Below are 70,523 nucleotides of genomic sequence, written 5' to 3' on the forward strand. Positions count from 1 at the left end.
TAAAACATATAAAAAACAAAAACAAACCAAACCCCAATATTTTCTCAATTTCTTACTGACTCTCATAAGAAAAATGTTGGGTTTTTTTCTTATCTGAAGTATAACAGGCATTAGCAGTCAAACAGATTCTTTGAATTTAATTAATGGAAAGCCCTACAGTAAAGGAGAATAACTTCCAGTTGACCCAACATAAGAACAGCCTTCTTCATGAGCATTTGAGATAAAGCCTTGGTGTTATGCAAATTACTATCTGAATAACAAAAATGTTTTATGCATATGGATGATGTTAATAGCCAACTTCAAAACAAAAGCTCAGAACAACTTTACTGTGAAGCTGTTACAGCTTGTTTTGAATACACAGAGTTGAAGATTTCCATTAAAAGGCAAGATGCTTAATTTCCTTCTAGCTATTCTGTACACACTGGCTGAGTTTGTTTTCTTTTCATTTGCTTTTCTTCTTCTGTTAGACCCAAAATCATAACATTTTAATCTCAAAATAAATCTTCAGAAAATGTGTGGGTTTGTTAAAAGTCATGTCAGCATGCCCATGTGACAAAGGATAACCTGTCTCTGCATAAATATTTGGCAAAATACTCCTACTTGGTGAAGGCTAGTGCAACTGGGCAAAGGGGGCTGGAGAGGAGGATATAACTGAGAATTTTACTCAGAATCTTCCTTTTTTCCCTGTCAAACTGAATGGGAACCAAAGCATTCTGAATACATTGAGATATGTAGATATTGTCAGGTTTCTGAAAGAGCAGAATCAGCAGTGTCAGATCATGAGGGGCAGCCCTTAAATGCTTTTCCAGCCATCTCAAGTGAAAACATTGGAAGTGTGTGCTTTGGAGCAACCTGAGATCATGTTTCAACACCATTAAGTGTCTGAAGTTACTCGAGTTACATATTTTTAATCTTGCTCAAAACTTTTTTCCCTTGCATTGATGAATGTACCCTGTGACAGTGAATCTTTCCTCAATAACTTCAGCTTCTGCAGAGTTACATCTCAGTCTCCTGAACCATTCTCTACAAGAATAAATGCAGATGGACACCTGGGTTCCACTGAAGAATCTGCCACTGGTTTTGGCCCAAAGCAAAATTAATTGGTGTTCTTTCTTGACTCTGTGCTGTGATAATAGAGCATCTGGATTATTTTTTCTGCCAAATAGATAAGTGAATGCAACAAAATCAAATATCAGAAAACCAAACATCATGATGAAAATACCTTTATCAACTTCTTGGACTGTTTCAAGAATTCATTTCTGAAAGCAATTTGCCACTATCTGCATATTGAGAAACATCAAAGACTCTGCATAATAATTTCAACTATTTTGGATGCATAAGACAGTTTCAGTAGGAGCAAATGAAAAATACTTCTCACTACTATTTCCAATTCCTCTTCATGGGTGAGGAACTCAGGCTGTCTGGTTTCATGAGAAGAAGCAAAGGTCTGCTGCAATATATTGATAATAAATCTTCCTGGAAAGAAGTACTTGAAACAAACAAACAAACAAACAAACAAACACCCCTTCCTCCCCAAATCAAAACCCCAAACAAAGAAACAAAAACCAAGCCAAATAAAATATTCAGTGATTTCCACTGAATGTTTTGAAGGGCTTGTGACAAGAACTCCATGTATTATGCTCTTAATTGTTTTTTTTGTCCATCAAATAGAATGTCAGACCTGAAATACGTGGCTGATTTCAAGACTAACTAAAAAAAAAGAAAAGGAAATATCGCCTGCACCTCAAAATGCAATATAAAAAATATTTGCCTCTGCAGAAACATACTTAAAGACTACTTTTCAAATTAGTTTCTATGACTACCAACAACGTGCTTCAGGATATTTACTTCAAAATGTCATCATCCTGCCATCGTGTGCCAGTTTGAGGTACTGCTCACAAAGTGTTTATTTAATTTTGAAATCATGACTCAGTTTTACAACTTGGACATTCTACCACTAGAAAAAAGCATGCTGCAATACAAACAACATGTAATTATAAAGTTGCTGTTATGCTGAATGAGAATGATTAATGCATACATTAAAAGTGATACAAGGACTGGTTTTACTTCTTTTACTTTTGAGCCAATGCTTTATAATATAAAACAGCTGGGAAACCAACAGTTAAACTAAGGACATTGGTAACATTAACACTTTATGTGAAGAAAAAAGAACAATTTCAGTGTTGGACTTTTCCTCCTTTGTCCTAGTCTCATTCAATTCCAAACTGTGCAGAAAGTGGCCCACCTTGCCCCCCTCCCCTTTTGTATCACTGAACAACCATACAGCTTCATCTGTTTAAGGTAACAACTCCTCAGCTTCTATTCCAGCCTTGAAGTTGAAACCTTTTGTGCCACATAAATAAAGAGGTAGGAACCTCTTTTTTCGTCTACTTCTTTTGTGCTAGACTATGTTGAGTTTGCAGGATCCTCCTAATCCTCCTACTGACAGATGCCAATTTGCTGTATAAATGCATTGCCAACATGAAAGTGAATTCACATAGCACTGATCTGTACTCCTGTGGGTGCTGGTTTTGGCTAAGATAGAGTTAATTTTATTCACAGTAATGATTACATGGCTGTGTTTTTGATTTGTGGTGAAAATAGAGTTGACAATGCAAAGATGTTTTTGTTATTTCTGAGAAGTGCTTACACAGCAACAGGGAATTTTCTGCTTCTCACACTTCCTGGTGAGTGAGGAGGCTGGGGGTGCACAAAGAGTTGGAAGGGGACACAGCTGGGACAGCTGACACAACTGACCAAAGCCATTTGTCTTCTCAATTCACTGTCATGTGCAATGGAGCCCTGCTCTACTGGAGATGGCTGAGAGCACCTGCCTGCCCATGCAAAGTGGTGAATGAATTCCCTGTTTTGCTTTGCTTCCATATGTGGCTTTCACTTTATCTTTTAGACTGCCTTTATCTCAGCCCAGTTTTCTGACTTTTTACTCTTGGGATTCTCTTCCCCATCCCACCAGTGGAAAGGGGGTGATCTTAGTTGCCAGCTGGGGTTAAACCACTACACCCAGCCACTAAGTATATCACTTCAATGAACAATGTAGATTTAAAAACCAAAACCAACAAGTCCAACAACAACAACAAAAAAAAATCTCCACAAGGAATCTGGACTGTCCCTGCTCCAGCTAAAGCAGGTTATAACTGCTTTGTATCCATGTATAATCTTGTCCTATAAAATAACTCAGAAATGGGAAGCTCTGCAGCCTCCAGAGCAGACCAACTCAATAGTACTTGGCCTGTAAAATGTTTCACATCTGCTGCCATCCTACCATTGTTCATACTTGGCACCTTTCAATGGCAGCTAGCCACTGGCAAGGTCAGTACAAAGTTTTCTCACCAAAAGCAGTTGTTTCTTCATTCAGCCTTCTACCCTTATTCCCCTTATGATCAGAAATGAGTTGCCACTAAGGATACAGCTGCCAGAAGCAACAAGCACATCTAGCCCTCCCCTTCTCTTTGACAAACTGATGGATTTTGGTGTCACTGTTCTCTTACCAAAGATCAATTACTGCAGAGAGTTACTCACATAAAGAGTCCTATAGATTGCAGTGGAAGTAATTTGCCCACTTCCACACCTTCCTTCTGCTATGCACATGTTGCAGATTTTACTCAGCTTCTCAAACAGCTGATGAGAAATTAATACAATTAGACTTCCAGGGAAATAGTTCAATGGGTACACAAGGGTACTAGATGTACATCTCCACTGTAAGGACTAACAGCTCACTCCTTAAAACTATTTCATCTTAGCCATTTTATCTGCTTATATTTTTCTTCAAGCAAATCTAAATTTATGAACTGATCAAAACCGAAGTCTGTACTAAGGACTGTTCTTTGGGGCCAAGGTTAAAAGGAGCTGGCAGTGCAGTTTAACCCTCTTGTTTAATTTGTAGCAGCTGAGATACCTAAATCATCTAAACTTGGAGCACACACATGTAATTATCTCAGCATTGCTTCCTGCCACAGGTTTTTGTATTTGGATGCTGCAAATTTTCCTTCACATTCTGACATGCATTTTACACAGGAGTTGTTTGTCTGTGATGTGCATTTCCTCTGCCTTCTGGCACAGGAGGGCTCCCTTCTACCTTGGGCCACTGGATTCAAACAACACAAAAAATAATGATAAGGTTTCCTGCATTCATACTGTGTCACAGCATAGAATAATTTGAGACAATGGCAATGGCATAATAGGATTTCTACGGGACAGAGGAATAAAGCCAACCTGACCCTCATATCTATTTGATCCATTCCATAGATCTGTGCTGTTCACACAGCAAGCCCAAACCAAGGTTGGTGACCACCTCCTCTCTACAGCAATATGCTTGGTTCCATTTAAGTAAAAAATCTGTGCTGAACAAAACAATTCAAAGTGCTGTTATGCAGCCACCCAGCTTTGTTCACATGTTAGTTATTCCAGTAAATCTGAGTCGTGACTTGATTGTAGTGCTGACAGTGTGGGTGGTGAAAAAAGCACTGTTATAGGCTTGAAAAATAGGGCTGGTAGAACTCTCACAGGTCATCTCCTCCTCTGCCCCGAGCAGGAACAGTTTCATAAATACAGTTTTCAGATATAATCCACTCTACCAGCTGTTTGTTAAGCTTGTTTTCAAACACTTACTAGTGATGAGGAATATGCATTTTCACAGAGAAATCTATTTAGTGCTTCCCAGCTCTTACTTTCTTACTTTCATGATTATTTTTTGTTTTGTCTGAAGAATATTTGCAACCTTTCATTGTTTATCTCTTCCCCATGTTCTGCTTTGGTATATTACCCTTTAATTCATAAAATGTACAGTTTTGCTCTTTTTCTGAAAGCATTTCGTGGGTACATTTGTATTCTCAGCAATTCAAATGCATTTCATGTGCCAGAATGGCTGTGCTATTGGAACACTTATCATATGTTGTTTCCTTTGTAGATCTTTAAAACTAGTACTGCCCAAAAGCCTACCTTAAGCACTCATGAGTGCATTTTCTGATGTGTAACTGTGTTGAAAAAGTCATGATACTGAAGATCACACATCTGCAAATATTTGTCTGCTAATGCAAATTGGGAGGTATGGAATTTCCTCTATAGGTCTGCAAATAAGCTTTGCAAGCTGCAGACTGAGTGGGCCTTTACACTTTTTAGCATGTGCTACATCATTCATGCCTTGATGTGAAATGCTTTTATGAGGGAAAGAACAGCTTGCTTTAGCAGTCCTGTGTGTGTGGCACTTAGATGATGTGCCTGTGCAGAAGATCCCTAGATCCAAGCTGAAGCATCAAATCACAGTTTATCTGTTAGCCCAGTCCCTGGCTCTGTATTAGGATGATTTAACAAACTTCCTTGAAGATACCAGCAGGTCTTGGTCTAATGATCCTATCTTGTTCAGCAGAATTCCCACATCCTGTCTGAAACTTCCAATCAAACAACTAAAGAGAAAATGCTACTTATCTGGACTTATAGAGCTAACCCTCAAACAGATCCCAAACAGATCCAGCCAGCACAAGCCACTCACACTCTGAACTAGAGCCGGAGTTCTGGACTGCACATAGCCTGGCTTTGGACCAAAGTATGACAGAATATCCATCCTCAACCCTGGCCCTCTCTGAGAGCACTTGGTACAGCTGACTGTAGGCATTATTGACCAAGAGTGGGGGCAGGAGACTCAGGAAATTCTTTAAAATGTGCTGGGAAGTCACAGCTTCACCAGCTGACCCAGGGCATTTTCATGCAGCATCTAAAGGAAGGTATCAGAAGGAATCAGGGATACAAACAGCAACATTTCCAAACTCCTCCTTGTCCTCCACCAGATAAAATGCCTTTTATTGAGTTGATTGGATCAATTACTAGATGATTAACAGCTACCTAAACCTGAGGAAGAGTATTATCTGAGCCAGTAGAGGCAAGCAAGCATAGTGGAAAAATTGTAGTTACTGAGTTAAAAAAAAAAAAAGTTTTACTGAAGGTGGAAGCTGACTTTGAGTCAGGTCTTTTCCTGACCTACAGGTCTTTTCCAAGAAAATACACATCTGAAAAGACAATGTAAAGTTTCCAACACAGCACCCAAGAGCAACGTTTTTGGTCAAATCTCCAAAGCAAGGACACCTAATCCTCTGCATCAGTAGGTGCTGACCCAGCCTCAAGGCCTGCCTTCAACACTGCCCAAATTGCCCTGGGACAGTAAAATACCCTGAACAATTCCCAGGATGCTAACATGCTGCACAATCACAGTGTAACTGGGTGTGAATAATAGGGAGAATTATATTCAGGAAATGCATTCTTACAACTAACATAACCCCACACACACACACACTCCCACCCCCCAGAAAAAAAATCCCACATTAGTCTGGAATCGTTGGAGAGCAATAAAAATGTCTACAGCTTTGACATAGCTCTTAAATTCTTCTAAATAACTGGAAAAGAATTTTCTGTCGGCATGATCCATGACTGAGAAAATAGTTTGAAGGTATTTATTTTTTTGTTTCCATTTTACTGGAAATTTTCAAATATCTGTCAGGAAACCAGCCTCAGCTCAGTGGCATCAGTGAGCTGCTTCAACCCCCTACAGTCCAAGCCCTCCTGGTGAGCCTAGCAAGCAACACGAGCTTCTTTTATCTACACCAACACTGCTGGAACTAAGAAATACTACCAACCTTCAGCCAAATTAAAAACACCCCGATATTTTGATTTTTATCTTGGAAGATAACACAGACAAAAAGTCACCTGAATATTAGGAATTCAAGCTGAAATGTGAAGCTCCTATTTCACATGCAATTAGGGATGTCTGAAATCCTTTTTTTTTTTTTGCATTTGGAGGTCACAGATTATCTTTGTTGCCATTTATCTTTTACTCCAGAGATATGCTGTTCTGTGAGATAATACACATAAACTTTATTTAATCAGCTGCACAACTCCAGCTGTAGCTAAAATTCCAGTGAGAAAAACAAAACAAAACCAAACTAAAACAAAAACCCAAAACAAAACTGCCTTAGTCCTACAGCAAATCATCAACGTTTCCCAGTAAAGTGATCAAGGAATTAAAACTATTTGACCTTTGTGGGCAAAAGCACCAGATTTTTTGATATTGGCATTACTCTCTGTTTCTCTGCAACTGCTTGAACAGTGTTATCCCTACTCTCTGACCTGCTGTCTAATTTTATTTTCTGCTGGCTCTGTGTTATTCTTCTATGTTAATAGGAAGTTTAAGGTGTTTATTTCTGGAATCATATTTAAATGTGATTTTGTTGGCACTCCTGCTTGGGGCTGATGCATGCTGACTGCTACTATTTGTTGTTTCAATCCTCACAGTAGTTCATATTGCTTTAGTTGGTGGGGTGGTTTGACTCTTGCTGGATTGGGTGCCCACCAAGCTATTCTATCACTCCCCTCCTCAGATGGACAGGGAAGAGAATACATAACTGAAGGTTTGTGAGTTGAGAAAAGGGCAGGGAGAGATCACTCACCGGTTACTATCATGAGCAGAGCACACTGGCCTTGGGGAAATTGGTATTAGTTATCATTAATCAAAATCAGAGTAGGATAATTGGAAGTAAAACAGATGTTAAAAGCACCTTCCCCACATCCATCCCTCTTTCCAGGGCTAAATTTTATTCCCGATTCTCTACTTGCTCCTTGCCAACAGCGCAGGGAGAGAAGGAATGGGTGTTACAGTCAGTTCACATTTTAGTTTTGCCACTGCATCCTCAGGGAGAGGAATCCTTCCCCTGCTCCAGTATGAGATCTCTCCAATGGGAAACAGTCCTCCACAAACTTCTCCACTGAGAGTCATTCCTGCAGGCTGCAGTTCTTCACAAACTGCGCCCATGTGGGTCCCTTTCCAAGGGCTGCAGTCCTTCAAGGACAGCCTGCTCCAAGCACGGGTCCTGCCTTGTGGGGTCACAAGTCCTGCCAGCAAACCTGCTCCACATGGGCTCCTCTCTCAAGGGGTCCACAGATCCTGCCAGAAGCCTGTTCCAGCACAGGCTTCCCACAGGGTCACAGCCACCTTCAGGAATCCCTCTGCTGTGGCATGGGCTCCTCCACAGTCTGCAGGTGCCTCTTTGCTCCACTGTGGACCTCCTTGTTTTGAGTACAATCCACATTTGAGACTTGGCTCACTGGGAGGCAGAGAGGGAGGGCAGTACTTGCACAGTCTGAAATCTGGAGAACCATAGAGAGTTGTACCAGATGCCCACAAGCTGTAAAGCCAGAAGACTTCTTGGCAACAAAGTGGTTAGTTACTCCCTGCAGCTATGGACTGTGTTCACTTGAAGCTCAAAAAGATGTACATTTGAAGGAATACTCTGATATATGATTTTTTATTCATATTCACTGAGAAAAGATGAATTTAAAGGGAACTCAGAACTCTCTTGGGAGGCCACAAAATATGGGCAAACATTAAAAACTGCTGAAGTCCTAGGCTTATGTAGGTCAGGTAAAACTAAATGGTAAAACTGGTCTATCATTGTGTGTGTATGTATCTGCAAGAAATTAGAGAAACCAACTCTTCTGATTTAATTAGATGATTTTTTTTTTGCATGATAGACTGAATAATGTACCTATATACAAATAATTCAAAATCAAACCCAGCTAACGAGCCCACCACATTGCACACTTGAATACACTGTGTAAGACATGCACAGCAGTACAGAGGAACACAGCCTGGGGTACCATCGGTGTCCTACTAACTTTTACTACCATAGCATCTCTGATACTTGCAGTATAGCACAGATAAAGTGCAAAAACTCTCATGTAGATTAAGGAAATAAAGATGGAAATTATTGATTTTGGGAAAATTCCATTTCCCAGACACTCTATAAGAATTACTGCAAGTGTAGCTTTTCTCGTTGCTGGGATAATTTCTGTTACAGTATTTGACATAAAGAATAATTTATGAGCGTTGTAATATGCACACATGAGTGCAGTTGTATAACAGCGTTTGCTGAGCATTCTCCTTTGTTGTGCTAATGGAGTTTTTGGCTTTCTTCTATTTTCATTGTCAAGTCACTCAGCTAAGACAGTCACAGCAGTCATTTGCAGGGACTGACTAAGTTTACACAGCAGTATGTGTCATGATGGAAAGGATCCCATCCAGTGACAGCTGCAAGGGGAATTTCTGTAAGCAGAATGCAATCAGTGAATAGAAACACACTCAGAAATTCGAGCAATAATGGTTGCAGTTTCTCTGTGATTTACGGTGACCTATTTTATTTCTGATTATAGTTGCTTAGAGCAGCAGTTTCAATGATACAACAGCACTGATGCTATCACCTGGTGCTTCCCAGCCTCAGGGTGTTCCTCGAGCACTCCTCGCACCAGTGCAGAACAGGTCTGAAGATCTCTGCGTGGGTTTGGGGCACATCTCTTGCTTTGTCCTTTGTGGAAAAAAAGCCAGTTCAGCACTAATGCTTCCAGGATAAGCTATGCAAAGATTTGGTGACCATCATAACAGCAGTCTATCTGTGTCTGTCTGAGAGGTGATGACCAGGACATGTTGTCCTAGATGACTGGTGATGCTCAGCGTCTCCTGGCTTCTTTCTCCTAAGTTATTTTGTGCTAGACCTTCAAACTCTGCTGTCAGTGGTTGAGTTTCATTCTGCCAGCAGGATAATTACTGCGCAGTACTTACACTACTGCACAGTCCCAGTGGTGCCAAGGGCCCTGCAGTCTTTTGCCAGGTTGATGGATAATGACAATGCAAGTGAGAGGGAGCCTTGCCACTACTCAGCTTTAGGTAGCTCAGGACCTACTACCTGCTCTAGGAGGCTGGTCTTCTTCTAATGTTAGTAGAGAGAGGGGCAAATCTTTCACAAATGCAATCCAGAAGAGGACCCAAAATTAAACACATAGAAGTTCTTATGTCCCTGCCACCTGTTCACTTTGTAGAGAAGTCTACAGTAATTTACCTTCACCAGCACCTTTGTGTCTGAGGTAACACTGAGTCATTCTGAGGGAATGCTGGCCTTTTTTGGGAATGAAATGAGGCTCTTGTTCTAGAAAGTCTTGCTATAATAGCAGCATGCGCTTGCATATTCCCTCCAAAATGAGCCTAATCTGCCTTGCATCCAAATATCCAAGTCTCCAGATGTAATGCTTCCAGTCATATTCTCCAGTACTCATAACTATATATATATATGTGGGATGAATATTCACTGTAATCTTGGCATTCCCCAGACTAGTTTAGGGATGACAAATATAACTTTTGATCACACTCTGTTCATGTGGAAAAGTTAAAACAGCTGCTGCTATTTCAGTTTTCACAGGCCTGGAATTAAATTACCTACAAATAGACACAGCAAGCAGAACCCAGAAGACAGAGAGTCCTGGGAGGTGTGCTGTGCCACCTGCCTCCCCATAGACACAAGGGCTTGCAAGGGGGTACCTGGAAGACAAGCTACAAAGCTGTCCTCTGTAGTGCTACATTAGGGGAAAGACCTCCCTCTCATCCCTTTAGAGTTGGAATAAAGGCTTCTGGAGCATCTTCATGCTTTTTGTTTGTTGTTTTGTTTTATGCATGTTTAAGGACTGAAGAAGTAGAGATGAAAATTGTGTCCAAGAAGATTATTTGATCACATAAAGAACTCAGGGTCAAAATGGGGTGAAATAGATAAGCCTTGCTGTAATTTTGAAATATGATTCATAGGGGTTAAAGAATGGGAAAGCAAAACACATTCATCTTGGCATTTAGAGTTTTATTCTGTTCCCCCAATTTCCTTGACAAATCTCCTGGTCCTACCTCATAAACTGTAAGTACGCATCTGCATAACAATAGTAGCTAAACTCCAGCAGCTGGGCAAAGAAGTAAATATTCTTCCACAGAGTCAGTGAGCTCATTTTTAATGGTATGTGGGATGTTTTATTTCTGAACAAGTAATTAATTTTGTTAGCAAAAATATGAAGATAAGGTCTTAAAATACCTGCACAAACCTACCTTCTCACTTCTGCCCTTTTCCATTTTCCTCTCCTGGCAGTCAGCAAAAACATCACAGTACTTATACAGCCAGCAGCATTATAGGCAATGCAAAATGAATTTCAATAGAGGAAAAGAGAAAAACCTGACAGAGGAAGTATATAGGACCCTTGGGAAAAAACTAAAGCAGACAACAATTTTAGAAAAGAGCACATTATCAACAAAATAATACTATCCTGTAAGACAAAAAAAAAAAAAAAAGGAAAATTTTTTTGAGAACTAAAAGAAAAATTATTTTGTCTTGAATATATTTCTTGAATAATTTTTAAATCATTAATAGAGAGTTGCCAAGTAAGGATGGAAGAAACTTAGGAGGTTTTCTACCATATTTCCTTGATTCCCTGGCATTTTGAACTGTCTGAGCTCTTTCAGCACAAAACCTGCCTTTGAGATGTACTTCTCAGATTTTTTCTGCTAGAGATGCTCACGCAACACATCTGAACAGAATTAAAGAAATGTCAGAAACTAAACTGAAGATTTTATCCCAAGTGAGATTTAATTTAGAGTTGCATATGTTCTATCAGTCAGGTCAGAATAAATATCACAATTAAGCAAAACAATTTTTAATCCAGTTTTACACTCCAATTGTAATATTATTGTTCTAATTACTGTCAATTCGTATCATCCTACATGGACTGCTAAAGAGTGACCTTCAGCTTGTCATTTTTGCAGATGACTGAAAGAGCTTGATTACAAAGGTAAGAAGACGTTTCTCACTACACAGCTCCCATTTTCCCATATTTCTTTGAGATGACAGCAGGTAACTCAACCTGGAAAAATGAACAGGAATACAATTCATAAAAATGTCAGGTAGGTATTGCTTCAGCACATTTCTGCAGCATCAGTGTTAAGAGCAATGCATTGTAAATATTCTGCAACTCACTGGACTGTGAAACTACTTGGAAAGCAAACCTTGAAATTTTGCTTATGAAACATTTCCACTGATAAATTTAATTTAGTATGCTTTCAGGTAACAAGAAACTAACATTAAAGTTTTGAAACAACGGCAAGTGCAGAGGAAATCACAAAATCAGCAACACAATTCTTATTGGCAGTTTCCTATCTGTCCTAATTCTCTGCTTATTTTAGATCTATTTTTCCATTTTGAGGAGATGATATTTAGAAAATAACATCAAGCTTTAATTCCACAGAGTATAGACAGCACAAAATGTTCTCAGGGATGCAGTTATTCTGTCAGAAGGATATCAATGGTTTGATAAAAGTGTTTAAACATTGCCCATATTTATTCATGCAGAAGAGAAGAGAATGCTGTAATATAAATACTTGCATAAACATAAATCAGTGGAGACAATTCTTTTTTTTAAGCAATCTTAAGAGGCAGGTAGTCTTTTGTTTTACCTGTTGTTTTCCACTTTTTAATCAAAGAATGCATTTCAGAAATCTATATTAGATTCTGATCCTGCAAATACTTGCAATATGTTTAAGGTCAAGCACCTTGTTCCACTGATTAGTCAATTTAGTTCTCTTTAGAATGAAATTGAATGATGGGAATCCTTCCCAGTGCTCATCTTGCTGCTCTCTCAGGCTTTGATACTGAGATGGGATAAAACCAAGTGCAGTACAGCTCTAGGTCAGCATGTTCTCACTGGAGGTCGAGAAAGAAAAGAATTTTTGTTCTTATGAGTAAAATCAAAATTATTTTAGACATATTCTTAACTAATACTACTATTTTAGGCCCCCAAAGACTTATTACAGAAGATAAGAAGCTTTGGGGTTTCCTATTTATGTTGGTGTGTTAAATTGATCACTATCCCAAAAACCATGGGGAAAATGTATAAAACCTAGAAAGTTCTTTTATAGACTGGAACTGCTTTTAAAAGTTGCACAGTCTGTAGTTTAAAGAAACTGGAACAGACTGATCAGATAAAAAAGACAACTATACTAACACCCTGATTCCAGAGGCACCAGAAGGCAATGAGCTGGAACGATGTTTTTGACTCTGTGACATCCAAGTACCATTCTAAAAAATGCATGACCTTTAATTAAGAGAAGGCAAATGTGTTTACATTTACTACATAGTGATCCAGTAGTTCTCAGTCTGAAAATCAAAAAATTTAATATCCTTACTCTGAAAATGTCCAGGCAAAAATATATCAATCATAAATTCCAAGTTTGACAGAAACAGTGGCTCCCTGAATCACTACGTGAAAAAAAGAGATGTTTTGACTTAGACCTTGCTCCAAAAGTCAAACCAGTGTCCATATATGAAAATTTCTTTCTCTTAACTTGCCTGACTTACATTGAGACAAATGTATTTGTCACTGAGGTGCCTAATCCCCTGCTTGCTTAAATCTACCATAGTTTTCTCTCAAGCCTCCTTGGTTCAGACATCCAAAAGATTATTCTAAGACATAATAAAAGAAGATGTCATAAAGAAGATGTCATGTTCCCCATCCTTATTTGTTCCCCAGATGATGACCATTACGTTCTGGCATTGAGAAAACTGTGTTACACTAGAATGCCTTGATCCATAGGCAGAGCTAAAAACACAGTTGAACAAGCTTTGTTTTGCATTACTGCTAATATATAGAATTCATCATGAGCATTCACGCTATTACCTATGCAGAATATTCAGAAATATTTTACTGGTTTTTCCTGGGATGGAAAAGCAGCTGGTCTGGGGCTGTGTTTTGGATTTGTGGTAAAAGCAGTGTTGACAGCACACCAATGCTTTGGCTATGGCTGAGTGGTGCTTACACAGCTCTAAGGTTTTTCTGCCTCTCATGCTGCCCCAACAGCGAGTAGGCTGGTGGTGAGCACAGGTCTGAGAGAGGACACAGACAGGACAACTCACCTTGACTGGCCAAAGGGATATCCCATACCATATACGATGTTGTGCATTTGTCTTCCCAAGTCACTGTTACACATGATTGAGCCCTGTGTTCCTGGAGATAGCTGAACATCTGAGGGCCCATGGGAAGTGGGAAATTAATTCCTTGTTTTGCTTTGCTTTTGGGCATAATTTTAGCTTTACCTCTTAAGTCCTTGTCTCAATTTTCACTTTTAACCTCACCTTGAATTCTGTGTGTAGTTCTGGTCAACACAATATATGAAAGACAGTAAGCTACTAGAGAGTGTCCAACGGAGGGCATTAAAGATGGTGAAGGGCCTTGAGGGGAGGCTGAATGAAAAGCAGCTCAGGTCATTTGGTCTGTTCAGCCTGGAGGAGACTCAGGAGAGACCTCATTGCAGTCTGCAACTTCCTCCTGGGGGGAAGAGGACGAGCAGACACTGATCTCTTCTCTCTGATGACCAGGGACAGGACCCAAGGGAACGGCCTGAAGTTGTCTCAGGAGAGGTTTAGGTTGGGTATTAGAAGGTGTTTGGGCAAGGGAAGTGGTCACAGCACCAATCCTGCAAGAAGAGTTTGGACAATGCTCTCAGGCACATGGTGTGACTCTTGGGAATGGTGCTGTGCAGGGATGGGAGCTGGTGTCAATGATCCTGATGGGTCCCTCACAGCTCAGTATATTCTGTGATTCTTATCCCTGCTGTGGGGGGAGCATGTGAGCTCCTGGATGGGACTTGGCTGCCTGCTGGCATCAAACTGTGACAAATATTCATGTTGGAGTGATGCTTGAGCTTTTTCTTCCTCATCCTGATAGAGATCCATACACTCACAGGTATTCCCGCTCCTGACTCACAGTACAGTTGAGTCATATATTGGAAACTAGACACCATTTGAAATCTGAGCCTTGGGCTCTTACTGCTCCATATAGAAACCAATAAAATCTACTGAGGACAGCAGACACTTTGTTAATTGAAGTTTTGGTTTCAAAACTTTTAAAACTAACATAAGCAAGATGGAAATGCTTGTTTTGATCTCCAGGTGAAGTAATTTTTAAAAACCTATTCCTTCTCCCAAGCATTTGGCATATTCATACTGAAAAATACTCACAGATATTCTGACTTTAAAAGCAACCCAAAGACAGAAACAGTATTTTGATTTGCTGCTCCCTGCAAGAAAATCTCTGGCATTTATACTAACAGGGCTGTTAGGATAGCCTTGCTGAAATCATGCTGATGGAGAATGCAAACAGTGAAGCTGTACTTGCTGGAGACTCACAAGAGCTGAACAGAATAAAGGCAATTTTAAAGTTGTATCTTGAAGTAAAAGTTCAAAGTTACATACTTAAAGACTAACCTTGAGGAAAAAAAGTTAAATTATGGACATGGAGAACATGTGAAATGGACAAATCAGGCCACTGGATTCCTACAGTGTGTAAAAATATTAATTGAGAGAGTAAGTCTCATGAGCTTGAAATTAAATTCTGATATGTTGTTTTAATCCACAGTGAAAGTTATCTTACACTTTTCAAAGCAATAATTATAAGTCATATGTAAACAGAAGATAATGAAGAGGTGTGATATTGGTTTGACCTACACCACTTTGAATCAGAAGTGCTAAAAGTGACCTTAAAAAAAAAAGAAACAAACAACAACAAATCAGATAAATAAAACAAAGAAACCCCAATAATCAACAAAACAAAGACCAAAAAACCCACACAAACAAACAAAGCACCCAAAACAAACCAAACAAAAATCCAAAACAAACAAGCAAACACTACAAACAGACAAAACCAAAGAATACCAAAGAAAACCAAAGAAAACCAAACAAAACCAAAAACAAACAATCCAGAGCCAGAAGTATTCCCAGATGAGAGCTTGGAAAGGCTCTCACAATACTATCCAAAGCAGTATCCAATAAACAATTGAGTTAAAAAAAAAAAGAATCTAGGCCAAAGCTAGATACCACCTTGCTAGTGGAAAGAAAAACTGCTGTAGTCTGGGAAAAAAAAAAAAAAGTCTAACAAAACTGACAGTAACAAAAGTCTACTGGCAATTATTAAACAGCATCAAGAAAAATTTCTAGTTTCCTAATGTTTAACCACTAGGAAAGTCACAAGCATTAATTTGACTTGGACCAACTAGCACCTTCACAAACAATTTACAGGCACGTCTCAGAAGTTAGTTCCTACCATGATTATTACCTGCAGACAGATTAGATGAAAGCATCCCCTTTTATTTTTTTTTTTTTTTGAGGTTAAACTAGTTTAACAGTTGGACATGGGCTATTCTGTGCTAGTTGTTCTCAGTGTTGGAGAACATTCCCAGACATGTTTATTTTATGAATACCAACATAGCCAAATATTACAGGTTATGGGTAGCTGAAGCTGAAATTATTACAAGAATGTGACCTGCAGAGATTTAAAAGCATTTGATAAACAACAGGAGCATATGAACTGAGAAGCTGTCCAAGCGATGAAAGAGACCCAAGGGACTCTACAAAATGTTTTCTCCTGCAAGAACAACTTCTTGGCAAGCCATACATTTAGCTACAGTATTTCTTTTGTCACTGCAGCTAAAAGGCAACAGAATAAGGCTGTATTTATGGAAATAGAAGGGGAAAATTAGAAGTCTCCTAAAGACCAAAATAGAAATTTCATATTTATCAATCCTCCTGAAAAAACTTAGAAAAATACCTTTTTATTTTTCCTTACATTATTATTGTATTATTCCTACTCTCCTTTTTACATATGAGAGCTTTTTTTCCCCCCATATGTGCTTAATTCCTGGGTGACTTCTATTCTGAGCGACTAGGAAATCTATGTGCATGAAATTGCACAAATTGCCAAGAAATATATCTGCTTAGTAAAGTTTCGGGGCAGCTTGTTCTGTTAGAGGCATTGGTTCTGTTTAGAGTAGACTAGTGAAACATAAACAGCACAACATATTTACTTAGAACATCAAAGAGTTCCTGCTTTGTGATGATGGCAGTCTAACCTTGTCTTTCAGACTGCTGAAGGCTATTGGCAGATAAGACAGGATTTGGGAATGTAGGTAGAAATTAGGTTGAATCAGTCAGATTAAAGAAGAAACAGGACTGGTTCCATTTCCAGTGGTATATTTACTCTGTGTTGTCAGCAGGTGAGCCCAGAAACAAGATCCCTCTTCTTTGATACCAGACAGCAAATGATGGGATTCACTGAATCAGGTGTGAGTTATGTCTAGCACACATCTGGGCCAAGTCACCATAGGATCCTTCCACAGTCCTGCAGAGAGCAGGGTCAGAACAGGTCAGAGACTGCCTCACTACCTCCTGAAGGAGACACCTTTTATATGATCAGATGAACTGTACTTGAATTTCCACTCCTGGGACTCTGCTGGCAGCCAAAACAACCAGACAATTAAAGTTAGGTGAGCTCAACCAGAGTAATGGTGTGGAGGGTCACTGAGCCCAGCTGAGCCCAGGGCAACAAGTCAGACCCTAAACCATGATACACACTGCCAGAAACAACATAAGGGTTAGGCACACCCCTTCCTAGCACAGGCTTAGTTTAACTAGTACTAACCTAAAGCCCCTAACCTGCAGCCAGAAAATCAGACAGATAGACTGAGAATCCTGATCAGAGTGGGCACTGAAAGTTGCAGGAACCTCAAGTAGTTTTAGACATTTGAAAAACAAAAATATTGATGACTTTATGAAGGGTATATGTTTTACATAAGATATTTCTCATCTATAAGCACAAAGACACCCCATTTCTTCCGAGGCAAGAACTGGAGTTTGCAGTGTATGCACACAGCCTGCCCAGGTAATACTGCAACAGTGGATCTGATTTCCCAAAGTGGTCGCTTCACATGCAATAAGTCTAGAGATATTTGAAACCAACAAATGTCTTACAGGAACAATTAGTACCATGGCATGTGCAGAAAGGCCAGAAAAGTGCTGGAGAGATAACGCAGAACTAGGCCTGCAGGTAGTACCATATGCACCTTGTGCCACAGAGTACACACCCTGAGCTGTGACAGCAGGGAATCAGACAGGCTGGGGCAGCTGTTTGCATTTCCCCTTCATACTCCTGTGACTATTTAAAACAACAGCACAATGTGAGAGGTGTTAGTACCATCGATGTGCATTCTGCTGTACACATGGCCGACACTGTTCATTATGTGCTTTTTGTGTCACAGCCAAAACTCAAAATACTTCTGTTTGTAAAAAGTTCACAAAACGTGGAACTGTGAAGCTTCATCATCTGAAACACACAGCGCTTATTAAATCTGTTTGTGGGTTGTCACACAGGAAGACTGCACAATACTGCAAGGGAAAACAAGCCAGAGAAAGCAGATGCCTTAACAGCTACTAATTAGAATCTAATTACTCTTTCAATTACCTTTACTCAGCACTCTAGGTCCCCAAGCCTCTACTGACAGACATCAGTTGTCCATGTGGCATCCTCATCTGGCACAAACCATATTGAGTGCGAAATTAAAGGAGACACTGTTACCCCAGCGTTAGCAGCAAGCCTTTCAAACTCCCGGCAGTAGCAAGGCATGCTGAATATTTCATAGCTTGCATTTAGAGCTGGTATCTCCTTCTTGAGGCAGCACAAATACCATATTTCTAATGGATTACACTACTGCAGAGCTGCAGGCCAGTGATTACATTCTACGTACAAACACAGACAGCCAAATCACAGTCATGCTGGACTAAATATGGATTCCCCCATCTTTTTACATGAGTTTAGACCCCTGCTGCTACAAGCAATTTTGTTATAGGTTAACATCTAGCATCAATCCCTTCTTTACTCAAAAACAGAGAAGGTTCCTTGCACATTGAAGGAATGAAACATAAATACAATCCTTATTCCTCCAGAGAGAGTTTTCTTCTATATATTCTAAGGAATCGAAAATAACCAAATCCTTGTCAACTACAGATCTCTCTATACATGTTATTATTTTTCATAATTCTTACAGTGCTTGGAGTCCTCTCACAGCTACAGAATCCCTCCAGAGTGGCTCTGTAGATGTTTGCGCTGTGAGCAAACCATGCTGCCACAAGCACACAGCATAAGCACATAAGAAAACAGAAATAATCTCTATTTACAGATGAGGAACCAAAGCTGAGAGACACTTCCCCCCAAAACATGAAAGACTCAACCTCAGACTTCCTTCATTCAGCACAGCATTTGCTCTGGGTCCACCCTTCTTTCCCCAGAAGGATTGGCCTCCTTGCTTGTAAATAAATCCATTTTAGTTTTGTGGGAATGTGAATTTTTGAAGCACACTGAGCAGTAAGACCTTTTGAGACATAAAGAGTTAGTCAGCATTAAAAAGAGAATGAATGTGACTTTATCATTAAAGTTATCAAGGGAGTATGTCAGAGAGTGAATGTTATAATTTATGGCTTAAACATCTTCATGAAAGACTTACGAAGGATTTGCTTATTATAGTAAAGCTGTATAAAAGCTGCAGAGAAGACCACCACGTCCTGAATAGGCCATCTGACTGAGGCTCTGGACTATGAAGATAATATAATGGCTCAGGTCCGGGCTGAAGGAAGAAGAATACATTCACTGAGGTATCAGGCTTAGCACCTTGGGCTGGAGAGCACAGCCCCAGGGCTATCAGCTGCCAGGCTGGAACAAACCCTCACACCAAATGGTGGGGGGAGGAAGAGAGCTTTTGGGTGTGTGGTGAAAAAGCCTCTGCTCAGAGGCAGTGAACACCCATCCTCTGCTGTGCAGAACCCAGCTGTGGGGCCCCTTCACCCTGGGGAAAGCTACATCCACATCAAGGACAGAGGTATGTCATGGACCATCAGAGGACCCCCAAAGGGGTCCCCAGACCCTGCAGCAGAGCACTGCAACATGATATAACAGACCCACAGTGTTGCAAAGGTCAGTGTCAAACTTGTCCTCCCTAGGGTAGGCACGTGGGTGTTCCCACCCGGCCAAAACATTTATTAACCCATAGGATTCTTTAACTTTGGTGGGGGACTCTCAGCACCAAGAAGAACAGATGGAGGGAAGCCGTAAGTTGTCATTAGGAACCCTGGAAAGGTGGTATGTTTTCATCTAACCCCTGTCACTCTCTCCCCATGCACAACTATATTTTCTTTTTCTTTCTTTCTTTCTCTTTCTCTGTTTCTTTAATAAAATATATCAAATTTTTGGGACCAACATCTAACCTCGTTTGGTTTTAAAAATGGTTTTTGGGTATATTTCAAACCTTCTTGGGTTTGATCTGTTTTATTAACAGAAACTTAGTTTCCCTTGCTCTTCTGTGTTTAAACCAGCTCATAACAGTGGTGGTTCCACTTACCTGGGAGTGCAGTGCTATTGCTGCAGCCCACAACTGCCATGCAAGGAAGCTGTACTTGTTTTTCATGCATCCTGCTCTACCAGGCAGCACACACATGCTGCAAGCTCTTGTGTAGGCAATTTGACCAGGCTTCACTTTGGATCTACCTTTTTCTGATCAGTTTATCAGAGCATTCCTCTTTGTCCCCAGAGGAGAGAGTCTGTATTCCAGCAGGACCCCTGTGGATACTCAAGAGGGCTAAAAACTTGGCATTGAGATGTTCAGCCTGAAGGGAGAAGGAACTTAAATACCTGGTGATGAAAACTGAATAATGTGCCAGAGAGCAGGAAAGTTTTACCTCAACCATTCCACAGCTGGAGAACACCTTCAGATTCATGTGCCACATCATAATGGAAACTGACCTTTTAGGAATACCCCATCACTTCTGTAAAGCAAGCAACACACGTGCTTCCAAAATATAAATGTTAAGAAGCAACGGAGAGTTGCTCAACGTTCACTCTCTCAAGTACATTGCTGAATTACTAAACAGTCACGAGCTAACTGGCACTCTCCAGAAAAGCTTTCAAGTTGTGTTTGGGAGTTGATATGGCTGGGAAACTCATCCAGTTTAGGTATCTCCCTACTGTCAGAGGAAAGGGGGGTTTAGCTGTATGGACATGGACTGTTCATGACATTCTGTCTCAGTGCCAATGAACAGTCCCAGACATAATTTATTAGTACAGTTGCAGCTTAATTCTCTGCTAACTATGACCTATCAGCCTATTTGCCATACTACAGCTCCTCTTCAGCTCTGGTGGAAATAAATCATTACTGAAAAAGATCAAAGAGCAGAAACTAAAGTTTTACTGTGATTCCCCTTACTTCTTGTATCTGCTACAGACCACAAGGTCAATAACCATTTATTTTCCTGCACAAATCCCTCTTTGGGAAGAGGTGGTCAGGGAGACTACAAACTGTCTACTATAACTCCCCATCCTGAGCACACTAATCAATCTCTCCTGTTAATTAGCCAAACTCAGTTATCAAAATGAGGAAGCTCCTAACAAGAGACAGACCTTCATTTTTAATTCTAAAGAGAGACGATTACTAATGTACACACAAATAGGTCAAGCTAATATAAAGAATACAGATAGAATATTAAAGCAGTTTTCTATCCAAAGCAATCCCTTCAACAAACCCCCACTGTCGGTCTTGAATCAGGTTGTTTTCTTGTTACAAGCAAATGTGCATGTGGCAGTGGACCAGATCTTTGCCTTTTCTCCTGCTTCAAGTGAAAGGCCAGGCAAACAGCATTACAATAGGAAAACAAACTGCCAGAGGAGAAGAGGCTCCACTGAAGAGATGGGAACAACTCCTGCTGTCATGGGAGTTTCAAAAGATTCCTAATCCTCAGAAATCACTGCCCCTTCAAAAACAATCCACCAAAATCAGATACTGACCTTGCCGATACAAAGAATCCATTTTGAGAATAGGAAAGGGGGAAAGAGAAAGATGTTCAAAATAGGTGCTGTACAAAAAGCTGCCTGTCAGCTTCCATGCCACCTAAAAACTTCCTTATATTTTCAGTGAACATTTTGCTTTATTCTTATTTAGACAGTAACATACTGTTCTTCGATAGATGGACAGAGGGAATCACTTTCTACAACCTACAGTGTACTACCATATATTTTTATAATTTCATAAGCAGTTTTCTCCAGTGAATATTATTCTGATAGTAAAATGAGTAAAAAGGTTTAATTTAATGTACCATTTAAGAAAAGACTTTTCTTAGGGGGATACTGTGCTGCTTTATTAAGCCATTGTTCTGTGAAGATGCAGGAACTTACTTGCTATACAAAGCTCTCTGCTGAATTCCAACATCAATTATTTTTAATCAAAACTTTGAAATTTTCAAGAAATACTACCTGGAATTTTGTCCATGTATTCAAATGAGAGGATAGAGGATTATTTTGTATTACGATTTTTTATTAATTATTAATATTGACTAAATAGGTGTTTAGTTTATTTGCCACCCATGAAGATGATTGTAAAAGGAAACTTTTAAGCAGTCTTCTGCATTCTATTAGATATTTGAGATCTAAAACCCTTAAGCACATGAATACACTTGGAAAATGAGGAGGTTTTTTGGTTAACCAGAGCAAGGGAAGGATGTCAGATACAGTTGGGGGGGTTCTCTCTCATCCCTCCAGTTTGAAATATTTAGCATACTGATTTTTTCATCTAAGCATATGCTTAAGCCTTTAAGAAAGTTGGAAATTACTTACGTAAGAGCTAGAGATTTAATGCATCTATATATGAATATTAAGCCTGATATAAAACCTTAAATTTATATAAGATTAAATTATACTGTACTTATAAAATACAAGTGGTCTTGCTTTTATCTTCTCCAGTTCCAGTATCTTACAATGAAATATTCCATCTACTTCCAGAGTGGGTGCCATCTGTATTTTAATTTATTATTAAATCCCAAAACTGTTAAGCATACATCAGAGGACACAAATCTAAATATAACACAGAGTTCTTGGAATCCATGTGAAGTTAATATTGTAATAATATTGACACAAGATAATAAACCTGTTTTATTGCTACTTATTTTTTATTGCAAAATTTCAGCCTTTCCAAACGGCAGCTGAAGAATTTTGTACAAGCTGAAGACTTCTGAATTAGCAGCTCGGCTTCTTGGTGCTCCTCCTGGCAACGAACTAGTGCAGCACCTCAGAGTTAGTTTCACAAAATCACACTCAGAAACCAGACTTTCAGGCTGGTTTTGCAAGGACAAGATTTTGAGAAGTGGTTTTTGACCTGCAAGCACACAGACACAGCGTCCCACAAAACCCTGTGTGCAAAATTGTTTTATAGATTAAAACTGCACTATTGCTGAGGCTCTTTATTCAGATGAAGAAGAAATGGACTCTGAAGTCCAAAATGCCTGTGTGCCTAAAATCACAAAGCTGTGAGCCTATTTAATCTGCAGTCTCATATATATATAATATATACATATGTGTGCGTGTGTATATATATATATGTATATATATGAGCAACCAATTTCCTGACCTCTTTGTTCCACACCTCCTCTCTTCCTGTATATAGTACAAAGAGTACAAGCAAAATGTGTCAGCACTACTTTCTTCAGGATCATCTCAGACATGCTGAGTGGTCTCTAGAGCAAAGTGAAACCATATAGCAAGCAGTGCTTTTGCTTTGAATTACATTGCAGCTCCAGCTAACAACCTCCACATGATTTAGGTTGAGTAATTTAAGATGATGGTAGGAAGCAGGTCTAGTTCACTGTCCAATATTTTAACACTGTCACAGCCTTCACTTGTGATTTATTTTAGTGTACTTCAGAGCTTGTTCTGCAGTCCGCATTTAAATGACAACATCTAGGTAGATTAGGGCTCAGCAAGATTTCAAGAAAAATATTTAAAATTATAATTCTTTTGTTCCAAACTAGAGAGAAGCATGCCCAAGGCAACTTAACAAGAGAGTGTACTTCTCCAAGAGGCATGACACATTTATCACAGTATCTTGAATCACCACAAGTGAAGATCCCCAAAAGCTGACAAGTTCAGAAATCAGTAGGAATCAGAATTAGGGAATTGCTGCTTTCCAGAAGATACCACAGCACTCCCATTCTGATCCTCTTGTGTCTCTCCAAATGCTGGACTGAGTAATACATATGCAGTAGGTCACAAATCACCCCTTAAAAGCACTGGAAAACATCAGAAGTGTTCAGTGGAATTGGATGCTGAAATCCTTTGAAGATCCTGAGCACATGGCTTCAGATATCTTTCAGATATCTTCAGATATACAAAACTACTTTAGAGAAACTGCTTTCTGGGTATCTAATACTTATTATACATAAAAGGACTTCTTTGAGAAGTTCAGACAAATTTCCTTCTCTTATGTTGGCAGCATTTACTGTTGTCCTGCTACTGTTAAATACCCACTGCCATTACAAAATAGGAAAAATAAAACAGTTGCCAAGGCAGCATAAATCTTTAAATGACTCACAGTGATTTCACTGTACTTAAAACATTTATTTGCAAGTGCTTGGACATTTGTCTTAATTATCACTATTGTAGATACCTCTAGGAAGAAAAACACTCTGCTCAGAATAGCTGATATTCTGGTATCATTTTTACCAATATTTAAGATGATCTGACTCTTTGAAAAGTACACTTTAATAATTGTTATGGCATTTAAGAGAAAATCTTGGAATCAAACAATATGTGATATAGATGCTTCATTTAAGCATTTAAATACAACAATTCAAAAATTCAAGTTTTGGGGACATATCTAAGAAACTACTGCATGAAATGGCAAAAACTCATATTCAGCAGCAGAATAAAAACAGAATTAGTCTCAGATGTCACTTGGGATTTCATATTCTTCTTTTTTCTCTAGCAGTAACTTAGCCAGGTCAGCGATTGGAGATGCCTCTCTCCTCATCCATGTTCTTCATGCACAAATAACTTGTGCAACATAAATATGCACAAGTGCATGTATTTCATTACAATCACAGAGAAACAAAAAATCCAAGGAATTGTGCATTTCTTCGACCTGCAGGGCTGAATGTAAGAACAAGGCCTTTTGCACACCTCGTTGCATTACCAACACCCCAGCACCAGCCTCCCACCAGCATCTCCTGCTCATTCCTGCTGGGCTCTTGCATAGCAGAAGTGCCTCTGAGGGAGTTGTAGCCCTCAGCTTCCATTCAACTGCTGCCTTTAACTACATAGGAAGAGAGGCAGGAAGGCAGGAAGAGAAGGCAAAGCCAGAATCTTCTCAGAGGTGTTCAATAGCAGAAGCAATGGACACAAAATGCAACACAAGAAATTCCAACCAACTGCAAGGAAAAATTCTTTCACCATAAGGTTGGTCAAAGATTGGACCAGATCACTCAGGCCCCTGGATCCTCCACCCTTGGAGGTATTTAAGCCTCAACCAGATATTGCCCTCAGGAGAGCAGATCTAACTGGATATGACCTCAGCAATGACTACACTAGATATCCTCTCCAATCTTCATTATTCTTTAATGCTAAAACCTGGAGACAAAGGTGATCTTCTGGAGCTTCAGCTGGTCAAAATGACACCATTTTTCAAAGCAGAAGTTCCCAACTTGAACATGTTAATTCTTAAATATAGGGGGAAATTAGAGGCTTGGGGTTTTTTTTGGTTTTGGTTTGTTTGTTGTTTTCTTTTAGGAGAAAACTCATCTCTTATTTAGGCAAATGTAATCACACACTACACCTGTAAAGGGCTTCCATCAGAGGTACCTCAAGCATTGTAAATATCATTAAGGACAATGATATTCATTATCAGAAAGTGCAGGTGCATCTCCTAGCTTTCCTTTATCAAGTTCTAAGCTGGTTAAAGCTGCTGCTAAGGGGGAGAGATTACTTGCTCAGGTTTATGCCACATTATCACAGCTACACATTTGGCCAATTCCGAGACACTGAAGTGGCTCCTACACAGCATGGAACATAGGAAGAGAATACCCGATATTTCTGCTCTACACATAACTTCAAAAACTGAATACTCAAGGAATTTTCTCCAAGAGAATATAATCCATGTGATACAAATCTACCCATGCTTCACTACATGGCTAACTTTACCTTTACTGTTTATTGGAGCAGATATAATGAAGAAAAGTAGATTTGTACCAACATACCTGCCACTTAAAAAAGCAAATTACTGCCTTGTCTCAAGGTTAATATTTAGTAATCTTTACAAGTCTGCATTTTCTGCATTGTTAATACATTATTCTGTGACTCCCTTTCCTTTTCCTATTCAGGTTTTAGCAAGTAAAAAGGATTTAAAAAATACATTTAATCCATTCTTTACGGAATGACTCACTGAAAATGAGAGAATAAAATCTTCTAATTATAGCTGCCATGGTTTTTACCTCCTGCTAAGTATACTAATATTCTTTCCACTAATTGCAACTTCCCCCTTCCTCCTTTAAATTTTAAATTCTCAAACTGCTTCTTTATGGAAACATTTTTTAAACTCATTACTACAAGACTTTTCTCCATTTCAAATGCTAGGGCTCTGAGGAGTCCAGAATTATTTCTCCAGACTTTGCCATTTTCCCTCCAAGCTTATGTGAAAGAACAATACCATACCAAACTTAATTTAAGGAAGCATCCACTGCAAGAAGAGAGAATGTCTGTCATTAGACTGAGCAATGTAGGTGGAAAAAAAGACAAATAGATTCCCTAGCTGAGACAGCCACTGAAAAAAAAATCTGCTCCATGATGGACCAGCATGTACACATAGCAGAGTCCTCAATTTGCCTGCAAACCAAATGATGACCATACAACATCTGATAAACTGCTGTGGGGGCAGGAAAAAAGAGGCATGCTGTAGTCAGAGAAATGCATTTCAACTCACTGCACAAAAATCAACTGTGCTCTGGCTAAAAGCTGGAAAGACACACACCACGTTACAACCACTGCAGCCTTCCCATGACACAAATACAACACAAAATGCTTGCAAAACACCAATCTATATGACCTTGGAGCTGCACATGTGCATATGGCTATGACTTCCACAGCTGTGAAATACTAAAATTCAGTGCCACATGAGAATGGTTGGAAATCAGTGATTCTGTCCAATGTCAGCTGCAAGGAAATCCCTGCACAGCTACCACAGCACTGGTCCCTCACATGCTCACTGACTGGAGAGCCTCATGCAGGAGCTGCTGAGAGTGGAAGAGATTACTACAGCCGCCTGAACAGAAAAAAAATAAATTTTTACCTCAATTTACATCCATGGGAGAATATATAGAATATTAATTTACTGATATGAATTTTACCAGTTCTGAAACTTTCTTGGGTGGCAGTGTTTGGGGGCTTTTTAGATTAACATTTACTTTGATTTGGTTTTGTAATTTTTTTTTAATTTTTTTTTTTTTTAGATCACAGAGAAAGGAAGCTACTCATAGTGGTTTGGGGATGAGAGACACAGTGCAACCTCTGGCTTCAGCTCAGCAATCCCTGCCTCCTCAGCTGGTGGAAAAGCAAATGGCAAGTGCACAGCTCTTCCTCCCCCAGCCACCACCTGTGCCAGGCAAAGCAGAGCAAGGCAAAAGGAAGCCTTTCAGACAGGCAAACCATCTGCCATGTGCTGCTGCTGCATTAGGCATCAAAAGGACAGCAATAAATGTTCCATTTTTGATGAGATCTAGCCACTGCCTCTGGTTTGGACCTCTGTGGCTCAAGCTTAAAAAGCAGGCCCTGGAAGAAGAGGTGTGCATCTAGCAGCTCTCCAGAATCTGAGAAACACTCCTTTGAGTGTTCAGCTCAAAAAAGCACCAAACTCCAGCTTCTTCTGAGGCACTATCCGCCACAGCTGTAAAAGACATTTGAAACAGTCATAAAAAGTCAAGGTTTAAAGCTTCGTACTGTTGCCATTTCCATGTTATTTACTTCCAGTAGTACCACCCCCACTCCTCTCCACCCCCAAAAATCCTACCGAAAAAACAACCCTCTATCATCTGGGTACTTCATCATCTATTCAAGCAAATTGTTACTCCCTCACAAAAATCAGAGAATTCATTAGTCTATTCCCCTCACCACCTACCATTTCTCACATTAAATGGAGAACATTTGCGATCTTAAGCAATCAAGTTTCTAAAGCACAGTGAAAATTTGTTATTAGAATAGTTCATCACCACAGGCCTTTCCGTCCTTCCTCCCAGCCACCCACCCACAGACTTTAAGGGGAACAGCTGCAGCTTACAAGGAAAAGAGAGAAACACCTCATTTCAGCAAAGGAAGCTCACACAGGAACAAACACCACTTGGTACACAGATTTGTATCCCAGGTGATCTTACCCTGTTGTTGAGACAAACTAAACCATTCTAATTTACAGAAAAGTCAGCAGGAGATTATTTCAGAAGAGGTCTAAAAGTCAAATCATGACAGAATTCTCTAGAAGAGAAAATGCTGACCTGACTGCCTCTAGGTGAGGTTATGCAGCTGCCCTGCCCTGGAAAGCAGAAATTGACAAAGGATTTGGCAATTACAAACCCAAGGCACTTAGGTGTTCTCGAAGGCCTGGGAAAATTATGGTTAATTATTCAAACTTTATCTGCTGTGCTCAGATGATTATTTATTCCCCTTCAGCTTGAAAAACTTGCAGATCTCTAAATTCCTCCTCCTGCAGAGGAAGGATGGGAAGCAATGCACTGCAGTCACCAATGCCAAACTGGGTTGGGCTAAAGACTGCATTATGAAAAAAGACTTGTCACACTGACTAGATGATCTAAGCTTTACATCCTCTTCACCAAAACCAATACTTAATTACCTTTACTGACATAAGGTTATGTGGAGACACTGTCCCCCCAAAAGGATGGCACCTAATATTCAAGTCTCAGGATCAGGCAGAACAAACCCTTCTGCTATCTTGCTAATGACTTTTGTTCTAAAACAAAGCAACCCCCCCCAGTACATTAAGCCTGTTCCACTAATTTCTTTAACAATGCATCTGAAGTTCTAAATAATTACAAGGAAAGTTAGAGGACTTTTCACTCTCACAACAGCAAATCTGGCCCAGCTAATTTCCCAAATGAATCAAGAATCCAGAGCCAACGAACTACACATTAGTCACTTGGCTAGCAAGGAGGACTTAACTTACACTAATGAACTTAGGACTTCATTAAAATGTAATTTTAAGTTTAGCAATACACCAGGATAATATATTGTAGTAGGAAAAGGACAGGATTGACACCGCAGACTCAGCTTCTTGCCACTTATCACTAATAAATTAATATAAATTAAAAATCAATACTGCAGGGTAGTACAAGACAAATGCTCAAGTGCACTAAGAGAGAATTTGTTAAGATTCATTACTCTTGTGCTGCCAGGCACATCACTAATTCTCCAGGACTGGAGAGGACAGAGAAGCTGCTTTACACAGCAGAGCCAGAATTCACATCAGCTCCCCTTCTGCAATCGATTCCTATCCCCTCATGCCCAGACCATCATCTTATGCAGACAGGACTAGTAACAACTTTGAATTATTGTGAGAAAGCCTGTCACAGCTATCCAGGCTCTTTACTTGTGACATTAAAAATGACCACAGTGTAACTCGGAACCATACTTCATCTTACACATTGTATCCTAGATTATTTGCAAGATAACTGATGACTCCAGTTATCTCAGTCAGACAAAATCCAAATTGTAACAGCCTCAGCTGGAAAGCTCAAAATTAATGCAAAGAGTTTAGTATGAGACAAAAGCCACACACCATCTAAGAGAAGCTTTTCTATTCTTCAAACTTGACCTCAGCAATGCTTAAAAAAATCATTACAAAAATAATAGATAAAACTCTGGGACCAAAAAAAAAAAAAAAAAAAAAAAGCGCTTTTTCTCACAGATGCTTAGTCTAATGTTAAAGTTAAATTTTGACAAATTTACTGGACAGTTGCACTTACCAGAAGGCAGAAGGAAAACTGGTGCCATGCATCTGAGATTTTTTCTTTATGATCTGCCCTTTAGGTATCCATCATGTATCTTTCATATACAAAATGTAGAAATGTCACCATTATGGCAACTCAAAATATTCTTGAAGGTGACTTGCCACATACCGTTTCAACTAGATTCAAACCTTTGTGGGTTTTAACAAGACTAGGTAGGGAGCCTATCTTAAAAAAATAATAATTACATCAATACAATACAGTAATTACATCACTTTTACTACTGTTATGTTCAAAAATATCAGTCCTCTTGCAGTTTTGTAGTGTTTCTCGTAAGAAAATGTGCACTTATTCTTGTATCAAAAAGGCAGCTGCAAATACCAAACCTTTAAAGTATCTAATAGAATTAAGCATGTATTTAATTAAACAAAAGTAAAAATCAAGTCTGTTTCCCTTGTCAGTAACTCCCCACCCATGGGACCTTCATCCTTGAATTCTAACTTGTTTCTCTGTCCATTGCAGACAATTATCCTTGTATGGCTGCATAAAGATGAGACTCCACTGCACCTTCTATCCAACTATGTCACAGCAACTTAAACACTTAATACATATTCCTTTAAAGAAATTTGAGTGATTTTATTGTATAAAATTATGATTGGCATGGTACAGAAAAGTTCCTTTTAATGCACATTTCCCATTAACTTGTACACAAATATTACAAGTATCAAGCAAAATGCAAAAGTCTTAAGAACTAATTCCATACTACAAAAGTGTTCACATAGTGAAGTTACTCTGGTTACAAAATGTAATGGAAATAAAAGCACTTCAAAATATGTATTTGGGAAATGTTTCAAATAATCAACGCAACCTTAAGTTAGTTACAAAATGCAAAGAAAGAGATACCCTCTTCAAAACACTATTGTTCATTTGGCAAGATGAAGCAAAGTTCAGATCAGTTCACTGAAGGACTGTTCTTTACAAGAAACAAAAAAACCTCTTTAGTTAAGAAAGGACTCAATTACTCAATTATACTATGATGACAAATAACGCCATCAGAAAGTTATCTGGCTCTCTTGTTTTCACACAGGAGCTGTCAGAGGCAGAGATGTGTAAATGAACACTTCCAGGTATATACAGATTGCCTTTTCAAAAACCAACCAACCAATCAAAACTAAGCTCAAAACCAAAACAACAATCAAAACAAAAAAAAAAAACACACCCCAAAAATCCCCAACCAAAGAAAAAAATACAAGCCCCAAAACAGAAAGAAGACAATCTGAACTTTGTTGCTTCCATTGAACTAGTTCAGTTCTTTAGGTCACAGGACCCAAGAACACCAACCTGCAAAGGATACATATTTAAGGAACAAAATGGAACTCCCACTACGAAGGAACGCGCAGATGTTCGGTTACACGAGTGCTGCACATCCTCTCAGTAAGACTGCTAGAGGCTCTCACATCTCTGCTTCCCAATGGCCTTGAAGACCCACTATTCTCAAGAAGACAAAAATGCTTGGACCCTACAACCAACCTTACAAAAGGGAGGCAGTCATACTGTTAGAAAAGAACACAAAATTTTGAAGACTGAAAGCATCCTTAAAAACTTGCACAAAATAACTACAAAAGAAGCCATACTTTACATTATTTTTGTATCAGATGACTTGCGTGTGTTTGAGCCATTGAACATTGGTATGTATTATCTACATGAAACTCACACATACGGAACATTGTGTTCAGGCATTGTTGTTGTTTTTCTTTTAGACACACACACAAGTTACTGTCAGGTTATCCAGTCTATTTAAATGCAGTGAAAAACCACAGCAGGTGTAAAAGGAGCAGTGTCCAATACAGTGTTGTCTTGCAAAAATGGAGTCAGAATTCCTGAGTCTCAGAGACATTGCTGTCCTCTCCATTACTGGATTATTTCTTTTTCCAAGGAGAACCTCTAGTTTTCATTTCTTCACTCTGACGAAATTTGTAATAGATTGCGTCTCTTAAAAAATGTAAAACTAGTACAAAAGATGTGCCAACCAAAGTGAATTTTTAAAGCTTTTTAAAGGGAGAGGGGATTCACTTACAAAATAAAGGCCACCTTCTTGTAAAATTAGTACTGCTAATATCCCATCATTCTGTTTAGAGCAGAGATTTAGCTCCCTGCTCTTTTAGCCTTACCACATGCAGTCATGTGAGCTGAAAAACTTCATCCTTTTAACAATTAAAAGTATCATATATAGGACTAATGTGGAACAGCCCTTTGTTACAATCACCAAGGTGGCAAAACCAATTAAGTGTCATTCAAATAGTCATTGCAATCTAACTTCTGAATTTTCCCTTGTACTTTGCATATTACACAGTGTAACTTAAAATGTAATTTAAGAGCACTTCAGTCCCACAATGTAGGATTTAAGCTTGTGTAAATACATTTGCATGGCTCTGCAACATTTTTAAGGACTTAGAAAAATACATTCAACCAAAACTTTATATAGGGTTCTATTTTTTTTTTAAATTAAAAATTAAAAAGCCAAATGGTCCCATCATTAGCTAAATAATACACTCCAAGTTCTGGAAGCAATTCCAAAGCAAAAGCACATTCAAGAATAACATACACTGAATTGCATACTTTCTCATTCACCTTTATCAGTAATAAAATTCTACCATATATAATTATTTAGCCTTATAAATAATGCTAAGCAGAAAAATATTTACCTCTGTGCTACTTTTCTGTTTATAGAAGCATTTCTTAGTTTATAGGAGCAAAGGAAAAAAAAACTAAAGTGCAGACTACAGGCCATGACAGGCAGAAAAAATGACCAAAGGTGTAGCCAAATTTGCATTTACATCTTAAGTTACTTTGCCATCTTCCTTGTCTTGCTAGAAGTCACCCCATGTGCAATTAAAGAGCTGGTCGATTGGTTTGTGCCACAGTACAACCTGTAATCACTTGTAATTTTTTAAAAATCTATTTCAATTGTCCATAGATATTTCTAGGCAAGGTTCAAGATATTTCTATCTCAGGTACACAAAACCTTTCTTAGTCATTAATACTTGAATTCACACAATATTGACACTCCCTCCAGAGAATGCTACTGTCCTCTTGTTGCAGTATGTGGTTGAGCCATTGATGCTTGGCTGAGTCTCTTTAACAAGTGAAGTCTTCATTTCCATTTCACACGCTACAATAGCTGCATTGAGTTCCACTTGAGCCCGGTGAACGACATAAAACGAGAGTCCTATGCTTATGACAATCTGCAAATAAAACAAGAGTGTTGTAGGCTGCATAGGCTGTGGGAATGAAGACAAAACAACTGATCTGAATGAAACAAAAAGTTGTCAATTCAAAGATCCATGAAGGCATCTGTTGACTCACAGACACTTCACAGGCAAGACACAGGGAGGGAGATGAACTCAGCCCCTGGGTAGCTCTAAACCTACATATGTTAACAATGTAACCAGCATATCAAAACATAGACATTAAGTAGAACTTAAAATATTTATAAAAATTGAAAAGATAAGTTTCTTTCTTTTTGTTGAAATCCATGTACTTGTTATAAAGAAATCCTTTCACCTTTTCTCTTGAGTGTAACACCAGTCAAGTTTTTAACCGAGATCCTCCTTAGGGGAAAAAAAATCTTCAAACAAAAATCAAAGTGTCTCACAGTGAGAGTCCCTTTGAAAGAAGCACGTTCCTCTGCCTTTTTTAAAGAACATTAACTAGCTGGAAACTATACCTTCCTTTCAAAAAGATGAAGAAGTTCTATAACTTACAACAGAATCTAGAGTTCTGAGTCTAAAACCTGAACTTTGTTACTAACTGTAGGGCTATGTTTTCTTTAACATTGAGGACTACTGTTTAAAACACCTGTCAGCATGGCAGACAGTGCTGGAATATCACTAAGACAAGTGACAAGTATGAGCACAGGACAACTGCAGCTGGAAGGCACCCTGGCACACTCTAGCCCAACCAGCTGCTCAGAGCAGGGCTGGCTGTAAAATCAGAACAGGTTGCTCAGAACTATGTCCAGTCAGGTCTTGAAAACTGTGAAAGGATAGAAATTTCACCACTTCTCTGGGCACTCTGCTCCAGTGCTCAACTATCCTTATGGTGAAAATGATGTTCTTCACCAATTTATGTTACACATTTCAAAAGCTGGCCAATATAAGACTCACAATGATACTATAGACACTAATTTTTTAATAGATAGGAAAATATTTAAATTTGATTTGGTTTAGAAATATTACTACCAGTAACCTAGCTTCCTAGATAAATAATTAAATATATATATATATACATAGACAACCATGAAATGTGAAGGATTTTCAGAGCTATTTACTAAATCTAAGTCCCATCAAAGCTCATCCAGGCAAAGCACTCGGCAGACACCTGAGAGACAGTGGGAGAATGCAAATAATTTCTCCACTAAAGTGGAGTCAGTTACTCAGCCACATCCCAAGGACTGGTCTCAAGAAGATCAGTACTCCTTTTAAAACATTCAGGTTATCCAGCTACCACTTCCCTGAGCAACACTTGCGTTACAATCTATATAATCTGCAAAGGAGAGTCAATGTCAATTTAAAAAAATAAATATATAAATAGGGGGAAAAAGCAAAAGACCACTAAAAACTACTACTCTGGAAATAACATTTCATTACTAAATTAAAAGCTGATCAAGAAACCATTTATTTTCTTTATGACATATCAAGACTATCTATGCCACACTTAAAAAGACATTTTTAATACTCATACCCATGTTTCATGAAAGCTATGAATTCCATATTCTATTTAAGAGCACAGAAATTTTGGGGTAAGGGGGAAAGGTATATTTAAAATGGTCCTAGACTTAGTTTTTTATGGTAGCATTGTTAAACATCAGCTTTATGACTGTAAAAACTAAGGAACAGAAATTACTCCAGTAGCTACTGAAAGTCTGCAAACCATGGTAATTGCTAGTCAAACACAGCTTGAAGCACTGTCACTGTCAGAGGAGGTTTTTAATGTATAATGCAATTCTGAAGTACCCATACTCTATACTCATAATGGTCTCACACTTAAGGCTTACACACAAAATTTAGTGATAAATTATTTCAAGAGCTAAGGTCATGTAAAGGTACTTGATATACTTCTCATTAATCTACTCAATTGTAAAATTTGGATATTCTGATTCAGGCATTAGGAAAATAGTACTACACAGCATTTTTAATCCTGAATATCTATGCAAAATGGGTATACTGAGTGCTAAGACTGAACAGCGTACAGGTGCTGGGTCTACACATACATAAGCTTTTATGTAGGTGTGGTTTGACAAGTCTAAAATTCAGCAGGAGATCACCCCAGAAGGCAAGTGTTTATCTGGGTTTTCAGTCTAGAGAAGGGTTGACCAGTTCCAAGAAAAAGAAGAGCCACAGTCAGGGGAACTTCTCTGCCTCAGCTAGCTAAAACCAAATCTAACTAAAAAGCAAAGGAGAGCCCTCTCCCACTGTCCACTGAAGACAACACAGTCCAGGAGAAGGATATGGGGGAAGCAAGTGCAGTCACTGAAAACAAACTGCACACTTCTTCTTCCCCCCTTCATTCTTGGAACCAATCTTAAAGGTGCAGAATTCAACTTCAGCACAAAAGAACACCCAGCTGGGGATTCAAGCATCATAAAATCACTCTATAACAGCAAGAGAAGAAAACTTATTGTAGAAGAAGAGATTGCAGGCAACCTTGCCCCTTTAAGTCACAGTTGTACTAATTACCAAAGGAGGAATAGCCTTGTCCTTAATGTGTAACAGCTGTGACCAATAAAGATAAGTGTGATAAAAGGGGTGGGCTGGCTAGTCAGGGGGATCTTAAAAGGCAGAGGATTTTGAGGAAGTAGAGGAGCCCTGACGAAGAAGGAACAATCCAGAAAGACACAAAGAAGACTAAAACAAGGAAAAGAGTTGCTGCTGTAAAACAGCTGCTATGAGGTTAGTCTGGGTCTGATGGAATTGGAGCCTACAGTCATAGCTGAGCTAGTGAAAGCCTCTGTTCAGAGTCTACAAACCAGTACTTGCAGTCACAGTCCAGCAGGAAATAGCCAGCAGTCAGTCTGCAGCTGGACCCTACAGTAGGAGCTTGCTGTAGTTAAGAGTCAGGACAGCTAATCTGTAAGGAAAAATAAACCAGGACCCTTTTCATGCTGTCGAATGAGACTCTGCGTCTTGACTCATTTCTACCCTTAATGAGAGGTCTGCTGCAACAACCTAACAAAAATTCCAAAAAAAAAAAAAAAGAGAGAGAGAACACTGTAAATTCTGCTTTGTGTTATGGTGAGGTGGGAGAGTTACACTTTTCTCAGCACATAAAACAAAAGCTAAAGGAATCAGTACAGGGGAGACCCATTTTTCTGAGTATCTAGCAGTCAACAGAAATCAGAATATCCACAGAAATGATGGAGTAACATTGCAAAAGGTCTATGAAAGCAATTATTTTAACTGACCTGTAAACCGAATACAAAATAGCCACTAACACTTTGCTCTGCAATCACATCCTCCATGGTGCGCAAGGTAGTGCCCAAGTACGAGTTCAGGAGCTGAGTAGGCAGCAGCCCAAGGGAAGAAGCCATCAGGTAGTTGGGTAGTGATAAATCTGTAATCTGAGTAAACAGGAAGAGTAAGAAATCAAAAAGCAGCTCCAACACAATCTATCTGTACAAACAACCAGACTACTACTTCCCACACCCATCCCTACAAAATCATAAAAGAATATTCTACATGCCCTGACTGAAACTTTGATTCATGCATGGAGGAAGATAATATAACAAAACAGTATCTAGTTCTTATCTGGCCTTTTAAAAGTTACTAAGTTTGATTTCGTTTCACCTCACATTATGCAACATCTTTGTGCAAGTCATTAACTAGGGGTGCAATTACACTGTTCAGTGAAGATATCTATTTTTACCTGCTGACTGCAGCCCTTGGATTTATGAGAATTTACTTGTGAGAAGAAATTACTTTATTGAATGTGAAGGTCCAAGGCAAAAATCTGTTTTACATTTTATGTGTATGGCAAATAATAACAGAAGTAATTGTTCAAAATGTCACTGTCTAAAATATGATCCAGGTAACAGAATGGCAGAAACAATTTATGCTGGGCAAGTTATGAGTTTATTAAGATACATGTGATCCCTATGAGCAATATCTATCTATACTGATATGAGTACTATTAAGATTATCTACCAAAGGTATTTTGCATCTCACTTTAATTGGTGAACAAAATAGTACACACAGCTATAGGTTTTATTCATTTCTCTGGAGAAAACACTAGTAATACTTCAGTATTTTCTTCTCTTTGCTGTCAAGTTTCTGTTCTGCATCAATAGGGGGATGTATGAGCTTACATGGGAACAAAGTACACAGTGCCAGCTAAATTAGTATCAGTAGCCATGGGAAATATTAAAGACAAGCATCATGAGATCAAAAAATATTTACACAAGAAAAAAGAAAACAAGTGGAAACTGGGTTAAAAATGAGTATGAAAATGATGATTTTGAAAACAAGCAGTCCAATAAGTTTTCCAGACAATTCAGTTGATAATAGAGATCTAATTAAGAACAGCCCCAACACTGAGAGCCTACATGGAAATTACTGACCTTGCCAGTTTTGTACAATGTTGAGGACCAAAGAATAGCAGCAATGTTACTCATTTCATCATGCTATTCTTAAAATAAACTTTAGTTACTGTGAAAGTCACAGGGCTGAATTCTCAGAGCTCTAAGCACCATCAGTGGAAAGTTTTTGGGAGGAAGGGCAATGGAGGAGCAGAATGCAATGAAGCATAAAGATTAAGAATAATTCACTGGAACAAGATCCAATAAGCCATTTCCAAACTTCACACTGCATATTATACTTCCCACAGACTGAAATATATACCAGCACCACAAATATTATATTCCCTTCTCTAGACAAGATTAATTTAGACTTATAATGAGAAAGGATTATATAATTATGTCAGAACTTCACATTTGACCAATATTTTCAAAAGATTTTTTTAAGTATTGTTGTAATCTGGGCCATGTAATAAGAATGCACAGTCCAAACTTCCCATACTGCCAAGGGAATAAAGGAGCTGCTATTAAAAGTTTCTGAAATACTAATGCAGAGGCAAGATTTGCTAAGTAGGACACTACCATTACATCTAATGGAGCTGGGAAACTTCCAAAGATTGCTTTGACACTCCTGGCACCTCTCTCATTTCTGTAGCTGCATTAAGGACACTTCAGTTGCAGAGCAACATGTCTGCACACCTGGATATGTCCTGAAACAACTGGACCTCCCGAGTGATGAGAGAGCTTGTTTCCAAATGAAGGGGAGACTGCCCCAGTGGATAGACTGACTTGCAGGTGTGCTTCCCACCACAGTGAAAGCTAAGGAGAGGGTGAAAAAAATGTTGAGATGCCCTTTTGACTAAACTGTAGGTTTAGAGCTACACTTACATCCCTTTCCCCAGAATGCACAAGTGGACAGCACCCCAGCCTAAGAAACTTGAGAAATCATCATTAAAACTTACAGGTTTCCATACTTTTCTTTCCACAAACTTTACTGTTCTATGAACCTGCCAGAATGGTATCTGCATGGCCAGGCTGCCTAACAGAGCTTACCAGGGCTCTGTTTCTGGTGAAAGCTCAAGCCAGCAAAATTTAACCCTGAAATCCCAAAACAAGCACGGATGCAATTGTGTTATGGGCCATATGGTAATGCGTTTAGATTGTATTCAAATACAATTAAGAACTACCTAATTGCAGTGATAAAAATAGCCAGAAACTCCCCCCTTAAGTCTTGGACGGGCTTTGTCCCATGAAACTTCTGTGCATTTTTTGCAGCTGACACCTTTGGTTCTGTACTGTCAAGGAATAAATGTTTCTGTCAGGACTTTACTGCCTTTGCAGCTCATTTTCTCTTCCCTTAGTTTACAAATCCCCATTTCAGATCAGATAGGCTTATTGACCAAGGGGAAGGGATAATTCTGGTGCGTTTTCCTCAAAAAAAGCCCAAAAAACCCCCCAGAAACAGCCCTCCCCTGCTCCCCCCCCCCCAAAAAAAAGCCAAAACCACCCCCTCAAAAAAATCCCAGTTAATACAAATAAACCAAACCAGCAGGCAGCTTTCCATCAAGCAGAGGAAGCAGTGTGCATGTTCTTGCAATGCAGGTACCATTTTTTTAACTCTGACTTTATTGTATGCATTTCTGAACCCAGATGCGCACACTTGAATACTCAATTTTTTCAATCAGATTATTTACTTCATGTAATAGTCCCCTTAAAGAAGGGGGGAAAAGTATGAAATCCCATCTAGCCTACATCTGGCACTACAAGTAACCAGTTTGCACAAATCTCATTCCAAGAACAAACTCGTGGGAAGGAGATGATAACCTGCATACCAGGCCTCCTTACAGACCAGCCTTCAAAACACTCCAGAGTTGCCAAGGTGAGAGAGCTGTGTGTAGACAAACATCAGTAAGAGCTATCAATCCACCCCAGCAGCCCAGACCACTCTGGCATCAGGAATGACAATTAAGTAAAACTCACTCAAAAGGGAAATACAAACATGCTTTCAGTTAGCAAGTGCTATATTCCAGAAAAGCAAACAAATGCATTACCTCACCCTCTACTATCAGCAGAATGACTTTTTAAGAGGCAAGATCTTCATGTCTGGCTGGTGAGATGCTAAATAATTTGTGTAAATTTTCCTCATGTGCTGTTTGAATTGACATTATTCCCTCACTAATGAAATCCTAAGATCTTCCATCTTGCTCTACACCCCTACAAGTGAACCTCCCAAAAGCCCTCAGCAGATGGTACATGCTACTGAACAAGTGCTTGTAGAAATCATTTAATCCCAGCCCTGCAGATGACCCTGCTCACATCAAGGTTATGCCTTTCCCAGAACCTCATGTGTCATTTCCTTCCTTCTCATTAAAGTATTCTCAGTATCTCGTTTACTTAAAAATATCCACACAGAAAACATGCACAGACCAAACCACCAGAAAATTAAAGATGTGTGCTTTTTCTTAAATTCACTGTTGCTTAAAAATTAATCCTTTTCAAATTCATTGCTGAAGTTGCTAGCATGGGGAAATGCATTCTAAACTTAAAACGAGTGTTAAGTTTTCAAATAAATGAGATTTCAAGGAAATGACAGCTTGGTCTGTGTAGGTAGAAATCTGTATTTCTTACATAACTTAAACTTGATTGAAAATGAGAAACTGTCTAGAATCCCTAGATTTGTATGCATCACTTTTCGGTGATTAGTAGTTCATATTATATGTTCTCAGTGAAAAACTGAGTATACACTGTGCTTTATTTGACTATGCTATAAAGCAGTAAATCAGGAGTAATAAACATACCCAAACTAAAATTAGCAAAAAACATCCAAGTTACTGGGCATAATTTAAGTGTGTGGTTTTGTCTCATTTCCTATCTATTTTGTTAACACTGAAACCATCCACTTGGAAAGAAAATTATTTAGCCTGCAGAATATGGAGAACACAAACCACAGTGATTTACAGCATAATTTTAATATTGAACTGGCCCAAATACTCTGCTGAATTGTGTTTCCCACAGCACAGTTATGCCAGGAAGGAAATAATTTTAACTTGGCAATTCTCTGGTCTGTTCTTCAGATTCAATACTACTTTATATCATCTGCTGACTACTGCGAGTGACACCCCAAAGCTGAGAACAACAGCACAACAGTTCTCCCCACTTTTGGAGGGTCACAGAAGAGCAGAAGCTTCGTCTGCTACATGGGACCTTGGGCTCCAGGAGGGACTCTGCTCCCAGCTGGAAAGGTCTAAGCCTCTTCAGTCCTGCAGTAATTAGGTTAACAAATGAGCCAGCAGAGGTTCAGCTGTTCAGTTTCTCATTCTTAACAAGGAAATGGTTAAAGGATCTGCTTAAGAAATTACAAGTTGCTATAGCTCTTATGGATAGAGATTACAGCTCTGGAATGAATGAATGAACGCTCCAGTAAACACACTTTTATATCCAGCAATTTAAAATATTTTGTGTGGATGTTACACCCCAAAATTGCACGGATTAAATTTTACTTAAAGAACAAATTTGGCATTTGGTGACCTACTAATTGCAGCCAGATGATTCTGTCAAAATTGAGCAAGTGCTTCAGAAGGGTACAGGATCAGGACGGCAGACAGGGAAAGGAAGGGGGGCTATATATCAAAGTGGCAGACCAAAACATGTATTTAGATAGTCACTTATGTTAAAGAACATACAAGTTACTGATAACATTTAAAGTGTTCACAATCCAGTTTCCTTTGTTTTGATTTCACCAAGTTATTAGATACAACTCAGGCATAACACAGCCAAAAGCAGATCCTTCAGACAAAGTAGTCGGGAAGCAATGAGGGTCTGAAATTGTCTGAAATTGCCATCAGCAGCATGACAATACTCAAAAAATCACCCTCCACGTTCCTCTTTACTTTTTCCTTTAAGATTATCAAAGAGACCAAATGAAAGTACCAATCTTCACCTGAAAGTAGAAAGAAAAGCAAGACTAACCCTCTTCCAGACTCAAGTTTAAACTAACTTTCACTGCCACTCTAGTACAGTCGCTTTTTAGGTCTGAGTCTACATCCCACCATGCCCAAAACCTGCAACCTGTCTTGTGTGCACAGACTTGACACATCCTGTATTGATTTGCCAGATGCATGGTACAAACACCAACCACACCGAGAAAGAATTTTAATCTGTCTGCTTCTTTTTTTCCAATGTGATTATTTAACATAAGTAGTTTAGGAAGATCTGGCAAGAGTTTTTCTCAACTCTTGCCAGGTTTTAAAGCATATCACTTTAAAAGCACAGACACTTCGTAACTGTCGAGTTCTCCACAGATTTTGCTATGCAGCACCTTGGTGATTCTAACACCAGAACACAGTCTTGAAAGACGAGAGAGCAACTCTAACACAACGCCAGTGAGGAAGGCATCTCAAAAATCTGCGTGCTGTCCCTCAGCATGCACAGAAGAGCAGCACAATGGGTTGTTTTTACTGACGCTAAAAGAGAAACCATGCCGTGTTCCCAGGAAAGGAGGCAACCTCTACCAATAACAGCAGTCACTATGCCGAAAAGACATCCTTCCAGCACTTGCCTTCCTCGGCCGTACAGCCCAGGCAGGGACTCACCGCGAAGACGGCGTTCTGCACCCCGAAGGGGATCAGCGTCAGCCGCGACAGACACACCACCCTGAGGCCGCTGCCGCCCTCCACGACACGGACGATGGCACTGAGCGTCCCGCTGCCCTGGATCCTGGCCCGTGCCCAGCGGGCCAAGAGCCGCTTGCAGGCCACGTGGGCGATGAAGGTGCCGACGAGGACGCCGAACACCATCAGCCCCATGCCTAGCACGAAGCCGTAGAGGTAGCCGGCGGCCACGTTGAGCAGGATGTAGCCCCAGCCACACGGGAAGGACACGGCGATGAAGCCCACGGTGAAGAGCAGCACGCCGGCCAGGCTGTCAAGGCTCTCGGCCCAAAGCAGCAGGTCCCGCAGGTACTGGCGAACCAGGGCCAGCGAGGCGAAGCACACGGCGGCCAGGACGCAGAGGCTGAGGCAGCTCTTGTACCAGCAGGTGCCCAGCAGGCAGCAGGAGCAGCGCCAGCCCCGGGCCTCGGCCAGCCCATGCCCGCCGCCGCCCGGCTCGGGCAGCTGGCAGAGCAGCAGCTCCGCGGGCGGCAGCCCGTCCTGCTCCGCGCAGGGCCCCAGCAGCAGCCCGCCGGCTCCCGCCGCCTCCGCCGGGACGAAGCCGATGGCGTCCCCGCTGCTGCTGCCGCCGCCTCCCGCCGCCGTCCCGGCGGCTCGGGACAGCCAGCGGCCCAGGTCCTGCCGGGCACCCTGCGCCGCCGCCTGCTTCACGGCCCGGGAGAGGAGCTGCAGCGCCGCGGCCCCCGCGCCCCGCATCCCCCCGCCCCGCCGCCCGGCTCCAGCGCCGCCGAGCCGCGCAGCCCCTTCGCTCCCCGCCTCCCCACGCAGCCTGCGGGCAGGGGCGGCCGTTCCCTCATCGCCTCGCCATGGCCCGGCTGCCGAGCCCGGCCGAGGGCCGGGCGGGGGCGGGGAAGCGGCGGCGAGGAAGGCGGGGAGGAGGGGGCCGCGCTTCGCCGCCGCCCGGCGGGCGGAGGGGCCGCGGCGTCCTCCGCGCCGCCTCCCTCCTCGGCCGCGCCGCCGGGGCTGCGGCGTTAGACGGCGGCGGGGCCGCTCTCTCCGTCCCGGCAGTGGCAGCAGCGGCCCTGGCAGAGCGCGAGTCCCGGGGAGCAGCGGCGGCGGCGGCGCCGGGGCTCCATCTCCCCGCGCTGGGCTCCCGCTCCGCTGCGGGGAGCTCCTTCTCGGAACGGCTGTGCCGATGTGGCAAACCCAGGAGGGAGGAGGCCAGGCGAGGCTCCGGCAGCAGCAGCGCCCGGCCCCGCTACGGGGCTCGGCGGCGGTGCCAAGGCTCCGCCTCCGGCCAGGGAGCGCCGCCCCGGCCGGGTGTGCCCCCGCGGGGCCCCGCCGCCAGCCTCGCCCCTGCAGCCCCGTGCCGCGAACGCCCTCGCTCCCGCTGCCGGCCGCCCGCGTTCCCGGCAGCGCCGTAACCCGCAAGCATCTGGCGGAGCCGTGCTGGAAAGCGGGTCGTTTTTTGTGAGGGTAGCGCGGGGTTCAAGCATCGCTGACTGTGCTGTTACTCTTGCGCTGCCTTGACGTGTCGGCAACTCTCCCTCTCTTACGTGAGGGCTTTTTACCGCTAACGCCCCGCCTGTCCCCTCTCCACCAGCGAGGCGAGCCTCTCCCGGCCAGCTGACGGGGCTTGAGCCGAGGGGCGATCGTCCGTGCGCCCGGGCTCCGCCGCACCTCCGCTCCGGTCGGCGTGGCTCTCGTGCCTGGAGCCTCGGCCGCACTTCGGGACGGTTTGAGGTTGAATGTTGAGCCACTGCTAGGAAGAGAGGAACAGCCTCTATCGCAGCGAGGGCTCCGTTTAGAGGAGCGTTTTGTCGGGAGCCTCGCCGAGGTTCGATAGTTTCGTACGTCGCTTTTGCTCTGGTGTTAAAAATTCCAAGGTGCAGAAAGGGTTTGTTTTCTTTACAAAGCTAATCATACAGTGTGCGCCAGTGGAGTTATATTCCCCTGCTGGGAAATTTGCAAGCGTATATAAAACGAGAATACGTGTAGGTTGTAAAGGTTAAAGGGTGATTGGAAACAAACGAACATCTCAAAATGAAGTGCAACAAATCAGCCTAAGAAAAGGACAGATATTTTTGAGAGCCAACAGCAGAAAAAAAAAATCCTGGTGAACTCTGCACAGCAGGGAAATTGCGGATAAATGTCTCCAGCATAACCTGCTTTCTTGCTGCTACCTGTATCTGAATGTGAACATTTGATTTTGTATGCAGTCTTTGCTTATGATGCAAACAGGGCATGCATCCAGAATTATAATAATAATTGTCAAGAAAGCCCTGCACTAGAGCTTGTAAAGGATGATGGACATACTTGTATATTCAGTAAGGCATTTCTGCAAACAGGGCAGCTGGAAGTTCAGTAGAAGAACAAGAAGACAAAATACTAATTTCTGGTTTTATACTAAAAGCACGTATGTCTTTGATGTGGATTCAGCTTATGCATACTTTTGTTCAATGCAGTTACTTTCATAAAACAGGAAAAAGTCTGGGTGGAAATGTCTAACAGTTACATGCTTTAAGGTGCCCCTCTGTTACTGTATTTAAAGTGCAGAGCCTTGTATACTGAGCTGGAATGAATTTCCGGATGTCACTCTAAAAGCTACAGGGTTCTATACTTACAATCACAGAAAATGTACTTGAAAACTGATCGTAAGATAGTATGAAGAACATAAAGGTCTATCTACGTGACACTTTTGATATTACAGTCTAAGCTATAAAAAAATTTAAATAGTTAGTGGACATGCTTTTCCAGTCCCTAGGCTGAAACTCCTTGATCTTATCCATCACCTGGGCTCCCTAAAATAGCTAATCCTGGCATTCTTCTGTCCCCTGGAGCAATAGCTCAGGAAGGAAAGGCAACAAATAATCAGATTTTGAGTGACACAGACCATGGTCACAGAGCATCTTTGGATAAACATCCAAGTAAGGCCACAGGAATTCGGCAAGGATTGGGTGGAGCTGGTAGCTGCTCCCTCATGCACAGCGGATACAGCTACAGAGATGAGAGGCAGTGTCAGCTGGCTCCTGAGAGCCTTCCCAGCATCCTCTTACCATCTGAAGGGGAAAAAAAGAACCTCATACACCCTTGAAAATGTGCCAAATTGGCACACTGCTAGCCACAATGCCGGACAAAATGGTCTGTCTTTCAGACTTGCTAGTCAGTGAATCATAGGATATTCCTGTACCATGGGTGATGCAGTTGCGATGATATAAGCAAGGCAAGATCTGTAGGGAAAAGCAGTTACCTTTCCAATCTCTACACTTAAAAAACTAGGCAAGCTCTTGAGCACACAGCTGCTGGACAAACACTTTGTTCTCCAAAAAAGATAGCGCTTTTTGTTTGTTTTTCCTTTTGCCCCGGGTAGATTAGTTGATTTAGTGAATAATTTGCAGCAAATGCTGTCTAACCAGTTCTTCTAAAAAGCGCAACTGTTACTTTTGTTATTATTGGAAATTATTTGAAGTAATAGGAATAAAAATTACAGGTTTAGTTCACATGGGATTTTAATTGTGTTACATCAACTAATACTGCTCCTATACTTCCTTAGCCAGATCTAATTAGATTTTCAGTATCTTGTCTGTCATTTGAGCTGATTTCTTACCTATCCTTACATTTAATTTTGGTCTTAATGAATGCAAGTAACCCCTGAGAGGCCCAGGGTAACAGCTGGAGTACTATTCTGCTTCAAGAAAAGGTGTCTCTATAGAAAGATGCTCTCACAATTATAGATAGTAGTGGATATTGAAGAACTTTTGCCAGACAGGTGTTTTTCCCAGGCCTGCGATGTAGGCTGATGGTATTTCCTTGTCCTGGTACAAGCAACTGAGAAATGCTATTTTGTGTTTTGAAACGATGATTCTTCTGTCTCATTTTTAATTTGAAGGATTATTATCATGCAAATACACCCAACTAAGCATGTGAGTCATTGAAATGAAAGGCATGACTCATTTACGTGCATGCATTCAACTGGTCCACACTGAATAGGGACCCTGAAGATGGGTAGTAGGATACATTAAGGCACAAATCAGGACTTAAAATAATTCTGAAGCTCCTGAAAACTTGACGTAGTTATTTCTGAATTGCTCTTTGGGAGGGAGAAGCAGGACTTTTTTGAGGAAACGATATTAAGAACCATAATGCCAATGTACTTCTAAATATCTGTTCTGCCAGCATTACTGTGAAGATCCTTTGGTGGGACGTGCAGTGTTGTCTAATCTATGTCAGGAGTAATGATTCTTTGGCCACAGCAGGCTCATTGAAAGTGCCTCCATCTGGCCTGCAGCCTTCTTGCTATAGATTCCTTTACATCCACTTGAAGGGAGAGGGATGTAAGGTCATGCAGGGAATATACTTTTTGCTGTTAAACAAAGTATGAGTTGCAAAGATGTGGAGCAAGGAGCAAGTTGTGACCAGAGAAATTATTCTGGTAGACTAAGTTAAGTCTGCAAGCCATAGCTTTGGGGCCCAGTGATTTGGATTGTTGTATTTGAAATACATGTGCATTCATAGTTTTGTCAAGCTGAATGACAAGTGTGCTGTAGGAAAACAAGATATCATGTAGCATTTTATGACATTGCATGAATTTTCTGTGAAAGGTGATAGCTCTGAAGTTACTGCATCAAGAGCAGGAGGTGTAAGAGGAGAAAGGGCACTATTAGCAACTTGGGATCGTCCAGTATTTTATTTTTTTAGACCAATATCTATCAAGATGTAACAAATTTTGTGCTACTTTCATCAGGAGCTACCTAGTTCAGAAAAGAACTTTGTGTAAAAGGTACAAACGTGAAAAATTAAATACCCATAAACCTCATTTCATGTATCCCTGAAAGAGTTTTTAAATCTTGGAGTGAAAATGCAGATTGTGTTATTTTGCAACGTGATTTATTAAGTGTCTACAGAAACTTTATTACTTGATATATAATGCCAGTTTCCCAGATAAGTGTCGTATAATCATGTTAAAAACACTGAAGGATTTGTTATACTATCATAAACTCATATAATTCAGAAAATGAATCTGTTTATTTTCATACATGCATCTACTTAAGAAATATGGTTTATACAATGATTTCACAAGAAACCTTTCAAACTAATTTGATTACAACTCTATGTAAGGGATGAATAAAAATTAAATATGGTAAGCAATGTGCTGACATATTTACATTAAATAGAGAATTCTGAGACATCACTCTGGTATGATTTATTTTGCAAATAGTGGCACATCTAAAGTCCATTTTAGTAGATGTGAGGATTTTTATTATTCATTAGAGTGTTCTAGATCAGAAGGAGGAAATGAGAAACCTTAAACATCCATGTACATAAGGCAAAAACACAGCCACATACTTGGTATATCTATAACTGCCTTCACCTGTTGCAGTAATGGAAAACTTAAGCTAATTAATCTGAAAGACTGGAATTCTTCCTTGGAAAAGGATATCCTTTGGTTGGCAGAAGAAACTTCTGCCAAGTTTTCATTCCCTGAAATGACTGCTTTGTTGCCAAAAAAAAAAAATGCATTAGTCAGGGGCTGTTGGTGTAATGCAGAATAGCCTGAAGTTTGGAAGTTACAAAGTTCCTCTTGAGGACTAGGCTAACATTGGTAGTCCGAGGAAATGGCAAGCCATGGAAAAAGTCCAAGTATTAAATTAATTGTGTCCTCCTGAATTGCACAGTACAATCATTAGATGCACCTCAAAATGTTAGCCAAATCATTGCTTATTTCTACCAGGACCACAAACGAGGAATCTACATTTTCATGCAGCAGAGTGCTTGAGGCAATTCTTGGGAGCACTAAGATCTAGAAAGTGTGTTTTCAAAAGGAATTTTGGGTATCATGAAATAAAATACAGTGAGAAAAGCATATCTGAGGAACAGGAAACTCTTGGTGAAGTCATTTATCAAAGCTGTTTACACCCAGGTTCTTCTCCACTTTGAAGTGACAAAAAGAAGAACTGTAGCTATAAATATATATATATATATATATATACCATGCTCAGGGTGCTTTTAATGGGAAGGGTGTAAGTAAATGGAAATGCTAGCATGTCCTTAATGTCATGTTTTCATCAGTTTCCACACATCTGTGTCTTTTTTAGCAATATAGTTTGATATTCTTCAACAAGTTATCACATTCCCTTTGATACATCTGCATTCCCATATGCAAAAGCTATATCTATCTTTTTCAGTTTTTACTTTTAAAGTACATTACAGTAAGTTGCAAACCAAAGAAAAGTAGACTGCATTTTCACTTTTTCCACAGCAATGGTAAAGTCCTAGCAGGTTATGGAGGTCAGTTTCACCTAATATTTTTGGTTCAGTGATTTTGTGGAAGTATTTACAAAAGCATGGAAGGTTAACCCAAGATCCAGAGTCTGTTTTAACAGCACAGTATCATTCGACTGAGTTTTACTATTAAGATTTATTAAGCAGCTTTAAGGTTAGCTTCTAGTCAGCTGTAAAGCAGACAATTGAGTTTGTGGGTTGGATAAACAAACATGTATTTAAGTTTGAGGGTATAAAGCAGGCCATCGGTTACAGCAGTCTTGGATCAGAAAAAAAAAAAAAAAGCTTACAGATTAATTTCTTCATTTTTTTTGGTTTATAGTTGGTTTTTACTCAGCAAAGTTTCAGCAGTTCTTCTTCCTCTTTGTTATGGTTTCTTTATTTGAGAAACCACACTATGGTAACTGTTGGCAGGCATTGAACATAGCAGGGGTTTATGCCTCTGTAGAAGCATGGGGATTAAAAAAATCTCAGCTTCCAAAATCATAGGCAGAGCTCATCTGAGTGTTTCCCTATATCAGGTACTGTTTATATTGGTTTGCATGTTTATAATCCTTGTTGTAGCATATCTACTAAATTATTTATTATTCATAGTTTCAAGCTAGAATAACTTATGAGTTACAAATGTCCTCCGAGAGAACATACACATTTTATATTAAACACTGGTAAAAAATTATTTTAAGCCTAATTTGCCTCCCATTCTGACTCTTATGACTCTAGCCTCAGGCAAAAGAGCATTTTAACTAGAAGCCCCAAAAACAGAGTTCAGTAGACAGCCTGGCTCTTCTCTACTGTGTAGTTTAAAGGAGACATAGATTATGACTGGTCTTGTTAAAGTCTCTTAATGGTCTCACCTCCTATGTGCCAAGACCGTGAAGAGGAAACTCCACTTCTTGCCTGCTTTTTCTAGGCTCTGGTGTCTGCACCCCTACTCCAGTAGCTGAGACTGGGGACACAATGTAGTTACAATATCAGCAGTCCATTAAATTTGCAGCAAAGATTTTGCCAAAGGCTTGGAATGTCCTGTCTCTCTTTTGAATCATTCAGTAGTCCTCAGCAGGCTTGGCGGGCACTCAGGAACTTGTAAGAGGTGCTCAGTATCCAGCAACATGGGAGAGAGACATAGAATACAAATAAATGAATGATTAGATGAGATAGGGAGGGCTGACAGGACTTAAAGAATGTTAGTGTTGGTAGGGAATCACATGAAAAAGGACTGTGTGTTCTTTTTGGTCCTGTTCCTCCTCTCCTCCAGTTACAAGAGATGCTGTAAACATAAAAATGCCTTCTAGTCCTACTTGAGTGGAGTTATACAGAAGAAGGAATGAGAAACTGGGTAGAGTGATTAGGTCTGTGCATGAAGGAGCCTGTTCCCTCAGACCCCAAACCCGTTCCATCCAAAGCAGCCTCCATGCCCCCTTTCCTGCACTCAAAGGCAGCTTTTCCATAGCAGGAAGAAGGAACCTGTGATGCTGGAAGAGACAACCTTGTGCACAGTAATTAAGATTAGTGTGTTTGCTAAATACAAAGACTGTGTAGAGAGCAGCTCTCTATTATAGGGCACACAGCTTAGGCAAGTAGGAGTCCAGGTGCATGGTGTTTTGGACTTTTGAAAACAAATATTTCCAAATGGTATCTCTTACCACTTTCCACAGAGACAAAATAGCTGTGTTTAAAAATATTTAGATATGTTGTAACTATTTCTTGACTTTGAGGCTGTTTTAAAATGCTCATATATTGATATCCAAAAGCTTGTGTTTAAACTGAAGTTATTTAGTAAACCTGTTTCAAATTACATTGTTAGATAAAACTGGAAAGAAGTTTCCAAATCTGATCTTTCAAAGACTTTTCAGCACACAGGTTTTAGTCATGTAAGTAGATGCATTGGTCTGCTCTCTTTGTACTATCTTCAAAACTGTTCATTCTACAGCTAATAAACCCCAAAGAAATACTGTAAATAGTTGCATACAGCATTATTAAACACACAGAAAAGGTAGACATGTCTCTGGTAGACATTTTCAGGCAAAGACATCCACAAAACCTGAAGGCATACAGAGGTTTCCATGGATATGCTCTACAGCTCTTCATTTTTTTTTTACCTGGAATTAGACATTGTTTCTGAAGGTGTTTGTTTGGAGGTATGAGCCATCTATACCATTGCTTCTTAATCTTTATTATAACAGTTTCAGTTTTACCAGTTTTCACTGGGCATGATATTTTTTTTTTTCAAGTGTCTGGCTCCTGTGTACTTTCCATTCTCAAAACACTGTATAAGCATTTTGTGTTGGATATATTGCCTCCATCTGTCCCTTGAAGCACTTAAAGTTACTTTTATAAAGTACGCATACTGTAAATCCAGCATATAGTCCCTTTGAATCTGCTCTAGAGTGCTTTCCAAGTCATCAGGCAAAACAGGCAGTCTGCAAACCCAGGTGTTCCCTTAGAAAATAAAAACATCAGCAGCATATCAAAGATAGCCCAGTAAAATGTTCTCAGCCTCAAAATTGAGTCTTTCCCCATTATTGCTGCGACAATAACAGAAATGATGATGTGAACCATTGTGTTAGGCTGCTTGTTCCCTGATGTGCAGCGCCAATTCACACAGCAAAGTGAGGTATTTCAATTTTTTATTCTACTTTGCACAAATTAGGGAGATAATCCACAAAAGGCTGGCTCCCTGATTATCAAGACTATGCATTTTAACAAACAAAAGCATCAGCACTCACTACAGATTACATTTTGTTTTTATTAATTACTACTCAGTACCTGTTAGTTGCATCTCTTGCTCCTCGTGCTAATTAGTCTGCATGTGCAGTTCTTCCCTCCAGTTGAGTCTGGGGTCTGCTTTAAGTAGTTGGTCAATGAGTAGATGGTGACAATCTGCCACTGCCAGAATTGCCTTTCCCTCAGTTACTGCTGAGTTCTGCTGACTTCACTCCTGGTGGCTGTCATCCAGACAGCCCATTCATCTTGGGATTGTCTTCCTTTTTTCTTAAAACAAAAGATTAGCCAAGCATACAACATTCACAATGCAATTGCTTAATCATAACTGTCCAGCTAGAGCTACTGAGTAACAGCTAAAAAACAAATTGCAAAGTTTGATTCAAATCTTGAGCCGCTCAAATCCTGGGGGGCTTGATACCATTTGCAGAACTCCTGACTTAACCAGTGAATTTTTTCTTAACTGAAAGAGCACCTTAAAAGCTTTCTACAACATTGAACCCGCTATCTTTATAAAACCTCTGAAAAGTGTTTGCTTTCTTCACACTTCTTATTATCAGAAATAAAACAAAAAGGTTAAATACAGGGAACTAGTTCCAAAACTGGGATAGAAACCAAGTTTTTTTCCTATTATACACACTTCTATTTTTGTGAGTCCTTTTTTCTTTATGTTAGAAGATGCAAAATGGATTTTTTAAAGTAATTTGTGCAACAGGAAGAGTTCCCAAATTTTTCTTCATATTTTTCACCATTTTATTAACATGTTCTGAAATCACTTTTTCAGTGTTGTTTGTATTGCTTCGTGAAACATTTTTCAATATATGGACTGCTCCATGTTTAGAAAACTGTTAGCTTTGTCATTCTGTATGGTCCCAGTGGTAACACTTACCATCCTTTATTCTGTTTCCAGTCAATAACTGTCAGAGGTTCACCCCCATTTCCCTTCCTGCTCTGTCTCCTTTCTGGCATTCTGCCTATGGCCATGGAGTAGCAGGTGTGTATTATCAAGCAGTTGCACCAGTTGCTTCAGGCATGGAGATCTCTTCAAATTACCTTCTTCATGCCCCTCATCAGCTGTTGTTGCTTTATCACTTTACTGTCAGATGGTCAGCAGGCACCAGTCCTAATCCAGGACCAGCTGAGATGCTGTTCTGTCCTTACAGCAGCACCATATAATATTCCTTACTGGAAACTGCATAACCTAATCAGCTATTAAAAAAAAAAGTTTAATTATTCTTTATGTGTGTTATTTATATTTGTCAAATAAGACAGGAATCATTTAGTAACAAAGGAAATATTGAAGAGCTATTATGCACAATTTTTAATGAGTTTTGAATGACACTCCACACCACTCCAGCAAAAATTTGCCTTAATATGAAGTATTCCTAATTTCCTTCTTTATGCATCAAGATCTTCCAAATTAGTCTCGCATCTAGCAAGACATACAAAAATAGTGAAAAGTTTTGCTATGAAATACATGCATTTTAAAGTGTAAATTCTCCATGACCCCCTCTACAGTGCACAAAAACTTCCATGAAATAATGATTTGACAAGAAAAAAAAAGACAAAAATCGTTTGGAGTTGACTGTGTGTGGTACTTAATAACTTGAGCAAATAGCTTCAGTACATGATGGTAATGTTACCAATATATATACTTTGATGATAGTTTCTAACACACTACATGCTCTGTAGGAATTAATATGTCTGGAGTAAGACTCTGGCATGACCATAGCACCTCTGTATGAGCCTTTCCATTTCACAATGACTTGTTGCAATCATAAAAAAAAGGCTATGGTGCCTTTTTCCTTGACCTGTGAAGTCACAGACTTTTTTTCTGTATCACATACCTTGACCTAAGGTGCCAAAAGAGAACTTCTGGATTCCTGGAGAAACCTTTGTGTCCCCACAAAATCAGATGTTAGGAATATCCTTCTAGAACTCCTTCAAGGATAGACATGCACACCAGTAATGACAGACACATAAATTACCTCTAGTCTGAATCCATGGACAAACTGCATCTGCATGTAATACCCTGAGGAATACTGACATCAAACATGCAGAGATCCCAAACTGTGAAGACTCATTTCAGTGTAGGTAACTGCCCTGGTTTTAGGTGGGATGGAGTTCATTTCTTCTCAGAAGCTGTTACAGTGCTGTGTTTTGGATTTGGAATCACAATGGTGTTGAAAACACACTGATGTTTTGGTTCTTGCTAAATTGTGTTTACTTAATTAAAGGACTTTGATTTTTTAAAGGGATTTTTGGTTTGGGGTTCGTTTGTTTGTTTGGTTGTTTGTTTTTGTTTTCTGGGGGGAGAGGCAATTTGGATTTTTTTTTTTGTTACCATTGTTCCTTGTGTTTTTTGTCTCATGCTCTGCCAGTGAGGAGGAACGCAAAAGAAAAAGGGAAGGAGCATAGCCAGTTATCTGAACTGGCCAAAGGGATATTCCACACCACAGAGCATTACGCCCAGTATATAAACTGGGGGAGTTACACAGAAGGGGGCCAGTCGACATTCAGGAAGGGAGATCTGGCATCAGTCAGCACATGGTGAGCAATTGTATTGTGCATCATTTGTTCTACCCTTTTCATTGTCATTATTATTATAATTTACCATTATTACTGTGTTTTACTTTGGTTTTGATTATTAAACTGTTCTTATCACAACCTGCAAATTTTACTTTGATTCTCCTCCCCATTACAGTGGGTAGGGGTGAGAGAAGGGGCTTTGAGTGAGCAGCTGCACAGTGCCTGATTTCCTGATGGGCTTAAATTATGACAGTAATGTAATTTAATTTGCTAATTTCAGGGAAAATTGTGTTATAAATACAAACTACTTGTCTCACTTATGCATGGTTAATATGCTAACACAGGTTGACAAGTGTGAAGATGGAGCACATCTTATTTGAATCCATAGCATTAAAAAGTTATATGGGGTTTTCATGTTTTTCTTTCCTTCTTTCTTTCTTTCTTTCTTTCTTTCTTTCTTTCCTTCTTTCTTTCTTTCTTTCCTTCTTTCTTTCTTTCTTTCTTTTCTTTCTTTCTTTCTTTCTTTCTTTCTTTCCTTTCTTTCCTTTCTTTCTTTCTTTCTTTCTTTCTTTCTTTCTTTCTTTCTTTCTTTCTTTCTTTCTTTCTTTCTTTCTTTTCTTTCTTTTCTTTCTTTCTTTCTTTTTCTTTCTCTTCCTTTCTTTCTTTCTTTCTTGTAGAAATGTCTTATGAAGAGTCTCATTAAGCAGTTCCTTAAAGAAATCAGAAAACTGGCAAGAAAATAGGATGTGAGGTGCTGAGTTTCTGTTGAGAGGAAAGATCTTATATCTTGGGTCTCTGTAACACCTTTAGTCTTTTTTATTTCACCCTATTGTTTCCTCATTGCCCCTTTCTTTAAAATTTGTCATGCACTTTTAACTTTCAACACTTCAGATGCTTCATGTCACTTCTTTGGTCACTACTCCTCCACTTGTCCATTTGACCAAAACTTGCTGGGCAGAAGGCAGGTTGCATTTCTTAGGCAATACCTATGGAGATTGATGATAAACTTTGTAGTGATAAAGTCAATCCCAGTAGATTCGTGAAAGATATGGGAAGCTTTTGGCAAACTTACCCTTTAGAGACGTACCAAATTGAGGAACAATTAATTTCACTGTCATTTAGAATCCACAAGGCATTTATTTTTTTTATTGTCTTGATTTTTGATTAGCATTTTACTTATTTAAGTTTTAGCAGCCTTTTCCCATCTTTGTTGTTATTCCTTTCTCTCAGAAATTAAAAATTGAGTCTATTCAAGGTAAAAGGTTGTTCAGGCAGGATTTTCCCTTGGCATATCATTATGACTACTCTCATGTATGTTCTTCATGTTCTCAGAAGACTTGTATTTGCACTGTGTATCTTTCAGATAACACAGAGAAAATATTTAATCAGAATATATTTTTACGCTGAATATATTTTTTTCTCATTTCCCTGCTACACATTTCTCACAGTGTGTTTTCTGGTACTGTGCATATACTGCCATCACAGAATGTCACTATTGAACAGCAAACACAAACAGGGCAGGATCCAGCCCTTAGCTAGATCTGGGGACTGTGCTGCATGCAGAGTTTCACACAGTGTGTCTGAATCCATGTGCACACTGGAAGAGGCTGAAGAAGGATGAACCAGGAGAAGGTTAAGGGCCATGTTAACTGTCTCCCCTGCCTACCTCTTCCTTCAGGATATTGTCCCATCATTAGGAATTATTTCTCTAAACAGGTAACAAACTGGAGGAGGGAGATGAATACAGTTCTATACAAGTACTTGCATAGCTGAGACCTTGATCTGATTCAATAGGGCATTACAGTAGCTATAGAAATCCTCCTTGACATCAGAGATTTTGCATGAGCAGAATAGGAGACACAGAAGCAGTCAGGCTCAGCGTAACAGAAGGCTGCTTCAACAACAGAGGTGATAAAGTAGTTGTAACTCTGCTGCATCCAATTACAAGGTTTCTAATTATGAAGAATTATTTAGGATTTCCCCAAGGAGTTAATTTGAGAGAGTACCGGAGATTATTTCTAAAGACCTCTTCTAATCTGTCGCACTTAAAAGCATTCCACCTTTTCAGATGTGCTGCTCCAGGGAGCTCTTTCTATTTTATTGGTATCCACTAGAGAAAAATAAACCACAGCCAAGTCATAAAAAGGTTGGGGTTTATTACTTAACATTACAGCAATTTGCTATTTCTAATGTAGTTGGGAAATTGCAGGGAGGTGCAGATGAGTGGATGAGCTGATTCACTGGGGAGTATGATTGATTGATGGTGGGAAATAATGACAAGTCCCAAGGAAGCACACAGGAGAGAGAAACTTCACCAAAAGGAGAGCTTTTAGAGATCTTTAAAGAGAAGTGTTCTATTTTTGCTTCTTCTTCTTTTTTTTTTTTAACAAAAGCACCCAGCATTTTTATGATATGCTTTGATGTGCGCAATTGTGATGAGGTTATTTGCAGAGCACAGGAAGCTCTCCTTTCTTTGGGAATATGAAAAGACTGTGTTTGCCACCCCTGGAAACAGCTTCGGGATTCACAGTTCACCCAGAACTCCTAAGAAAGTACATTCACATATATAGTGTGCATTTCCTTTTGATAATAGAAACCCAGCTGGTCTGAAGTAGTTTGTTAAGACGAGTCTAGACTAGGTCACCTGTGGCTGGTGGTGGATGTGTAGCACACCTGAGTGGACAATGAACTGTTCCTCTTCATGCCAGCATTTAGTTCAGAGCAAAGCACACATCAAAAGCCCCAGAGTAGTTCCCAATATTTCCTGCCCTCCCACATACTGTAACCACCTCTGTGGTTTGGAAGCAAAGTTGAAGAGCAAAGATGTGATTTCAAAACAACACAACATGAAGGAAATTATCAGTGTGGCAACAGGGTCTGCAGTACCTGCTATCCTGAGGAAGACGGATAGAATTGCTCTGCTGAAATACTTGCAGATGCAGCACACATATCTAGAACAGATCTCTCTCCGCTTTGTGGCCTGCAACAGCATCTCTGCTTTACTGTGAGGGCAAAAGAAGGAAAATTTGGTCAACTGGGGGGACAAACTACACAGCCAAGAGATTTCTCCTTCCTTGGAGCTTAAGCAAGAGGAAACCATAGCAAAGGATGATGAAAAGGAGAGGAGAGGAGAGGAGAGGAGAGGAGAGGAGAGGAGAGGAGAGGAGAGGAGAGGAGAGGAGAGGAGAGGAGAGGAGAGGAGAGGAGAGGAGAGGAGAGGAGAGGAGAGGAGAGGAGAGGAGAGGAGAGGAGAGGAGAGGAGAGGAGAGGAGAGGAGAGGAGAGGAGAGGAGAGGAGAGGAGAGGAGAGGAGAGGAGAGGAGAGGAGAGGAGAGGAGAGGAGAGGAGAGGAGAGGAGAGGAGAGGAGTCACACTGAGGGAAACCAAGCAGCCTTGATACCAAACAGACCTTTGCTTTTAGGGGAACTCAGGGCCTGGGTAAACTTTGTGGCTCTTCCTCGTTGTTGACATACATGGCCAGTACCACATTATGCCCCCTCCTTTAAGATACAGATTATCACATAAATGTGATCCTCCATTTTAATTTTTATTTAAACATACACTGTACTAGCACACCTAGTGTTGCTACCACAGTGGTTATCTTTTATTTCTTGTATTTTTGCAGCAACACAACACAATTCAAAATTAAAAGAAAGAACATTACTTTAAGACAGAAGAATCCCCTGTAAAGAAAATAATCTTATCAGGCCTCTGAACTAAACTAAATAGTCCCGTTTAAGTGCAAAGGAGACCAAAATCAGTATGTTAAAGAGAGCCTGTTCTCTTTATGCAGCTTCAGGACAGGGGAGCTGCTGCAAAGGGAGTATTCCTGGTGCTTAGTTCAGACATGATTTTTCAACCTATGTAACCTAAAAATAAAAATAAAAAATAAAATAAGGACTGTATCATCATTAAGTTTTTAAGTAAGGAATTAGAAGGGTTAAAAAAAACCAGGAAATTCTTCTTTTTTTTTACTTCCTGAGCCTTTATTAGGTAGCCAACACAGGCCGGCTCCTGGAAAAACACTTGTTTAACAACTGAATAAAAATCAAAGGACACATTTGAAGGCCATCTCTTTGGCAGCTCTCTCCAGCATGCAGTAAGGGTCCTTTAAAAATGTTACAAGCTAGTTAATCTAAAGATGCCACATATCTTGTAGAAGAGATTCAAAGTTTAACTAATCTGTTTAGGGCCACCATGACCTTGCAATAATGAATATTGTCTGTCCTCATCTTGTGTTCAGAATACCAGCATGACAGTCAGATTTTCCTAGAGAGCATATTATTAATCTTTGTCCTTTATAGTGAATTGTTGGTTTTATCTGTATTGTATACAATATGAGCCCAGGATCCTGTCACATACTTATCCCTGATGAAATTCCCACAGCCCAGCTACGTGGGTGTGGGAGTGTCTTCTGAGACTGGAAAGATGTCCATTGTGATTTCCCTTAGCTCAGGAGGAGGAAAATGCAAATAACTCCAGAGAAAGAAGTGCAAATTGCACAGATTACAGTACCCTGCATGTGACCAGCTCTGTGCTGGTTTCAGGCATGCTGTGGGATGGATGCACACACTGCAGCAGGTGAGACTCCCTCCCACTTGGCTCTGCGGGTGGAGCTCTGTCAGTTCCTGAATTAGGCCAGGTTCCCTCTTGGGAAAACCTCAGGAATTAGCAATTCTAATTGCATTACCCAGAGAGATTTTGGCCATGGTGAGCAGACATACTCATGAGTGAGACCTTGATAAAAACTCAGTCTTTTGCCCATCTCCAGATACTTCTTAGCAAGTTTACCCACTCTAAGTAGATATAATTTAGCAGAATTATAGCTGTATAGGCTGTTTAGCTTTGTCCAGCCATCTTGAGGGCCAGGGACTGAAGGAAAAAGCAATAGGAATACTTAGTGCTGGAGAGCCTAAGAGAAAGAGCAGTGCAAATACAACCATCCAATAAAAGAAGTACTTATGTTTTATCTAGATTCTCTTGCCATTTATATTTAAAATAATCTGATTAGCTCAGGTTATTCAGCACCTGGAATGTTCCCTTTGCTGCTTGCCAAAAATAAATCATTAAGTTTTATTCTTTGTGCTAGAGGGCATTGGAAAGGGAAGTCATGGAGAAAAAGACAAGAGAGTAGGCTTTTCTCTGTTGAGAAATACTTGAAATACTCAGCAAGCAATGTATTTATAATTTCTAAGTACACTTGAAGTCTACAAGAGATCAGAATTTTGGGCCCACAAACAGGAGAGAATTCAGGAGCTGCTCAGTCAGAAATGATGGGAAGAACAGGTCTCACAAGAGTGCCAAAAAGTGAGGATGGCTGCACCCTGACCATATCCATAGCAAGGGAGAAAATGAATACTTCTGTAATTTTGCCCCGATTAACTATGAAGTCCTATGGGATGAAACACAGTTTTTTAATGCTGTTTCTCTGCTTACAGATGTTTCCATGCATAGTTCTGTTCACATTCACTGCTATGCCAACAAATGTGCATCAAATGCCTTTCCACTGATGCTTTTTTTTTCCAGAACCTCTGCCAAACAATCCAATCCATGGGTTTTTTTCAGTCTTGATGGACAGTATGAGAGACTATAAACTGTAGTTCCTGCAAGATACACACAAAAGCAAAGTGAAGAGAGGAATTAAAATCTCTTTCCTGCTTTGATGGCAAAATTGTCTGTACAACAAGGAAGGATAAATTCTTTTGTTATTTTCTTTTAGGTTTCTACAGCTGCCAAAGTCATCCTCTGCTAAATTTCAGTATTTAAAAAATGCAATGACTTAACTCCAAGGCGTTTTGCTGATGAATTCAAATCTCATCCCTCTAGTTTTGAAGCTAACTTTTCCAAACCAGAATATGTAGTCATTTTTGTCCCTGAGTGTAGAGGTTCTCCCAGTCCCAACCTCAGACCCTGTCTTCTGTATGCAATAATCTTTCTTTATATTTGCTTCCTTACCCAGTCAAGAACCACTTTCATCCTTCAAATTAAAGATTGGGATGTTAATTAGTACTACTTAGATTAATATGTATATTCTAGTTAGACAAAGGACTTGTCAGTGGAACCTGAGAAAAGGAAGGAGGAAGGAAGAAAAGGAAAAGAGAAGAAAGAGTTAATTTGGGGAAACCACTTCATAAGCACCAAGGATACCTCTGATTGCTACTTCTGAAGTACAAAACCAAAGCAAAAAAATTGCATTTAGATCTATAAGTATGACTGAAACCAGTACAACTGCCAAATCATTTGGCTGGCTTGGGAAAATTCCACTAGGCAGTACTCTCCATTATAATGTTGTTTCCTCATGTGAGTTACATACTCAGTAAAGTGAGCAGAGAGAAGGGGTTACTGAGTTAAGGAGAGAGAAAATCTCCAATAAGAAGGAGAACTCAGTTCCCACTAATACTATTAGTTGATATATAATGATAATGAATAAACAGTTACCATCTTGATAATTAAAAGGTAATTGATTAAACCTATGGCTGTAACATAAATGGAGATGTGCTAACCCAACTGAAATTTGTGCAAGTATCATCAGCAGCTAATCATCCCTTTTTTCTCTATAGGTTTGCTTGAATTTGCTTATTTGGAAAACAAAGCAAAGCTTTAACCTCATTTGTTAAAACTGTATAGGCAGCAGAACTAGCCAGTGTTTACTCTGTCCCATGATCTACTAGTAGAGTTCCCAGAATCAGCAGATTTCCAGGTGCAGAAGTTTTGACTGGTAGCAATCTACATGACAAAAGTGACTCGTGGGTTGTAAGATTAATAATGAACTAAGAAGCTCTGATGTGTGTCCCAGTTATGTATTCCAGTGGTACATATTTACCATTTTACACCAGCACATTTCTCTGAGGTGGCCTGAAGGTCACCAGCATTAAACATAAGACAACACAGTCAGGTTCAGCCAGCATTTACAGCAATATAGGTCTAGACTGATATCAGTATTAAGACATCAGCAAGAGAGAGAGCACTTGGCTTTTCTTCTGGAAAGACACAGAACAAAAAGCATAATACTACCTTTCCCACAAAATTTTACATGGGCAGAAGTGATGGAAGCATGTAGGTAGTAATTCATAATCCTTGGAATTAATTTCTAAATTTTCCCATCGTATCCACTGAGACTCTCAAATTGCTTTTGTTATAAAATCATTCAAATTAGAATTTGTAGGGAAGTTCTGGCTCCCTGAAGGCTGTGCTCATTCTGAATGGGAACCAAATCAACCTTTTATAGTTTCTTAAAAGACAATTTATAGAGGAAATGCTGTTTCAGGAAATTTGAAATGCATTACCCTAAAATAATTAACTAGTAAAGAGGTTTGAGTTTCAATCATGAAACAATTTATTCTGAAAAGGATCCAAATTAATCACACTGATGTTGCTAAAATGCTTTTCAATTCTTTTCATCATAGAATTTCATGAAAAGTGGTGGATTTTTCAGATAGTTCAGTTTTTAATGAAGCTTCATTTCCCAAAGGAGAAATTTTCCTACAGAATTTTTGTCACTTTTTAACTTTATTCTTTGTTTTCTATACTCTGTTCATCTGACACAATTATACAAATGCTGGACAGACACTTGCACCACTACCACTACCACTACCACTACCACTACCACTACCACTACCACTACCACTACCACTACCACTACCACAGTTTCTAGGCATGAGTCTCTTACTCCATCTGTCAGTACCAACGTGTACTACAAGACAGACCTTACAGCTCGATGTATTTTACAGGTGGAAGGTTGTCTAAGGGTTAAATATTGATAACAAACTATGCTGGTAAATGCTGTAAACCTACAGCACACCCGAGCTTTAATCTATTTTTTCATACTGGAAGTGAGTGCTGGCTAAATGAGGCCCTTCTTGCTTTTAAAGAGGTGATCAGAGAGAAATGGGTAGATTAGGAAAAGAAGATTATCTAAAAAAATTAGGAGGGAGCAGTAAGGCCTGAAGTTGAAAAATACATAGACAGTATCTCAATTAACAAGAAAAAGCTTTCCGAAGAATGGATGAACTTGAAGCATGGTAAAAAAAATTAATTGGTTCTCTTGAGATTAATAGGGAATTAGAGAGAGGATGGAGTTGCATTGCAGACCTGTTGTGTAATTTCCCTGCCTGCTTTTACGATTGAAGTGGATGGAAATTTGCTTTAGCTGGAAGCCCATTTTTGCAAACACAAAGAAAAGAACTAAGAAATAGTGCTCAGCTTTCAGGGCAGGCAGGACACAACAAGGCCAAAGGGAGTCGAAACAAAAGATTTGTGGGTCTGTCAGAGGTAACTCCTGACAAATAGTTGTCAGGCTGGTTTTGGTTGATTCTCAAGAAACAAATATTCTGAAGGACAGGGGAAAAAATGTAAAATAAATACCAATACTAGAATTGAGGGTAATTTGCCAGGGATTATTGACTTTTATTACTGAGCACACGTGAAAATCTGACCTTTGGCAAGGAGATGTAATTAGACAATGTGCACACTGCAGGTGGCGTGGCTTTCTCCCAAAGGGCAGTGCAAGGAGCAGCAGGGGCTGAGGTGCTCTGGGGTTATAAACCAGAGACCAGCACATTCTGGGCATATGTCACCTGGGTAGCAAATACTGCCCATTGTCCTTGGGAGGAGAAGAGGGTGCACACACTCTGTGCAGCTCAGGAACCTCACCAGGTTGCTGAGACATGTAAGATCTGGCTACAGTCTCTCCAGGTCCTGGGTCTTCTGCAGAAGCACCTTTGCCCTTACTCTAGATAGTCTAGAGCTGGCAGAGGAGTTATTCCTAGGCTGTGGCAATATTCCTTTACTAAGGGCTGCTTTAGTGTCTTTGAAATGTCTTGCACATAACTTGCTTCCTTTTCAAGTGAGATCGGCCTGATAAATACTTCTGTTTGCTGTTCAACTGCCTTGAGTTCCTCCCTGCTGGCAACACAAAGCAAGTAAGGCTGGTAAATCCTAGCTGTTAATTAAGGCTGTGCTGGGAGTCAAAGACTCTGTCATAAATACCCATTATATTGCCATGTGCAAGAAGGTAGGAGAGCAGTGCAGATTGTTTGAGTGCAAGCTACAAAACAGGAAAGGAAAATTTACATAACTCATCCACCAGCTATCCTTAAATTCAGCACTGATTTTCCTCTAGTGCATGCCACCTCCCAGGTAAACTCTTGTTCTCCATTTATGTCTGCTGAGCAGGTAGGCAGGATAGCCAGGACTAGGATGGACCATCCAATGCTGTGCAAAGTGCAAAGCAAGAAGGTTTGTGGGAAGGAAACCGGAATGGGAATAACATGACTGCAGAGGCAACTGAAGGGAGAGACTCCTCTGGACCAAGACCTCAGGGCTATGAGATCTTGTCTCTTATAGAAAAAAGAGAAATCAACTGGGCTCCTGTGAATATTTGCAAAAATAATAATACATCTGCTACAGATCTCCATAAAAGTTCTTCTCTCTACAAAGGTTTCAGATGTTAAATCCTTGCTCAGTCAAGAAACTGAAATTGCCTAAGAATAATTATATTGACAAATCAAAGAGCTGAGAAGGGACAAATGGGGAAATTATTACATCTGCCATATTTGTAATTTTTTATGCATTGCATCCATCACAGGATTTCATCTTATATTTATCAAAATTAAAGCTCCCTCCTTGTAATCTCTTTTAAAAATAAATCACTTTCTTCCTTCAGAAACAGAATTGGGAGCTAACAGCTTTGAGTTATTAAAGATGCTGCAGTTAAACATGAAGTGCTATTCAGCAGACAGGAGTGTTCAACAGACCATGCCAGCTTGTGCAAACACTGCCCGTGTCTCTCTCTGTAAGCACTTTCCCTGCTTTAATTTGTGGTTTGCAGAAATTGATAGCCCATTAGTAGGTATCTTAGGTCATCATCCTGTTAATAGCTTCCATGGTTTAATCAAATACACGACAAATACTACTTACCCTTGTTAATTCCCAAATTCTTATCCATGAGAAAGGCTTAGTGTGGGCAATGTTCTTTGTGCAGATGGAGTTTGAATGTGCATGCATTTTATTTCTACTACTCTCATTTAACCTGTTCACACCCTTTGAATTTTAGGAACTGAAATACAAAATGGAGGGAAAGAAAATAAGATGGGGACCAGATGTGACTGGTAAACCTCTTTCCATGCACCACAGCTTTCTAAAAACTAAACAAAATTGCTGAATGTTATGCAAAGGGAAATAGGAGACTAGCTTTGCAAAGCTTTAAATCTCTTGTTTTAATGATTTGTTAGGCAAGATTCAGAATTTCTGAAGTGTTCCATGTCAGAAACTCACTGGCAATGACAGAGCAAATAAAACAAAAAAGAATGTTATTGAAGAATGTTATCCAAACCACCTTCATGCTGTTTCATTGTATGAATTTTTATTTTTATCTCAATATGATAAGTTCAAAATTAGTTAAAGTTAATATAGGCATCATGTTTGTTCTGCAAAATATAAATAACTCTGTTTTCTAAAAAAAGTAACATCTATTTTCTGTCCCTTTTACATGTTAAGGTAGAATATTTGTAAATGTCATTTTAATGTTTTAAAACTTTTGTCAAATCATTATTCACAAACATGTTTGATGATTTACTTGTTTAGCTCTGAGCAAATACTTTAATATGGAAAGTTGGAAGGTTTATTCGAATATTATTATTCTATTCAACTGGTTTTGATTGAGAGCCAGCAGAAGGCATGTTTGCTGAAAGTATACTACTCTAGTACTCTAATTCAGAGAGACTGGAGAAAATTACCTAAAGATTTTGGTTAGATAGTATTAGGCTGCAGTGTAAAAAATAAAATCTAAAATCAAGGAGGAGTGTTTGTCTCCCGGCAGTCTTGTGTTCAGTGGAGAGAGCAGAGCATGCCTGCAGCCTGGGTCATTTTGCTAAAAGGTGAAAACCTTTAGGATTTTGTTGATTTTGCTTTTTACAGCAAAATTGCACCAGATGAGAAGAGAAAAATAGCAGATCCATGAAAGTTAAGACAAGAGTCAGCTACTGGAAATAAAAACCTTAGAGCCATGTGCTGTTCTGAGACTCCATAGCAGGGCCCATGGTGTGCAGAGCACTTGCTCCCATGGCCAGAGGACAGCCTATGGCTGTGCCCAAGCCACACAGCTGGGCAGGAGAGAACCCTTGTTCTAGACCCTTTGCATGAGCTATTCCTGTCCTGACTTCTCCAGAGAAGCAGCGTTTCCTAAGGCTGCAGCTTGTGCTGTACCTGATCTGTAGATTAATGGAGTTCAGCAATCTCAGCTGTTAATCTCCCACTTTTCAGGAACATGGTATGTATACTTATTTACACTTGTATTGCTACTCACAAATGTATAAGCAACTGTGAAGGGAACAAAAATAAAAATAAAAAAATGAGCCTCGTGGGAACTCTGATTTCTGATTAGAAACACTGCACAGCTCTTAAAATTTTGGCTCACAGAGGTTAATAGAAAATGAGATCAAAGGCAGCTTGTGTTTACCAATGGTAGATCATGCCAGACAAAGCTTCTTTGATGTGCTGAGAGATCTGAATAGGAAATGCATATCTCATCTATCTGAACTTCAAGAAAACATTTAATGTGCTGTCACTTGGGACCATATCTGCTAGAGAAATGGTAAAGGAACTCACAAGAAAAATGGAAAAATGCATGAACTTTGGAACAAGACAGATGACAAACTGATTCTGTTGAAAAGAAAATTATTATGCTGGAAGGAGGTTAGTTGCAGAGATTCTTGTGGGTTTGTGGTGAGTTAGTATTTTCTGTAACAGAACTTACACTGTTACTCCCCCCTCAACCTGATAGGTTCTCAAGGGATTTACTTACCAGGTGCTCCAGGGCTGCACAGCAAATGAATGCAATGCTGCCCTGGACCCTGAGCTGCATCACTCAGTGAGAACCAGGCAGTTCTACCTCCTGGGCAAATCATCCCCTGGGCTGCAAGTGTATGCTCCAGGGAGGGCTTCAGTACCCAGCAGGTGGAGGGAAGAGAATGCCTCCCATTTCCCTTCAGCATGGACACTTTCAGAAGAGTTTTCAAGGCTGCACAAACACCACAAAATCTTCTGGACTCAAGTTCAGTTGACAGCACTGCTAGGTCATATGTGAACCCATTACAAAAATACATACCTGTGCTGAGCAGAAACAAACAACAAGTACAGAAAGAGAGCTTTCATCCCTGATTTAAAATGTTATTTTTAATTGATATTGGCATGAAAAAGCAGAAGACTGCTATATCATTCAGGAGGATCTAGGGAACTAGATCATCTGAGGAGATGATGAACCAGGAATTTATTTTCAAAGAAACAAGTTTCTAGAAAGTATTGTCTGAGCTCCTGGAGCAGGTCCAGCAGAGGATAAAGATGATGAGGGGATGGGAGCACCTCCCATATGAGGAAAGGCTGAGAGAGTTGTGCCTGTTCAGCCTTGAGAAGAGAAAACTGAGTGGTGATCTCATTGTCTATCAGTCTCTGAAGGGAGGGAGCCAAGAGAATGGAGCCAGGCTCTGCTCAGTAGATGGCACAAGAAGCAACAGACAGAAAATCATGTACAGGAAGTTCCACCTGAGTATGGAGAAGAAATTCTGTACTGTGCAGGTGACCTTTCACTGGAACAGATTCCCCAGAGACGTTGTGGAGTCTCTCTCACTGGAGATATCCAAGAACCATCTGGACACAATCCAGTGCTCTGGGATGACCCTGCTTGAGCAGGGTGGTAGGTGACCCACTGTGGTCCATTCCAACCCGACCCATTCTGTGACTCTGCACTAATTTTAGCAAAAAGGACAGGACATGTAATGACATTTTCCTTGTGAGCCCTTTCTGAAAGGTGGCATAAAACACTTGTCCCTTGCTTTGAAAAACAGAAGCAAATGAGTAACAGTGCACAGAAGGAGAGGTGATGAAGTAAATGACAGCTTATTTTAATGAGAGAAACATTTAAAAGTTCAACTTAATTAGCTCAACAGAATCAAAGCTGAAAGAAGAAACAATTATTCTCTGTAAAGCTATCAAAACCAAACCTCAGGGAAAGGACTTTTAGCTGACAGCTAGACATGGAAATAACCTGGCCATGAATATGCTTAGTCTGGAAAATAGGGGGCGAAAATAACTACCAGGAAGAGCAGGGTTGTCTCCCAGTAAAGGCAAAAAAAAAAAAAAAAAAAAAAAAAAACCAAAAAAAACAAACAACGTATGCAGTTTTAGGACAGGAGCTACTGAGAATATGGAAGAGCCACCTGGAGCACTACCATCCAGCAGCAGGAAAAAGAAAACATGAGTAGTCAAAAGGCATTTGGAGCTTGTGCAGCAGGACACACAGAAGTCAAAGGGATACCAAATTGCATGGCAATTAAGTAAAAGCACTTCACCTCTCAATGGGAGAGGCTGCTCTCAAAGCAGTGTGTTAATGCTGGGATTAAAAGGCCAGTCCTACATCAGAGCAAGCAATTCCTTGGCTCTGGGGTTATAAGTGAAATTGGAATTGTATCTATCTGGCCCTTTTTGGACCCATCTGCTCCTACTCCTAAAAGCAAAGAATGAAAAGAATGGCAAGAAGAACAGCAAGCCCACAATCAGGAACTTCAGCCAACGTTCAGATCCACAACTGAAGCTGAATTGCAGCGGCAGAGGTTTGGTTATAAATCCTCTGTGTGGGAAAAAAAAAGCAGGACCTTATAGAAAAGCTTCCATATACTTTTGCTATGAATTATTGAAACTCCAGGCAGGAAATGAATGCAATTTGAAGATTAAAAGGATTCTGGACATTACCACACTGACATCCTGACATGCCTTGCTCTCTGTGCCTGCCAACCAGTAGCCTGCAGTCTTGAAACATTGTTTTGGGTGTGTGTCTGTCTGTGAAGCATCCTCCCCTTAGCCGAGCAATTGGACCACTGCTTGGGGGAGTCCCGTTTGAGCCATCCCCCCTTGGCTGTGGCTGACAACAAGCTGTTGCACTTCTGATTAATTCCCTGATTAATTCCCAAAGCAAAAATCACCACAAGCTTTGTGCAGACCACAAGATGGCACAGATGTAGTAGCTGTAGAGAACTGCATAAGGCAGCCCAGCATGAACAGATTAGAAATAAAAATTAAGATAGAGTATAATATCAATTTGGAGTTGGAGTGGAACAAAAAATGTCTTATTTTGGTGAAAAAAAACTCGAATTTGTACTTGAAGGACAGTGTTCTCTGAGCCTATAAGCAACAGTGCTGAAATCTTTTATTTACAGTAAAAAACTGCTTATATATTTATAATAAAATAACAGAAAGCAGAAGTCACTTTTGAACAAGGTAATCAGTTTTGTTTGAGATCTAACAGAATTTTGTGATTTTAGATTCTTTTCAGTAAAATGGTGCAATCATTATAGAATGGCTTTTTATTGATCTGTTTTCTTAAGCTGAAAAATTCTTTAATACCAACAACGCCTGTCTTTCCTACAGACAATTCCATTTGCAACCATTTTCAAATTTTGAATAGCAAAAGAGTTTGAGAACAATCCCTAATTAGATGTCACATACCAAGGACATTTTGAAAATAGCCTTTTTATGACACAATCACAAGGCAATGAATGCACTCCATGATACAATAAACTATAGTGATATGGATTTATAGGTTTCAGATTCACTGCTCTGAAAGCGTGTCACAAGGGACTGGACTGTATAGGTGTACCATCTCCAGGATATTTGTTTTTTATTATCCATTAACTACTGAGGACATTATTTGAGGTAAAGAGAAGCAGACTTATATCAAGAACTATGCAGCGAGGAGGAATTTCATTATATCTCTGTTACAGATCTTTTAAACAAAAATTATGGGATTTCTATTATTCACCTGTGAGTTTTTCTGTTTGTCTTGCAGCTATTAAGTATCTAGCATAACAGAGTGATATTCCATGGTTAAGATTTCTAGAAACATCTGGAGTAAAAATAAAAATATTAAGTTTCTATCTATGTGCTGCCATGTTTGTCAATAATTTTCACAAATGTCAGGGATTTGGGGAGGTCCCTTTATGGCAGAATAACTGAAATTTAAACCTAAAGTCATCTAAATACTGATATATATATATATCTGCCAGAAATATCTAGATCTAGTCATCTAATCTATATGCAGAGAGAAGGAAAATAATAACTTCATTATTCAGTTCTGTAGTAAAACAGAATTCCTGATTAGCATTCAAATGAAAAACTGACCTTTCTAAATTTGCTACATTTCATGTAGGCAAACTCCTCTCTGACTTGAACAGTGAGGAGACTCACAGAAGCCTGTATATATATATTTTTTTTTTTTTTAATGAGATCTAAAAGCTTTAATTAGCAATTTGTTTTTTGGGTTGACAGCCTTCCTTACGTAAGTAACTGGGAAATGCCTATGACTGTTCTTGCTATGCCTGGGGTAATATTTATAGGGAATATCCTAGTAAGTAAGTGATTTGTACAGTCAGTCTTTGAAAGTTAAAAACACCTCTCACAGTGAAACACATACAATGTCCCTGTTGTTTATTGCATCCTCTGATGATTGTGTTTTGGCTTTTGTAGAGAACACACATCCTAAAATCTTGTTTACAGTTCCCTGTTTGTTTTGCAGGGAGTGACCATATTCTGAAATCATAAGCGTTTCTGTAGAATTTTGTTTTCCTGCCCCTATCTTTATAGCTGAATGCACTAAGGAGCCTTCTTTTCTCCAGGCTGAGTAGTCCCAGCTCTTTCCGCCTCTCCAGGCCAGCTGAAGGCCAGTCACTAAAATGGGTCAGCACAGAGACTGATACTGGGACCAGTACTCTATAACATCTTCATTAATGACAAGGATGATGGGGCAGGGTGCACTCTCAGCAAGTGTGCAGACAACTTGTGGATCCAGGGTCTCCTAGGTGTACCAGTGCTACTAAATTCTTTGTCTAGAACCCTATAGAACATGGCCAGGAATTTAATCTACTTGTCTTTGGGTTGGGCTAGCACTGGGGCATTGAATCAGTGCCCACAAGACTGGCACCAGGATAATGGCAGCATTTGTGGGATATGTCTGTCCAAATCACTTCCTGTTATACTCAATCTCAAATCCCATCTGTGAGCAAGAATTTTCTGGGAGTATTTTAGGTAGAATTTCTCCAAAGAACCACAGTGTTCAGAAGCAAGCCAAAACTTCAACATTTGTTACCAGAAATTATTTCAGTTTCTCATACAGATTTACATTTGGATGGAAATTTCTCCAAAGCTGTGCTCTGTTTGGATTAAGGCTTTTGGTTCTGCATATCAGAAGTAATTATTTATCTCAAGTCGACATCTATTAATTTTTATATTAAATATTTAACTATTAATTGTATTAATTATTGTTAAAATCAATAACAGATAAAATCACATCTCTCCCTCCTTTTTTTACATTTATTTGCATTGTTCTCCTTAGCCTGGGACTGAGCATGATAACAGCTGGAGAGCAGACAGTGCTTGGCACTGAATTCTCTGGCAATACAAAATTGCTAGAGACTTTTTTTAAAAACAGATAGTGCCATATTTGCTCTTTCTGCAAGAATTCAGTTCTCCCCCCAAAGATCCACTGAAAGCAAGAGTCTCATCTACAGTTGTAGTAATATGATCAAAATATCAGGCAAAAAGGTTTTGAAGGTCCTTTTGCTTTCCTTGAGGTAAGAAGTACCTGGAGATGTTCCACTAGGCTGTGAGCACTGAAGGTTTTGCCTGCATATTCTGAGCTGTCAGTGGTGAAATCACTGAATTGGTATAAGCCAGGAGGTCATTTCAGACAGCAGAATTTCAACAGCCAGGAATTTCCAAACTGAAAAGCAAAGAAAAGCGCTGGAATCATCACATGAGGTACTGTTTAATGGGAGATGTATATCAGTCTGGGAAAGGTAAGGAGAAAATTCTTCACTTCAAAAAAACATTGGAATAATACAATTTTTCTTAAAAAAATTCTCAAATACAGAAATGAGTTTGAGATACTCTTCTCAGATCCATCCACTATCTTTTTATTGGGTCCAAGTAATTAAATCCCAGTTGAACAGGAAGGACAATGGCCTACATCTAGAAAAAGCATAGGTCAGGCACTGGAGCTTTGCCAAAGTCAAAGCCATGACTCCATGTCACAGGTCTCAGACACTCTCCCAGATTGCTGTACTGTCTATAATATGTGTATATGTGCTCATTTCCAGCCCAGGTGTGAGGCACGAGGCCTTTGGGCACTTTTCTCAGTGGCAGTCACAGTAACAAAATATGTTCCATGTAGTTTGCCATTTGGCAGGGGACACATACACATGGAAGAAACTGTAGTTATTTCCACACTCCAACTAGCCTCAACTTCAAGCCTTTG

At 39.9% G+C, this 70,523-nt stretch overlaps 1 protein-coding gene across 1 annotated transcript; it reads right to left on the bottom strand.

Moving 5' to 3' along the window:
- Positions 1 to 32,090: 32,090 nt before the first annotated feature.
- Positions 32,091 to 50,121, bottom strand: TMEM64 (transmembrane protein 64). Its single transcript, XM_062514741.1, is given in 7 exon segments — positions 32,091 to 32,755; positions 35,974 to 36,129; positions 41,673 to 42,583; positions 42,586 to 42,632; positions 42,692 to 42,861; positions 42,863 to 43,556; positions 50,072 to 50,121. Coding segments are annotated over 7 exon segments (2,223 nt in total). The 3' UTR covers positions 32,091 to 32,560.
- Positions 50,122 to 70,523: the final 20,402 nt, after the last annotated feature.

This window comes from Cinclus cinclus, chromosome 1, assembly GCF_963662255.1.
Source record: "Cinclus cinclus chromosome 1, bCinCin1.1, whole genome shotgun sequence".
In the NCBI taxonomy this organism is placed as follows: domain Eukaryota; kingdom Metazoa; phylum Chordata; class Aves; order Passeriformes; family Cinclidae; genus Cinclus; species Cinclus cinclus.